Here is a 67,752-nt window from a genome sequence, read left to right on the forward strand (position 1 = left end):
TCGAACCCCACACACCCTGTTTCTCCCAGCCTGGCTACACCCTCCGGGCCTCTCCTGTGGCCATCCTGGCTCCAGACTCCCCTCTTCCTGCTGCCTGCCCTCAACTCCCTACCTTTGTCCTTCCAGAGGCAAACGTATTGACCTTCAAATTGCGTGACCTTCAGAGCACCTCCATTTACTGGTCTATAAAATGGGTGTATTCTCTTCTGATGGCTGCTGTAACAAATAGGGTGTCCGGCTTTGGGGTGCCACTGGGGGTGCCGAGCACCTTTTGCAGCCCGATGAGGGCCAGGCTACAGCCAGCAAGACTGACGGGAAGGCCCCAGCTGCCAGGGATGCTGTGGGCCATGGGGACTGTGTCATTTCCATGCTGGTATCCCTTCCACCTGCTGCTTTGGCTGGAGCTGGTGGGGATGCAGAAGCCCAGGCTGGACGTGGTAAAGGTGTGGCTGTGGCCAGGCCCTCTGCTTCTGCTGAGGGTGAGAGTCTGAGAAGGACACAGGTGAGAGGTCCAGCCTTCCTGGGAGGACCAGAAGGGAAATCCCAGAGGGGGGGTTTTGGAGACAGCATGGGGGAGGGCGGAAGGCAGGGGAGGTCCCAAATCCTCAAACTTGGGAGAATATGAGGCGTGGGGATTCAGCCAGAGATGGATAGCAGAATGGGGAGGCAGAGAGAGGGAGGTGTAGAGAGAGGGACAGGAGTGGGGGTGGGGAGACACAAGATCCTGAGAGACAGGGTGAGATAGAAGAGGTGGATGGGGGAGGGGAGGGGATATGTGCAGGTGTAAACTTGACTGCAAAGACGGGGGCTGGCAGATGGCAGCCAAGGCAGGGAGGGGAGGTGAGAGGCAGGTCAGGCTGCCGGGAGGGATCAAGTGGAAGAGGAGACAGAAAAAGATACGGAGACAAAGACCCAGTGAGAGACAGGAACACGAAGAGTTCTAGTGAAAGACGGAAATAGCACTGGCCTCGAGGCCTGAAGGACAGAGCTCGGGGAGACAGATGGACGGATGGACATGCAGACAGGGCCGTACACCTGCAATGTAACGGTAGGACTGTGGACACAGCCGAGGAATTTGGAATGAGAGTGACCTGATTATCCCAGGTTGGAGTGATTCCTGGATGCGGGGCTCTGGGGGCACAGACTAGGACACCCTGGGCCCCCCGCTTTTCTGGCTCATGGGGTCCCAACTATCATTCGCGCCCATCTTCTCTTGCCACCCTGGGAAATGTGCCTCCCAACCACCCTTCCAATGCCCCCATCTTGGGGAAGAAACTACTTTGTTTGCTTTTCTTTGGTCTTCAAGCTCCCAAATGTTTCTAAGCCAAAGATTAATTTTTACTCCACATTCTGAATCTTTGGATGGATCCACGGAGCTGCCTCAGAAATGCACTCAGCTCCAAGATTCAGGGCGGGGAATCTATCTTTTCCATCTTCAGAAAACCCATTACATAGATGCCTCTGACCCTGCTGCACATTAGAATCTCCAGGGGAGCTTTTAAAATCCAATCGATGTCCAGGCCCCATCCCCAGGCGTTGCGGTTTAAGTGGTCCAGGGGGGAGCTGGGCTCAGGAACTTTCAAAAGCTCCCCAGGGATCCCCCACAGGCAGAGGGCTGAGCCCCATCCATCTGAAGTGGCTGTGGTTGTGGAAATGCAACCTTAATAGCTCCTGGGAGACCAAGAACCACAGCACTAAATGGCTGGAAACTCTGGGGCAGGAGAAGGCACACACAAAAACAGACTTCTTTGTCTGTATTTGGCTGTTTTACAAGCATTAACAGCCAAGACTCAAGCTGGGGTCCCTTGGGAGTCAGATCCTATTCTGTGCACCCCATCTTCAAGCTCTCAGTCAGAGCCGCGAAGAACCAGGAGAGTGGGCAGCCACACTTGGAGCAGGAGGGGGTTTTAGGGAGTTGGCACAGAGTAGAGGCTGGAAAGGGCACTCCAGGCAGGGAGTATAGCACAGCACATATGTGCAAAGGCACTGGGGAATGGCATTTTTTTACTATCTCTGAGTTATATGTGGTTAAGCAAATACTGGTGGTCAGGTGGAGGTGGTAGGATGTAGGTGAGATGTAAAAAAAAAAAAAAAAAAAAGGAAAAGAAAAGAAAAAAGATGAGAGGGAGTCAGGGCATACAGTCTCCAAGGTCAGGCTGAAGGGCTGGGACTCTTGGGGTGGTGGTGGGACCCGGAGGGGCCACGGGAAGGCTGCGAGCAGGGAGGGACAGAGTCAGCTCTGGATGTACAAGGACCTCTGTGAGAGCTGAAGGAGAGAGACAGGCAGCAAGGCGAAGGTCCGGGGAGAGAGGAAACCCTGGGTCAGGGAAGGAAGGTGCGGAATTCTGGTTTACGGAAGCCAAGTTCCCCCCAACAGCTCGGCCGAATAACTTCTGGCTGGGAAAGTGGTCCCACACCGCCCCTGTGTGGTTGCTCGAAGTTCTGCAACCAGGGCCCCCCGCACGTTGGACCAGCCTCTAAATCAGGCCGCTTCTGAGAAGGAAAGAGGGTGCTACTACCAAATACGCTGCGACAACCGGCCCAAAGTGTTTGCAGAATTGTAGTGAGGCTATAAACCCGTTCCTAATTGAAATGTGTGGTAGGTCGTTCCAGAGAAACCCAAGATGTTCAGTCACCCTATTCAGGAGCTGCCTTTTCAGCTGTTGACTGGAAATGAAATGGTTTATCAGATGAGAAGGCGGAGGAAGCTCAACCAAAGGCCAGGCTGTCACCCAGGGCACTCCGTCTACTGGGGATGAAGGCAGGGAGTGGGGAGTGAGGGAGCTGGTAACAGACTGTTTGGAGGTCTAGACCCTTCCATAGGAAGGGCGGTTGACAAGTGGGTATTAAATAGGAGTTTTCTAACAAAAGAGGAAGATGTGTTAGTACAATAGAACAATGGAGATGATAACTACAAACTTTTTGCAGGTGACAAATCCCATTCATGTCTTTGATCTTGAGTTTTTCTGGTTGTGACCCCCCTGCACCCCCTGGACAAAGATTTTCACCTTTGCCTGACTGAGAAGAAAGCCAGGGTTCAGAGAGATGGAATATATCTGAAGTACACAGCAGTCTGTGTTGATACCAAATGAATCAGCCCAGCTCTCCCCCCGCCCCGGCTCTGTGCTTTTGCACCCAAAATTCAAATGTCCTTCCTCTTCTCCAACTGCTCCTGAAAGACTCTTACTCATCCCTCAAAACCCAGCTCAGATTCTGGGCTCCTGGTCTCAAACCAGAGAGTCCAGGGCTCTAGCCCCCTCCTTCCTCACACCCAGGAGACTGGACTCCTGGCCTTTCCTTCCTCTGACTCAGAGATCTATCCCTCAAACAGAGCTGGGGATCCTGTGCACCAGCCAGGGATGGAACGAGATGTGCTGATTCAGTCCATTTATTTGGTCTCAGAGGCCAGAGTCATGATCCAGGGCAGAATGCTCTTGGGTTAGGTGTCCTGTGTTTGTCTTCTCATTGCTGAGCCTAAGGGAGGAAGACACAGAGATACACAGAGGCTTGGGGAAGGAGGAGAGGCTAACTGGGTACAGTGAGGGCCAAAGAGACAGATTCAGCCCATCCCCCACCCTCTTCCTACTCACCTTGTTGAAGAAGTAGATGGAGGCAAGGATGGTGAATACAGCTATGGCCAGGGTTACATTCTGCGGGGAGCAGTCAGAGGTCAGACCCACTCCCTCCCTCCCCTCCTTCCCAGCCTCCTTCCCCCTGCCAGACTGCCCCCTCCTCACTTCCTGAAAGTTCATGGTCATGGTCTTGAGCTCTGTGTTTGCTTGACCTTCCTCTTCCCTTCCTGGATTCTGAGCCAGTGAGGACAGATCAGCCACCAGAACCTAAGAGGGGTTGCTTGGGAGACCAGAATGGTGGCCGTGGTGACCAGAGAAGGGCATTCTGGGTAGAGGGGACACTGGGGGTGCAGAATCTTACACGCAGTATCTGAACTTGAGATTGGAACATTTGAGATTGGAGAATCCAGACCTCCATCGCTACACTGAGGAGTTTGTCCCCCACCTACCCACCCCAGGGTGCTGGGGAGGCATGGGAGGGTGTGAACAGGGGAGGCACTGAGTCAGCCCTGAGTGTCAGTGTACTGGAGCAGGGGGGAGGCTGGAAGCCTGCAGGTGGCCCAGGTCAAATTTCCTACCTCAGCGTCTGCCAGACACAAAGTTGAGAGAAGCAGCAGTTGGACTGGGCGTTACAGAGTCTCGTCACCAGTTCTGGGGGTGGGGGCAGTGGCAGCGGTGGTGGTGCCAACTTCCCCACCTGTGGGGCACAGACCTAGGGACAGTGCCAGAGACTTCAACAGTCCTCCCACTAGTGTCACAGACATCTAACTCTCTGTCCATTAGGTCTTTAGAACCAACTTCCTGGAAATATAAGGGGAGAAAAACCAAGTACCATCAAATGTCATGACCCACAGATTCCACGTTTGCGAATTCGCTTACTGCTCAATTATGTCATCCCCAAAGTGCATACTCGGTGCCCTCTCGCGGCCACTCCTGGATATGCACAGAACGGCTAAAATGTTGAGTTGCTGGTTGCACACGGATTCCCTGATGAGGTCGGATGAGGTGACACTCTGCCTTCAGGTTTCTGCTCTCAGAGAGACACCCAGAGATGGGAGCCCGGGCGCAGCCTGGTGCAGCGCAAGGACGTCCTGTTGGACGGTTTTGCATCCCAACTAGGGCACCTGTGACTGCAGTAACCTTAGGCAAATCATCCTCAGAGTTCCTGCTGGGCCCAGTCCTTATCCAGAGGGCAGGGAGCAAAGACCCAGCTGAAGACAGGCCTGATCCCATTCCTGGGGGCTCCTCCCTCACTACCTAATCACCTCCCAAGGCCCCACCTCCCAATACCATCACCTTGGGGGTTATGAGTTTGGGGAGACTCAGGAAGCAGGCTGAAGAGAATGAGCACGCCAGTGAGCCATGCTGTGGTGCCCTGAAGAGGCATCTTTATTTGTTTAAAGCACACTGCCATGCCATGGATGAGACACTGAGACAGCCATGCCGCGATTCTCACTTTTTGGTGATCGATGCCCCTGTAGGCCGCTCCCTCACTGGACAGAACTGCTCTGTGAAAACGAAGCAGTTTAGGCTGGAAATAGTGTTGGGGACTGCTGGGGGCCTGACTACAAAAGACTGCAAAAGTCTACAAAAGACTTCCACTGCTGTCGCTGTGGAAGAAGCCAGCGCGGGCCAGGAGGTGGGGAGCTGAGGCCCCTGGCCAGCAGCCACGCTGGTGAGCTTAGAAGCAGCTCTTCCAGCCTCACTCAAGTTCTCAAATGAGGGCCATCTGGGTGGCTCAGTGGTTGAGTGTCTGCCTTTGGCTCAGGTCGTGAACCCGGGGTCCTGAGATCGACTCCCGCATCGGGCTTCTCGAAGGGAGCCTGCTTCTCTCTCTGCCTTTGTCTCTGCCTCTCTCTGTGTGTGCCTCATGAATAAATAAATAAGATCTTAAAAAAAAAAAAGTTAAAGAAATTTTCAAATGACTGTAGCCCCAGCCCACAGACTATGATCTGGTGAGGACCCTAAGCCAAGGCCACTAGCTAAGCCACTCCCAAAGTCGCCACCCACCAAAACTGGGAGGGAAATAATGAGTGGCTCTTGTCTCAAACCCCATGTCATCACCAATGCCCTCATTCCATTTTTGCAAATTTGCCTACTCGCTAAATACTCTGGTATCCCCAAATGCATACTGATTGCCCTCTCTGTCACTCATGGACATGCGCAGGATGGCTAAAATGCTGAGTTGCTGGATGCACACGTGTTCCCAGCTAAGATCGGACGGGGTGACACTGCCCTTGGAACTCACTAATCCTCAAAGCAACTCTGACGTACAGATTGCACTTGTTCCTGTTTTATGAATTTTATGAATGAGGAGGCACAGAGAGGTGCAGTGACTTGCCCAAAGTTGCACAGCTTATAAGCAGTGAAGCTAGGATTGGAATCCAGGGATCCCTGGGTGGCGCAGCGGTTTGGTGCCTGCCTTTGGCCCAGGGTGCGATCCTGGAGACCCGGGATCGAATCCCACGTCGGGCTCCTGGTGCATGGAGCCTGCTTCTCCCTCTGCCTGTGTCTCTGCCTCTCTCTCTCTCTCTCTCTCTGTGATGACTATCATAAATAAATAAAAATTAAAAAAAAAAAAAAGGATTGGAATCCAGCCTATCCAAATCCAGGATCTGGGCATTCCACCACTGGGCCATGCTGGCTTGGGCCAGTTGTGGGTGACACTGGGGAAAGGTCACATCTCTCAGAGGCCCAAAGGAGCTTCAAAGAACTCCGACATTGAAGGGGTGAGAATAGGAAAAAACAGAACTTGGGCTGAGGGGAGGGAGGAGAAAGCAGAGAATGTGTCTGGAATGTGGGTCTGGGTATGTGTGTTGGTCTCGGTCTCCTTTTGCACCCAGGTTAAGGGCCCCTGGTTCAAATCCAGCTTTGCCACCCTCTGCTTATTATGCTCCCTCCGGCAAATTACTTAACCCCCCTGTGCCTCGGCTTCCCCATCTGCATGATGGGGATGGTGATAACCATATCAACCTCTGACAGAGGTAGAGTGAGGATGAAACACGTTAATCCACTGGCTAATCCAAGGCCGTCAAAGGCCCTGGGGGGAGCTGGATCCCAGGAGGCCACCCTGGCTCCTGGGGGAGGCATGCCAGGACCTGCTTTTCCGGGGGGTGCTGAGGCAGGGGTAATGAGCAGGTGGGGCTGCGGCACAGACAGTGGGCTGAGCTCAGCGTCTGGGCTGTTTGGAGATGGCCAGGCCAGGGTTTTGGGGCCTCCCCGCTGGACCTCTCCTGCTCCTGCTCCTGCTGCTGCCACCGCCACCCCAAGCCCTGACAGAAGGACCCCTGGTGTTTGTGGCTGTGGTGAGGTGTCCCCTGCCCCGGCCTGGCCCCTCAGCTCCCCCAGGCCGGCCCTGACCTGGCCCTGTCCTCAGGTGTTCCGCCACGGCGACCGGGCCCCGCTGGCTTCCTACCCCACCGACCCACACAAGGAGGCCATCACTGCTCTGTGGCCGAGAGGCCTGGGCCAGCTGACTACGGTGAGAAGCTAGGGGTGTGGGTGAGGAGTAGGAGGGTGGGGAGGGGGTCCGCTGAGGCTCGCTCCATCCTCAGGAGGGGGTCCGCCAGCAGCTGGAGCTGGGACGCTTCCTGAGGAGCCGCTACGAGGCCTTTCTGAGCCCGGAGTATCGGCGGGAGGAGGTACTGCCAACGAGGACCCGCCTGGCCTCCTGACCTCTCACCTCTGACTTCCACTGCCCCCAACACTCGCTGTGGGCTTCTACCTCTGGCCTTCGAGCTCCAACAACCTGACTTGCACCCCGTATCTGATCTCTGACCTCCAAACCATCAACTAACTTATGCTGACCTCTGACCCCATCTAAATAGGAGTCATCAAGCTTCACCTCTGACCTCAGGCCTCTATCAACTCTGACTTTACTTTCTGGCCTCCATCTCTGTCTTCTGACTCCCACCAACTCCAACCAGTCCCTCTCACCTCTGGTTTCTAACTCCAAAACTTGCCTGGCTGGGACGTTGACCCTTGTCGGTTTAATTTGCCCTCCTTAGCTCTAATCTTTTATCTTTATCTTCCATCAAATCTGAGTTCTCTTTCCTGTGTCCTCCCTTGATTGGATATCCCTTGATTAGGATTGTTCCTCCTGACGCCTGACCCCTGAGAGACAGGCACTGACCCCTGGGCCCACTTTGTCCTTCTAAACTTGAACCCCAAATTCTGGTCACTAGCAACTCTGATCTTCCTTTATTTCATCGATGCAACTGATCCCTTTGAACCCCACATCTGCCCAACTTCTGACTTCCAACCCGACGGCTCCTGAAATTGACCTCTGACCCCTGATCCCACCTTCTGCTATAGAAGACCAGACACTCCAGCTCACCCTGAGCTTTGACTCCCAGCACCCAACCTTTGACCCTGAACTGAACCCGAAGCTTTTGGTTTGCTGCTGCAGCTGACCAACCTCCGACCCAACACGAGTCCCCTTGCCTGCCTTCTCCCCGCCACCTCAGGTGTATGTTCGCAGCACGGACTTTGACCGCACGCTGGAGAGCGCTCAGGCCAACCTGGCGGGGCTATTTCCCGAGGCTGCCCCAGGGCGCCCAGAGGCTGCTTGGAGACCCATCCCTGTGCACACGGTGCCGGTGACCGAGGACAAGGTCAGGGGGCTGGACAGGTGCCGGGGGTGGGAGGCTTGAAGGGGACAGAGCCCCCGAGGCGGGGGAAGCCAGTGACTGAGAGCAAGTGAGATCCTCCCCACGCAGAGCTATCTGGGCAGGGTGAGCCACCATCCCCATGCTGTACAGCCAGGTTGGGGGGGTACCATGTACTTTGAAGAGAGAGATCTGGACAAGGAGGGCTTCAGAGCCCCATCTCCCCATGTGCTGTGACTGTGGGGTCCCAGTCATGCTGTCCCCTCTGAGCCTCAGTTTTCCCCAGCTGCTGAGGTTCCCCACACGCAGCTGTCCTCGATACCATGAGCTGCTGAGAGAGGCCACGGAAGCTGCGGAGTACCAGACTGCCCTGGAGGGCTGGACAGTGAGCGGGGCCGTGGGGCAGGCTGGGGTAGGGAAGGGTGTGGGGTGAGTGGGTACGTGGGCATGGGGGGTGCGACAGGGATGGGCGAGGAGTCCCGGCAGACTCATCCAGCCCGGTGCACGCAGGACTTCCTGACTCACCTTGAGAACTACACGGGGCTGTCATTGGTCGGAGAGCCACTCCGCAGGGCGTGGAAGGTTCTGGACACACTGATGTGCCAGGTGAGCCCACCGCCCCACCCCCCAGCCCAATGATTAAGGGCACTGAGATTCAAATCCCAGCTTTGCTGCTCACTACCTGCGTTCCCTCAAGCGAGTACTTAAACCTTGGTGCCTGTTTGCCCATCTGCACAGTGGAGATGACAACACCCTTATCAGCACCCCTTGGGGCTTCTGTGAGGATCACAACAGGTCAACCCACAGGCTATGCTTAGGATAGTGCCCGGCACACAGTGAGGCCTGCAGGGAGGCTTGCGGCTCCATGTTTGCAGTTTCTCCTGGTCTCTTGGGGGGAAGCTCCCAGAACCAAAATTTGAGCAGCAGGAGCTGACGTGAATGGGCATGATGCTCTTCAGATAGTCTTTGCTTACCCCATTCTGTGAAAATTATCCTACTTGCACAGTGGGAATAGCAAGGTGTGCAATTAAGGGGGCTGCTCAGCCCCCGCTTGGATGTGTTCTGAGGGAGATGGTGTTGCCACCATGGGGCCCTTCTAGATTCCAAAGCATCTGAAGCTTGAAACACCTCTGGCTCCGTGCATGAAGGCTCCTGGGCTGTGGGGTGATGGTCATTATTAATTAATGATTGCTATTGGCCATAAATTCCTAAGCTCAGTGCTTCCAGACCGAGCACATGAGGGGTTCGGGGGAAGGATAGGAGAGAGGACTGCAGCTAAGGCGGACAGCGCAGGCCCGGGGTGTGTGAGGGGAGCTCGGGATATCCTGGTCACTTTGTCTTCTCTGTCTCTCTCCAGCAAGCCCATGGTCTTCCCCTCCCATCCTGGGCCTCCCCGAATGTCCTCCGGACCCTAGCCCAGATCTCAGCTTTGGATATTGGGGCCCACGTGGGTCCACCCCGAGCAGCTGAGAAGGCCCAGCTGACAGGGGGTGAGATGTGGGGCTGGGAGGTTGGGAGGCCAAAGCGCCTTCCTCTGGGGGATTTTCAGCACTCTGTTCTTGCCCTCTCAGGGATCCTGCTGGATGCCATTCTTGCCAACTTCTCTCGGGTCCAGCACCTGGCACTGCCCCTCAAGATGGTTATGTACTCAGCTGTGAGTCTTTGGGAAGGGAGGCAGTGCCTCTGGGCACAGGGATGAGGGGGATGGCAGATAGCAATGTGGGTGAGGAAGAGCTGGTGGGGTGGTCTCAATGGAACTTCAGCCCACTGCCTTGGGTAACTGATATCTCCAAACCATACTCTCAGACCATACACTAGAGGTACACAGTCTGAAAGGAGGGAAGTGATGGGGTTGTAAGATAAATTAGCTCTTCTGGAAGGACAAGCTGTTTAATCAAGCTGCCCCATCACATTTTTGCATCTATCTGACCAATGTTCATTAAATGATTCCCTGTAATTGGTGGGACTGCCTCCAGGGTGAGTCGATTTGGGAGGTGGGTTGGTTCTAAGAGATCGGGGGGACATCTGGGAGGCAGCTGGATGCACAAATCTAGAGATCAGGAGAGAGGAGACATCAGAGAGGAGCCCTGTCTCAGCCCTGGGATCCACTTGCAGCACGACAGCACTCTGCTGGCCCTCCAGGGAGCCCTGGGTCTCTATGACGGGCACACCCCACCATATGCTGCCTGCCTCGGCTTTGAATTCCGGAGGCGCCTTGGGGACCCGGACGAAGATGCAGGGTAAGGGGGGGGTGGCGCCTGGGAATGGGCAGGACAGAACTGTCTCAAGAAGAGAGATCCCGTCCCAGGTGGAGGGGGATTTGTGCAGGATGGCAGGAAGTTGACAGGTGAGGAGGCAGGAGCCCAGTGTCTCCGTTTGGCTACTCTTTCAGGTTTAGATCAGTGGTGGGGAAGGTAAGGAGGGGCCTGGGTGTTACCACCTCCTGTCTCCCTCCAGGAATATCACCATCTCTCTTTTCTACCGAAACGACTCCACCGGCCTGCCCCTGCCCCTCAGCCTTCCCGGGTGCCCAGGCGCCTGCCCACTAGGCCGCTTCCGCCAGCTCACCGCCCCGGCCCGGCCTCCGGCTCATGGGGTCCCCTGCCATGGCTCCCATGAGCCTGCCACCCCTGCAGGTGACGGCCATTGGCGTTGGGATGGGAGCGTGGGGGGACCCCAGTCCCAAGACTCACACTCCCATGTTCTCCCCACAGCCACTGTGGTGCCCCTGCTGGCTGGGGCAGTGGCAGTGCTGGCAGCACTCAGCATGGTGCTGGGCCTGCTGGCCTGGAGACCCAGCTGCCTGCGGGCCTTGGGGGGCCCCGTGTGAGCTGGGAAACCAGGCACCCCCTCTCCCACAGCTGGCCTTGCATTCCAACACGTCTGCTCACCTGCTGCTTTGGCTTCTGAGACTTACTGTGTGCGCCCATTTCTGTGGGAAATGTGGGGAGGGCTCCCTGGCCTGGAAGTGGCAAGCAGTTGTGTAGGCCTGCATTAAGGGCACTTTGCACATGTGGCCCATGTGTTTACATTGTACAGACACGTGTGATCGTTTCTGCATTTATATATGGGTACATGCAGGGTGGCTGCACCTATACGTCAGCACACATACGCACACATCCATGTGACACATTTCCATGCACACACGTGCATGGGGTAGGAGTGCAGTCCCTATTGGTAAGTGAAGGTGTGTCTGATGTGTTTGGGGGTCTGTACTCAAGCACTTTTATCCACGCAGAGGAGCGCACAGTACGTCAGCACATGTGATGCATGCACCTCCTCAGTTAGCCCCCGTGGGGCACAAACTCTATGGTGACCCGGCCTGAGAGTCAGGGCAGCAGGACTGTGGTGACCCTTGCTAGCCCTCAATGCTGTAGGGACTGGTGGCACCTTACTGTCCATCCTCTGAGGGCAGGGGGTAGGTCAGGCCAGCCTTGTAGAGAACTCACAAGAGCAGGGCCCGGAGCCACAGGCAAGGTGGAGGCCATGACTCAAGTGACCCACCTCTATGCATCCCTCATTTGGCAGAGCCAGGACTAATTCATCAGACCCAGCAACCCTGGCTGTTAATCTCCTGGAAGCCAGTGGAGCAGGTGGGGCTCAGTGCTGCACAGGCCATTATGGGTTTGGACTCACTTGGGTGCTATCTGCTACAATACCCACTGGCTGCCATGTGGCAATTTGAATAACATGGAAAATTCAGGTCTCAGCTGCACTGGCCACAATTCAAAGACTGGCTACACGTGGCTGGTGGCTGCCCTACTGGTCAGACAGTACAGACAGGGTTCCTATCATCCCATGCACAGAGTAGGACAGTGCTCAAGATTAAGAAAAGCTATTGCACACCTACTAATAAAAGCCAGCAGGCAGAGTTGGGTCTGTGTGGACACACTGTTCTAGCAGTGAGGAGCCTGGAGTGCAGCAGGTGCCCATTAGATGGAACAGTTGAGAGGTGGTCAGAGGTGAGGTGGGGGCTTATAGCCAATAGCTACTCCTAACCACCAGGACCCCAAATATCCTTCTGGAGGGAGTAAGGTGCAAGGCTCCTTGGGATGGGTGATGGAAATGGCTGGGGTGGGGTTGGACTGGGGCCAGCAGCCACCTTAACAGCTTAGAAAGGCTTGCAACTTCCCTCCCTGATAGCATCTCTGGGTAGGGGGCAGGGTCTCAGAAATTCATACGGCCCTGCCCATCATTGTCCCTGCAGGTATGGAGTGATCACAGGGCCTCAGAACGCCTCCATGCACTTCTGGGTGTAGGGGCATCATTCAGACCCAAAAGTTCTAGTTGTGAGCAGCCCAAGTAGGAGCCCAGCCTTCTCAGCATGCTGGAATGGCCCAGGCAGAGATGGTGGCTTCCCTGAGGCTGCTGTGCATGATCCTTACCTTCACCCTGGAGGGCTCTGGATTCAGCTTCACACCAGGACGACAAACCCCAGTCAGACACCACAGTCCACACACAGCAATGCTCACGCTTTTTAATTAGTGCAATGTGCCTAGCATGGCCTGCCATGGTGGCCATCTGTCATGAACCTGATTCTTGGTGCTGACACTTTTAACCCAGTTGTGACAGACACTGGCTGGTCAGAGGTCACACATCCACTTAGAGAAATCAGATGGGGCTGACTGCCCCCTCTCCAGGTGGGCAAACAGCAAAAGCCCACTTTAAAAGGGAAAGGAATCGGAAAAAAAAAAGTCTTAAGAGAAACGCCATTCCAAGAGAACAAAGCATCCGTTAAAACCAAAGTGTTGCATATGCTTAAATTATTAGATAAAAACACTGCATTTAGAAATACCTTAAGGGTGCAAATTTCAAGGTGCTTTCATGTCATGGGCTGTGGGGTCTCCCCACTTGGCCTGTAGTGCTTTGGGGGCCTGTGTGGCAGAGGGCTGGGTGCCCACCCTATGTGCCAATTAATCAGGCTGAAATTGAAATGTACCAGACCTCAACAGAGCAGGTGAGCAGGTTGTGCCCTGGGGAAATAAGGCACCCAGGGCCACCAGCTAGCTTGCTGGCCTCCAATGCTCTGGCTGGAGACACCTGTAAGGTGGCCAGGAGGCAAGAACATTTCCTTTCTTCTGATACAGTAATGGGGCGGTTTGCCCCAGGGAAGCTGGAGAACAGGCAGATGGGCCAGTCCTCAGTCCATGCTGCGGGTGCTTGGGAGGCACTGGCTCAGACTGTGTCTCCCCTGGAATTGAACCATCTGGAAGACCAGGCCTGGGAGGCCTAGTCATGACGCACGGGCACAGGTGGTTCCTCCCCACAGGCCTGGTCTGAGTAGGGGGGTGGTGGGGGCTGCTCCTCCCCCAGCATGTAGGCAGGGTGGCTGCGGCTGCGCTTGGCCTCTTTAATGTACAGCTCCAGGAGGACCTTGGTGGGCTGCTTGTCCACCCTCTCCTTGGGCACGCCATGGCTCAGCAGCCAGCCCATGAGATCTTTGCGTGTTGGGTTGGGCCCCAACATGAGCTTGGCTCGGCCTGGCTGGCTCTGGCGCCAGAGCAGGCCCACATCGGCGATGGTCTGGATCTCCATCACCGCCTCCAGCACCGTCATGCCCTTGACCAGCAGGCTGACCAGTGAGAGCCGCAGCTCAGAGGGTGCGGCTGTCAGCAGGCGCCGCTGGAGGCCCTGTGTGAAGGGAACATCCTCGGGCGCAGGCCTGGGCCCCTGATCTGCTGCAGGAGGTGACGGTGGCTCACGGTAGATCCAGTCAAGCATGCCCAGCTCCCTCACCAGCTGGATGCCCTCCTCCATGGTGGTCCAGGGGCGGAAGGGCAGCTCGGTGGCCTCGAAGTGCAGGAAGGATTCCCAGCGCTGGCGCCAGGCCAGCAGCAGCCAGGTGAGCAGTGTCTTGCAGCCACCCCGCAGGGTCTTACAGTGGTAGTTGAAGATGGCATCGCTGGTCAGGTCACCCAGCAGGGCCAGCTCTCCAGAATTCAGGGACAGGGCTGGGCCTCCCTGGTCATACACCCGCAGGATCCAGGTAATCATGAGCTCATTGGGGTTCTGTTTGAAGCGCCGCGAGATGGCCAGGAGCTCGGTGTATGTGTAGTAACGGTCCCCCCGCCCTATCTGGGTAAGCGCCAGGGCTCTCTCGGCCATGATCACAGCTGTCCCCTGCAGGGAACTGTAGGAAGCCCGGAGGGGTGTGGCCACAGGAGCTTCAGGGAAAGACAGAAGTCATCAGGTGGGAAAACAGCCACCCCCCCCTAGAAATCCCCCCCCAGAGTGGGGCCCCTCAGATCCCCAGGTGTCAAAGGTCCTGGGGGGCACTGTGTCCTCAGGGGAGGTCAGAGCCCAGTGCTGGACATCATGGGGGTCCCAAGCACAGCCCCTTCAGAAGTGACAGTGAGCGTTACTGCGACCTCTGCAGTAACCAACTCTTCTTGCCACCCCCGCTTCCTAGGGACATTGTGAGAAGTCAATTTAGTGCTTGGCACTAGGCCCAGCTCTGAGTAAATGCTCAGCATTTGCTTTTATAGTACCATAAACTATAGATTTTATGATATATTTATTATTATTATGGTATTGAGAGCAAAGCCTCTCCTGTTCTTACCAAGGACAGGAACGGTGGGGGCCTGTGACTCCTGGGAGAACCACCTGCAGTCAGGAAGGGGTCAGAGAGGGGGAAGAGCAGGTCACTGGGGAGTGGCAACCATGGACCTCCACTCCTCCCTCCCCAGAGTGGGGCCCCTCAGAACCCCTGGGTGTCAAAGGTCCCTGGGGGGCACTGTGTCCTCAGGGGAGGTCAGAGCCCAGTGCTGGACATCACAGGGGCCCCGATGCTCTTGTCCTCCTCCTCACTCAGGTCCCAAAGCCACCTGTCTCCAGTCCTAAGGGGAACAACAGCAAGAGCTCATCCATGTAGGATAAATGACCAATACCTGGCCATTGGGGTGTCACGTGCCTTTTGATGCCATACCCCTCACCACCTCCTCTCTTCTTGACCACCCCTCACTGTGGCTCATTCCTGGGTGCCACTTGTATGATCTGCAGCTACCGCCTTCAGCACCTGACCCCATAGCCCCCAACCCCGGGGCTGTTTCTCCTCCTGGAAAAGGGGAAGAAATTTGCCTGGCACACCAGTGAGGTGAAGGGGGTCCTCCCTCCTCTGCTCAGCTCCGAGAAGCACCCTACTGAACACACTCCCACATCTGTTCTGCTCTCACCTCAAGCCTGTTCTCCTTGTGCATCTTCCAAAGCCTCCAGTTCTGTTCTTGTTTCCTCCCCTCATCATCCCCGCCATACAAATGGCAGCTTCCTACCCCACTGTCCCGGATCTTCCTTCTCAGCAGCAGCGACCGTTCAGAGCTCTACAGGGGACACCTCAGGCCCTCAGAATGGTACTCCTGATCTGCAGTCTGAGCTCACCAATCACAGAAAGGAGCTTTTCCTCCCTAAAGTGCCTGTCAGCAAGAGTTGAAACCTCCAAGGACCCAAGAATACACCCCCAGTCCTATTATCACCACAGCCAATGATCTTTCTGTTCCGGACACCCTAGGAACAGCCTGTTTCTTTTTAGATAATAGGTCTTTACACCCATTTTATGATTTAGTTCTTTGAAACACTTGTGAAACATTCTCCAGATAAATGGAGAATGGTTTACACAATGGTTTTGTGTAAATGAAGGATTACTTTAACAACTGTATCAGTTTATGCACACAGGATTCTTAAGACAATCTCTGCTTCAAGATACAATCTACAAAACCCTGTTATCAACAGTGATAAATGCTGCCAGCTTGTTTCTTTTCTTCTGCTGACTCTGAAAACTAGATTTCGGATTAGTCCTTTTTCTTGAAACATAAACACGTTTATTTTCTTTCCACAATCCATGTATTCTCCAATTCGACCCTTACCTTTGAAAGCAGGAAACATCACTGCCCCTCCCCCAACCCTGCGGAGGATTCAGGCCCATACGCTCCTAACATATATAGATATAGAAACTGCTCTACAGATATAGAAACTGAGGCTCAGGAGAGCCATCGCTTGACTAGCTCTCTAAGCCCGTGAAGAGCAGAGCTGGGATTTGGACCCAGGCCCATTCTGGCTAGATTTCCACTGCTATAAATGAACCGGGATTTGCATGTAAATCCCCAGCACAAATGTTGGCACATAAATTAGGTCCCAGAGAAATCTGATGTGAAATCATCCCAAATCAAAGTTTTTAGACTGGGGGAAGGGGGTGGGGTGGGGCTAGGGAGTGGAAGCAAGGGTTCTCACCAAGATGGGAGTGGTAATGGGTGGTCCCTCAGCTTGAAGATACACCTGTAACACAGGAAGTACTTGGTGAGGATGGAGGAAGAAACAGTCTGTGGCGGGGAGGGGTCCAGAGACCTCAAAACCAGGGCCTCTCAGATCCCCAGGTGTCAAAGGTCCTGGGAAGCACTGCATCCTCAGGGGTGATAGGAGCCCAGTGCTGAACATCATGGGAGGCCCGGTCCCCACTACAACCAGTCTCAAGGCTGATCATCTTCAGGAATGGAGGCCAAACTAACTGCACTCAAAGACTGGGAAACACAAAATCTATTAGGAAGGTATGAAAACCCCCAACTCTCCCCATGGAGACACACAGGATACAGCACCTCCCCAGGGTCACAAGTCCACAGGGGACTGTCCAAACCCACTACATGGAGAAAACCCAGTGTGTATCACCCCCTGCCCAGCTTTACAGATTTTCACCATTCGCTACCCTTGCTAGTCACTCGAAACAGTGAAAGTGGCTAAAATGCACATCCCTTGGAAGAACCTATTGGGAGATAAAAAGGAAGGAGCTATTATTCTAGGGGAAAAAAACTCCTAGGATATAAGCAGCACATACAACAACCAGGGACCCTTTACTGCAACCACTGTGGAACAAATCAGCAGAGGAAGACATTTTGGAGAGGACTCCGGCTCTACAAACACAAAGCACACAGGAGACAGCATCATTTTGGAGATAAAGTATTAACGATATTGGGTGAGATTCAAAACGTGCTTTTAAAACACACACACAAAGCACAAAGAAAGCAAACACGGGACACCTGGGTAGCTGAGCGGTTGTGCGTCTGCCTCAGGCTCAGGGCATGACCCCGGCGTCCTGGGATCCCCAGTGGGAGCCTGGTTCCCCCTCTGCCCGTGTCTCTCATGAATACATAAATAGAATCTTAAGAAAAAAAAGCAAACATGGCAAAATGTTACAAGTGTGAAACTTCTGGCTAGTTCCTGGCCACCCTTGAGGATTTTAATGATAAAACATGAAAGAGGGATACATCGGACAACAGCGAGAAGGCGCGCCAGGGACGGAGGAGAAAAATCCTTCCCTCGCGACACGCCAATAGTTAGGGTGAAGCCCGCGGTATTCCAGGTGGCTGCCTGAAGGGACAGCAGGCTCCGCTAGACAGGATTTTTGCTGGGTGGTGGTTGGGCCTTCTCGGCACTCAGGAGACGGGCGTCCGAGACCCCAGGGCCAACTAGCCCAGAAGTAACGTTTCACAGAACTGATGCAGGAAGCGAACACAAACTCTGGTATTTGGAGGGACCGTGTCATCCTGACTCCAGAGGGCAAATGCCCCACTTGCTTTCTCCTAAGGCCACACCCATGTGGTTCTCAGAAACAACCCGGTAATTCATTTCGAGGCTCCGCTCCCCCTTACTCCTTCGAAACCCCGAGATCCCGCCTCTCCCCCCTCCAACGCCTTTGTACACCTTTGTTCTAGGTTGCACAGAATGTCAGCCACGTGGAATCGGCAAAAACAGCGACTGCCCGAGGAAAACACATGTAGCCTGCAAAGGCGTGGAAAACCTCAGAAAGCAGAACTCAAGGGTCACACGCGCCCTCCGCCCCTCCCCCATTCCGCCCCCCAAGAAAAAGGCCAAGATGGCGGAGCCCTGCGACGTGGGAAGCAGAGATGGCGCAGCCCGGCTGCGGTGCAAAGGCGCTGTGGCCCCGGAGGCCCTGGCGCGCTCCGGCGGCAGGAGGCCTCCCCTCCGTGAAGGCTCCCAAAGGGCCGCCACCGCCCGCTCCGCACAGGACCCCAGGTTGCCTCTGAGGGCGCGCCGGGGCCTCCCAGGGGCCCTAACTCCGTCCCCGCCCTGGCGTTGCCGCCCCGCCGCAGCCCCGGGGCGCCTCCTGATGAGGGCGGCCCAGACCCCAACGCCCACCCGCACAGACGGAAAGGAGCCAAAAGGCCGAACAAAGCTCACCAGCCCCTCACTCGCTCCAAAGCGTGCGCGGGTGGCCTCGAGTCCCGCTTTATAGTGCGCGCCGCTCGCAAGGCCCGCCACACGCGCTCGCCCGGGCTCCGCCCCGAGGCGTCCCGCACGCGCGCCGGGGCCGGAACCCCCCCTTTGGCACTTGGGGAAGCGAATCACGGTTGTTTTCGCTAAAATCTTCCCGAGCGGACCGTCCGATGTTGTCCCTGGAGGCGGACAAAAGGAGTAGTGGGATATCGGGCCCGTTGTCCTGTCACGGGCATCAGGCAATGCGGAGGACAGCAGCCATGGCGGGCTGGAAAGGGGCAGGACCCCGCATGAGGACCGGGCCAGACCCAGAGGCAACTGGAATTGCCAGCGCGGCAGCCGCGCGAAGGCGGGTGCGAGGGGCGGGGCCGACCCCCACGGAGACCCGGCGCGGGGTGGGGGCGCGGCCAGCGCGGAGATTGACAGGGGGCGTTCCGGGGCCGCGCACGCGTGGTGGAGAACGAGAGGCTGGTCCTGCGCTGGGCGAGGAGGGATCGGTGCCTGGACGCGGGAGCCGGAGGGCTGCGCTCCTGGGTCTAGGGGAGGGAGGAGGGTAGGGGGCTGGGGGCCAGGATTCCCGGGCTGAGCGAGGGCCGGACCCCCTGCTCCCTCTATCCCCCTCCCCTCCCAGTAGTTTAAATGATCTAGAACCTGGGGCTTGGATTCTTGGTAGAGTTGGAGCTCTCTTTATTTTTTATTTTATTTTTTAAGAGATTTTATTTATTCATGAGAATATTTTTAAGATTTTATTTATTTATTCTTTCTTTTTAGATTTTATTTAGATATTATTTATTTATTCAAATCCCAGCTCATAGGCAAAGGCTGCCTGCGAGGAGCCTGATGCGGGACTTGATCCCAGGACTCAAGCCCTGAGTCACAGGCATACGCCCAACCACTGAGCCACCCAAGCATCTGGGGTGTTTCATTTTTTATCTTTGAAAAAAAATGCTTACGATCATGTCAGTTTAAAGATACTTTGGTTTGGGACGCCTGAGTGGCTCAGCGGTTGAGCTTCAGCCTCTGGCTTAGAGCCTGATCCTGGGATCTGGTTTGAGTCCCACATCGGGCTCCTTGTAGGGAGCCTGCTTCTCCCTCTGCCTATGTCTCGGCCTCTCTGTGTGTGTGTCTCATGAATGAATAAAATGCTTCAAACCCATCCATCAGATCGCCACTGTCGATGTGTAGACTTTTTACTTTATGGCTATACACCCACATACACGTGTTATGGGTAGATGCACTCCTCCCACTCCATTTTGTCCCATAAATAATCCCCCCCCCCCATCAGTGCATGCAGAGTGACTTCATTGCTTAAACAGTGCCAAAGCATTCCCTTCTGTGAGTGGGACACATGTTGTTTACCTGGTCTCCCTTGTCATTTGGATTGTTTTCTTACTTCCAGTGAGGAGATGCCTCCCATGAAGCTCATGGTATGAAGTTAAAGAAGTAACCTATACTCTTCTGGTAAGAAAAGGATACCTTTCCCCTCACTGGCTTTTGCCTCACTCAGAGTAAAGCAAAGCCCTCACTGTGCCCCACAAGGCCCAGAGTGACCTGGCCCCTGTTCCTCCTATACCCCTGTCCCCCTCTCCCTTGCTTTGGCTGCACTAGCACATTGGCTTCCCTAGTCTTCTTGGAACGTGCCAAGGAAGGACATTTGTACCTCAGGACCTTTGCACTTGCTGTTCCCTCTGCCAAGAATCCTTTCCTCCAGTCTATCCCCATGGCTCTCCTCTCTTCAGTCATGTGTCTGCTCGGATGTCACCTTGGCAGGCAGCTCCCACCCCGTCCCAGACCCGCCTCTCTTCCCCTCCTTTATTTTTCCTCATAGCACTTATCCTTAACATGTCTATTTGTTTGTGGGCATATATTTTTGCCTCTCTGGCAAAATGTCAAGCTGTAAAAACAAGGATTTGTGTCTAGGTTGATCCTTGCTGTAGATCCAGTGTCTGCCACATACTTGCAGCTCAATTTTCATTTAAAGATGAACAAATTTGAGAGCCTTTTGTGGGAGAAAAGCAGAAGGATTATTTTAGCAACGCTTTGCTCTTCAGCAAAGAGCACATATGATGGACTAGGTGTTATGTTAAACTCCATCTAGGTTGAGGTACTGTCATCGTCCCCATTTTTACAGTTGAGGAAACAGACCGGATGGTTCAACACCTGGACACAGGTCACAGCGCTAATAAGTGGCAGAGCCTAGACTCAACCCTTACAGCCTAACCACTGTGTGAGATGGAGGTAGAGGGGACCCCCCCAAATCGAGACCCTGAGAGGGACCCAGGGAGTGAGATAAACTTGTACTTGAGTTTCAACCTTGTTCTCAACAAATGACTCTTTAAAAAAAAAAAAAAGATTTATTTATTCATTCAGAGAGAGCGAGAGAGAGGCAGAGACACAGGCAGAGGGAGAAGCAGGCCCCATGCAGGAAGCACGATGTGGGACTCGATCCCAGGTCTCCAGGATCACACCCCAGGCTGCAGGCGGCACTAAACCGCTGCGCCACCGGGGCTGCTCAACAAATGACTCTGATAGCAAAAATATGCTGCATAGGTAGATGGGGGACACTTGGGTGGCTCAGTGGTTAAGTGTCTGCCTTCAGCTCAGGTCGTGATTCCGGGGTCCTGGGATCGAGTCCTGCAATGGGCTCCCCACAGGGAGCCTGCTTCTCCCTCTGCCTATGTCTCTGCCTCTCTCTGTGTGTCTCTCATGAATAAATAAAATCTTAAAAAAATAGGTAGATGGATAAATAGATAATTTTTAAAAAGAATAGCCCTGTGCTGGTGTGGGTGTGTTAGGGGACAAAAGGAGGTGGTGACAGGGGCTGCTGGTCAAGACAGGAGGTAAAGTGTGGGCGCCGGGAGAATTTGCCTCAGAAGGGTCACATTAGGGGCACCTGGGTGGCTTAGTGGTTGAGTGTCTGCCTTCGGCTCAGGTCACGATCCTGGGGTCCTGGGATTGGGTCCCGCTTCTTCCTCTGCCTATGTCTCTGCCTCTCTCTGTGTGTCTTTCATGAATAAATAAATAAAATCTTTAGAAAAAAAGAGGGGGCACATTATTGCGGGTCATGAAATTAAAAGATGAAGCCCTAAAGGCCTGGAGAGAATCAGCTATTCAACAAATGTTGTTTGGCACCACCTGTGTTTTATGCCAGGAACCATCAGATCGGTCTGTTTGTTGGCCATGTATCCCGCAATGTCTTTCTCCTGAGCTCCCTCTCTCACCTGTCCCTCAACGCCAGAGGGCCCAAGGAATGGGCCCAGGGAGCAATGGTATTGCCCCAGAACACTTACAAGGTACTGAGCTAAGAGAACATTCTGGGCAAAAAATATAGATTATTTAAACATACTGATTATTAATCTGAGTGGGAGGATCTGAGTCAGATCCTGGAAGACACTGAAAAAGGCGAGATTCTCAGTTGGGACGGAGGACTAGAGAGTAGGGTTGTCATGTGCTTGGCAGGAAGCTATGGGAGCAGGCCTGAAGAGGTGTCCTAAGTCCAGATGGCCTGGAGCGCCAGGATGGACCAGAAATTCATGTAGTTCAGATAGGAAAAGAAACCTGGAAAAGGAGGAGAGCAGAGGGGGTGAGAAGTAGAATCACAGCCTGCCTCTGATCCCCATACCCTCCCAAGCCCAATCATACCCTTACCCCTGTCCCCAATCCATTTCCAAACCCAAACCCAACCGCATTCCCACTTCTGGTCCCATGACCACCCATCCCCACCCTCATCTCCCTAATCCTGTCTCCCACCTCCATCCTATTTGATCTAGCCATGTCCGCAACCCACCCACCCATCCCAAATTCTATCCCACTCAATCCCTGTCTGTATCCCTGAAAACCCATGCCCAAACCCAACCCCATCCCAACCCAGACCAGTCATCAGGAAGAGAAAGACGCTGATCCATGCCAGGTAGAAGCTGCGCCCCAGCCTGTAGGTCATGCCTTCCTGTAGAAATTCATGGGCCTGCATCAGGTAGAACAGGATCCCCAATACCATGCTGGTCCCTGCATGAGTACAGGTGTTAGGAAGTGGGGCATCAGGTGTGTGCAGATCGATGCCCATAGTTGTGTGGCTGCCTGGCTCTTGCTTAGTATTCTCCCACTGTCTTTTGCCTCCCTGTACCTCTGCGCACATGCAGGAAAACAGGCTCCTGACAATGTCATGGTAGAGCACATTGGAAGCACAAGTCTGCCTTTCACCCGGCCATGGTGGTGTCTAAAACCATAGGCTTTGGGGCCAACAGACCAAAGCTCTTGTCCTGACTTTCCTTCTTGCCTTAGGGCAACCACTCCATCTCTCTGAGCCTCATTTCCCTCACTGGTAAAGTGGGCATGACCATAGGGCTCATCTCCTTGGGCTATCATGAGAAGTTGTTGAGATTGGCACATTTCCTGGCACACACTGTAAGCCCACAAGAATTGAGACTGATTATTGCCATTGTATCAGGTCCTTAATTTTGGGCTTCTGAAGAAGTGGACAAGAAACCCACTCATTTTGGATATTTCAACTTTTAAAATTTTGGGTAGTGAAACTCTGGGTGATTTTTTTCATTACGTTATTGAAAAATAACACAGGAGATGTTCTTCATTTAATTAAAAGGAATGATCAGAGATGGTTGTTTCTTTTTGTAAAAAAAAATGTCATATTAGATGACATAAAACCCAGGTGTTTTCTACCCTTTGTACCTTATATTTCAACAATTGGAAAGAGCTACCAGACAAATTGGATAAATACTATTTGCACACAAGGAAGCAGGAAGTTGAGTGTTTCCTATTCTTGGCTTTGCTATCACTCTCCAAGAATGTTTTCTTGATACAAATAAAAGTTGTGGTCAATACTACAAATGGCAGGAACATAATATCCTTCATTTCTAAATTAAAGTGCTGCTCCACCTCCTTTTCTAAAAAGTGAGATTTGTCAGGCAAATGGGAAACTAGACTCCTCCTCCTCTTCTTCCTCTTGTTCTTCTTGTTCTTGTCATTCTCCTCCTCCTCCTCCTCCTCCTCCTCCTCCTCTTCCTTCTCTTCTTCAACTAGCCTGTTCTAATCAGAGTCTCAAATTTGAGTAATTTGGGTCAGGTGGGAGGATGGTCATGGTAAGGACTCGGGCAAAATTAGATAGCTACTATCAAGTGCCACCATTTTCTAATTCAATCCTCTCTACACCTCCATGTAGTAGGAAATTTTATCCCCATCCTACAGATGAGAAAACTGTGGCTCAGAAAGATTAAGTAGCTTGAACCAAATCACAGAGCTGGTGGTGGTGGGGAGACAGGATTTGGGATGCAGTTGGAACTGGAAATGGGTTTTGAATAAAGGTGGGTAGAAGTAGAAGGATGGAGGATGGAGTTGGGGATGGGTTGTGGTTGAGTTTGAAGGTGAGGTTCACAGGTGATTGGGTTGGGTTGAGTTTGGAACAAGTGTCAAGGGGGGTTAGGTATGGGGTTGAGTTGGAGATTGGGATTTGGAGGGGTTAGGGATGGCAATAGGGATGGTTTGAAGATTGAAAAATACATAGAGTTGGAGAGCAGTTTGGGATGGGGATGGACATTCCAAAAGGAGAAATGGATGAGTTTGAGATTTGTTGGTGATAGAGATGGGAGGCGAAGTGGAAGCTGGTATTGGGGCTGGAGATGGGGTTGTATTGGAAGTTCACATTTTTTATTGGGATGGATTGGAGATTTGGAGGGACATGGATTGGGATAGGGAGGGACATGGATTGGGATAGTGAGGATGGGGAAGGGATTGGAATATAGAATGTGGTGTGGAGGGGATTGGGTATCATGATGGGCACTAGGGAAAAATCTCAGAGCCATGCCTGCCAGGATGCTGATGATGACGTTGGAGAAGTCCAGCATGCGCAAGTTGGAGCTGGTGAAGAAGATGATGTTTATAAGTATGATGCAGAGGAAGAAGCTAGCGATGCTGGCAAGGATGAGAAAGGCCCAGGCAAAGTCCAACAAGTCTGGGGAAGGAAGAAGACCAGGAACACTAAGAGAGGCCCTTGGGCTCTGAGCATGGGGGAGAGGGTCCCCAAAGAGGTTGGGAATATTCATGAACCCTCTCCCTTGCAAACTCTTCATCCCCATTTTAAGAAAATTGGAATTGGGCTCTAGAGAAGGGATATTGAGGCAGATGACTTTAGCATTGAGGGCTCACCTCTGGGTCAATAAGAATGGGTTCTTGGGCAGTGAGAGGTGGGGTGAGCATTGAGGAACCAGCTCTGTGTGATGAGGGCAGATTTCCAAGGTGAAAGAGCCTCAGGATAATGTGTAAGATCCTAGGGTTCTGAGGACTATGAGGTTAGGTGTTATGGAGTTGAAGATGAGCACAGGGCAATGAAGATGGTCCTGGGGGCAGTGAGGACCATCTGGGGGAAGGGATAACTATCCAGGGGTAGTGAGAACTATCAAGCGAAGGGAAGACTAACCGAGGGCAGTGAGAACCATCCCAGGGAAGGCAGAGAAGGGTCCCTGGGATGAAAAGGAAAGATGAATCCCGGGAATAGTGAGTATAGAACAGGCCTTACAAGCATTCTGGTCGTACTCCTGTACACAGTAGATGTCAGGGCAGTGCATAAAGAAGATGGTGTTGATGTGGATGGTCAGGGAGCCATCAGGGTGCCCAGGAGGTGCAAGTGGCACCTGGAAATGCATCCAGGGCTGGCCCAGAGAGATGAGACTGATGATCACCATGCCAGCCAGGGTCAGTGCCAGGCTCACCTGACGGCTAATCTTCTTGGCTCCATGCAGCAGCTTCCAGGCCAGGGGCAGCTGTGAATGCCTGCGTCTACCCTTGTTCTGAAACCTGTAGCAGATCACCCACCACCAGTGTCAGCAGCAAGCCCAGCCACCCACCCTAGCCACCCCAGGTCCAGCTGCCAGACCCTGTCCCATCCAGTCTAGCCTTCAGACTTTCTTTTCTCTAAGTCCGTCCTCCATGCCCTGTATCCCCCAAGTCCTGCCTCTAGAACCTGCTCACCCACATTCAGCCTTGAAGCTCCCTTGCCTCCAGATCTAGTTTCCAGACCCTGCCACCCCCACATTCTGTTTCCAGGTTGAGTCAATCACAGATCCAGCCTTTTTGCCAAGCCCTCCCCAGGGCCAACTTTTAGATTCAGCTTCAGGCCACAACTGGGTCCAACCTTCAGCCTCCAGCATACTGGCCTTGGGTCTGATCCTTGACCTTTGAGTGCTGCCCTCCCCAAATTCTAGCCCAGAACCTGGCCCACTGCCTAGACTTCTGCCTCTCACCCGCCAGAATCCATCTCAGTGGATATGCTTGTCTGTGTGCTCTGGATATTGTCTAGAGGATTTTGGTAGAATTGGGAGCTGTTCACAGAGTCTTTGAAAATCTCCTGGGAGGTCCAGATGACTGAATCGACGCTTTTGACACTGACTGTGGGGCTGTGAGTAATTGAAGGGGGTACATTGACTCTGGCCTGGTTTGGCAATGTGAGGCCTTGAATGCTTAGTTGGGGACTCCAGCTTGTTGGCCAGCTGTCGTTGCTACTGGCTTGACTGCTATTGTAGATAACTGACTCCATATTGGACAATGGGGTGTGAGTAATTGACGGAGAGTTTTGGGTGTTAATGTAGGGAGTTTGGAAAATTGGTGGAACATCTCGGGTATTGAAACGGCGACTGTAGGTAACTGACGGTGTGCCTTGGATACTGGCCTGGTGACCACTAATAGTGGCTGGTGCATTCTCAATACTGAATTGGCGGCTGTTGATAACAGATGGTGTGTCATGGGTACTGGCCCAGTGACTGGTGACTATCAGAGGCTCTTGGATGCTGACCCGGCGATTGTGGATAGTGGGCAGAGGTTCTTGGATGCTGACCCGGCGATTATGGATAATGGGCAGGGGTTCCTGGATGCTGACCCGGCGACTGTGGAGAATGGACTGAAAGCCTTGGGTCTCCTCTTGGGTATTTGTGGGAGCTGCTGGAAGGACATTTGGCTGGGTGCTCTTGTGGTCAGGTTGGGGTCTCTGGGACATGTGGAGATATAGGGAAAGGCCAGTTCTCAGACACACTAAACAAACTGCCAACTGCTTTAGCTCCTCCTTCCAGGCACCTTCATGGCCATGTGGAAGTCTCTTGGTCTCTTTCCCAGCTTCAAGCTCTGCTCTTTGTGGTTTGGATCTCTCTGACCCTTCTTCTGTGCTTTCTGGTCTCTCCTGCGGTCCAGGGTTAGGCCTCAGGGCTTCAGTCTGACCTACAGCTGGGGGCAGGGGGAGGTTCCATGACAGTTGGAGAGATTCCAGGAAGTTAGGACATTGGCCATGGATTCATACTCTACCCTGTGTGAGTGACATGGGGGCTGGACTGGGTTAGGGTGGCTTCCATGTGGGGTATGGGCAGGGTCAGGATTGGGCCAAGAAGCGGTCACGGCTGGGTCTGAGAGATGTCAGGATTGGGCTGGGGGTGGGAGGGAGGAGTGACCAGGCAGAGGCCAGAGTAGGGGCAGGGCGGGGCAGGGCTGAGGGTGCGCTGGGACAACGGCATCTCTGATGGCATCTCTGACCGTCAGTTCTTAGAGTTTTTGGAAGGCTTGAGATCTGAATTTGTAAGGCCCTCCTCCGACTTGCCCCTCCTCCCACACCCCAGGGCCTTCCCTGAATCAATTTCCGCCTTTTATTCCCTTTTTTAGTTCAATGCCTCTCTTTCTCCTCTATTTCTGTCTTTCTTTACCTTTTTCCTGAAGCCTTGGGGACCCAGGGATGTTGGACCTGTTCCCTACCCTCAGTGACCTGCAGTCGGGGCTTGGGAGGGGTAGGCAGACCGGCCACAGCCTGAGAAGGGGTCTGAAGAGGTTGGTGGGAATGCAGGCACTCAGACTTCCCAGCCAGGGGTGCAGATTATTCAAATTTCTGTTTCCCCCCATCCTTCCTTTGGGCATTTGTGGTAGCCTTTTGGGGGTAGGGGGTGGGGACAGGGTGGGAGGAGATGGGGGAAGAAAAGAAAGGAAAAGAAAAGAAAAAAGAAAAATTCACCAACTTTGATGTCTTTGATTACATGAGTAACCAACGGTTCTGTGCCTTAGTTTCCTCATTTGTCCAAGGAGGTAATGATACTTCAGAGGGGTGTCATAAAGATAGAGTCCATCAATAACAGTAAAAGCACATAGAACCCATTGTATTAAAAACCTACTGAATTTTTTACACTTCATAGACACTGATTTTGACTCTCCACTTTCTCCATTCCCCAAATTCCTTCTCAAGTCCTACACCCACATACCCAACATCTCTGAAATCCACAGTGAGAGATGCCACAGAAATATGGGAAGGAGTTACTATAACTAAATACCATGGAGAGGCACCTGGGTGGCTCAGTAGTTGAGCATCTGCATAGACTCAGGATTTGAACCTGGGGTCCTGGATCAAGTCCTGCATTAGACTTCTTCTTCTCCCTCTGCCTTATGTCTCTGCCTCTCTCTATGTATCTCTCATGAATAAATAAAAAAAATCTTTAAGAAAAAACAAAAAAGAAAGTTAGATACTATGAATGCACCCACCAGTACATTATTCTTGTGTTCACTCATTACCTTTTTATCTTTTTATTTTTTTAAAGATTTTTTATTGATTCATACGAGAGAGAAACAGAACATGACCAGGGGGAGCAGCAGAGGGAGAGGGAGAGGCAGATGCCCCATTGATCAGGGAGCCCTGACATGGGGCTCGATCCCAGGACCCAGAGATCATGACCCGAGCTGAGCAGATGCCCAACCAACTGAGCCACCAGGGCGCTCCTGATCCTGACCTTTTTAACTGAACAAATAGCATAGCTCCATACCAGCTGATGAGCGTGCAGTGGGAGACAGAAGAAATTTGTTCCCAGCCATCACAGAAGTCCATGGGGAAGACTGGTAGTGAAGAAACTAGTGAAATAAGGAGGGAAGCACAAGTCTGTGGGATGCCAATGTAGGAGAGAGTTGCATCTGGCACAGTGGGAGCATTTGGTGGGTGAGCTTGCCCATGAATTGAGGTTGGACTGGGCTGGGGGAGCTCCGGGAAGGAGACATGGAAGGAGTGCTGTGGGAGCTGAGATGTAGAGTGGTTAGGGTGGACTGGGTATGGGTGGGAGAAGAGTGCTCCAGGCAGAAGGAGCAGCCTGAACCACGTGTGGAGGTGCTGAGGTGGGAAAGCTCTGGGTGTGAGAGGGACCCTGTGAAGTCTAGTGTGACTGGGAATAAGTGAGCAAGGGATGGGGAGCAGGGGTCCCTGTCAGTTGGGAAGATTGGCAGGATCACAGGGGCTTGGTGAATGCAGAGTGCACTACCTGCATTCATTCTGTCGACACCATGAGTCTCAGACTCACAAAAACACTTTGGATATTGTAGCAGTGTGTGTCCTGGACTGGGGTTTGTGACAGGGCTCTAGATAAGGGGGTGAGATGGAGAGTAGAGATGGAGCTGGGGTTTTGGGGACAGGTAGTGGAAGATGGGGAGCTGAAGACAAAACAACTAGGTTTGGACTTCAAATGGGATTGTGCAGGGGGCTGAGTTGGGTGTTAGAGATGAGAGTGAGGGTGGGTTTGGAATCAGAGATGGGGCTGAGGTTGGAACTGGGGTGTGAGTGGGGGTGAGGAGATGGCTGTGGGAGGAAGGATTGAGAATGGAGTAAAAGGTGAGGTGTGGGTGGGCCAGAGATGTGGCTGTGGTTAGAAATGGAGACTAGCATACAGCAGCAGGTCATAGGTGGAACCTGGTCCCCAGAACTCTCTTCTTTCCCAGCCAGTGTGGCCTATTCCTGGGAGGAGGACCCCAAGTTCATCCTGCGGGGCTGGTCTCTGGTCTTCAGCATCCTTGCAACCTTGTTGGGGCTCAGTGTGGCGGATGGACGTCTGGCCTACTTGCAGGGATCTTACACTGGCTACCTAGGCATCTGGATAGACTGCGGGAGGCATAAGTGCGCCAACCTGGGCCAAGTGACCGGTCAGTAGGAGCCTGGACAGGCTACGGGGTAGTACTCAAAGGAGGGGGTGTCTCAGGAGATTAGAGGGGGAAAATCTCTAGGGGATGCTCTTTGGATGCTCTTGGAGGAAATGTTTGGAATTCTGAGGAAGGTCTCTGGAGATTCTCTGAAGTTCCTCGTGAAGGAGTTTCCTGGCCTTATATGTGGCTTTTGAGGAAACAGGGAAGTAGGACTGTCATGGGGCATGGGAAGAACATTACAATTGGCCAAAAACCAATCTGCCTCATGGTTAGATGGCTAAAGATGCCATCATTCTTTCCTTTCCTTTTTTTTTTTTTTTTAAAGATTTTATTTATTTGAGAGAGAAAGAGTGCAGGAGCAGGGTGGAGGGGTAGAGGGCAAAGCATACTCCCCACCGAGCAAGGAGTCCAATGCAAGACTGGATCCTAGAACCTTGGAATCATGACCTGAGCCGAAGGCAGATCTTCACTGACTAAGCCACCTGGGCACGGCACCCACTTTTCCTAACTTTTAAAAAATATTTATGTATTTATTTGAGAGAGAGAGGGAGCACACAAGTGAAGGGGGGTAGGGCAGAGGAAGAGGGAGAGAGAGTCCCAAGCTGACTTTGTGCTGAGCCTGTTGCCTGAGATGGGGCTTGATCTCAGGACCTGGAGATTCTGACCTGAGCTGAAACCAGGAGTCAGTTATTCTTCTGATTATGCCACCAGGTGTCCCTCTCCCTCATTTTTTAAAACAGTGTTTTTTAAACAAGATGATTAAAAAAAAAACAAACCCAAAAGAGGATTTCCAGCTCCTTCAGAAGCATTTTGCTTCCCTGTAGATCTCTGTGTGTTACTGGTGCTTCTGAGCACTGCAACAGGGGGCAGAACAGAACATGGAACCAGAATGCCTGGGTGTGGGTCCTGGCTCAACCACTTGTTGGCTGGGTGATCTTGGGCATAATCTTTGACCTCTTTGTACCTCAGTTTCCTTGTTTCTAAAATGGCAGTGGTAGTGATCCCAGATCATGCATTGTTTGAAGAGTAAGCAAGTTAAAACACGTAGAGGATGGGGCGCCTGGGTGCTCAGTTGGTTAACCAACTGCCTTGAGCTTGGGTCATGATCCCAGGGTCATTATTATCTCTATATTTCTTGGCTACTGGAATTGGCTTCATTCCATATAGAGGTAAGTCAGGATCTAGTTAAGAAAATAAATCATTCTAGACGCTTCAGAGGGTAGTAAAGATAGAGACAGAACAAAGGGAGGTGATGGTATTAGCAGAGCCCGGAAGCTGGAGCCATCTGGAAGGCATAGACTCATGTAGGATTTGCTTAGAGGTGAGGTGGCTAGAATCATAGAAAAAAAAATGTGGCTACTGCTAAAGACACCAGCTGAGGTGGTGGTGGTGGTGGTGGTGGTGGTGTTAGTGAGAGGGAAATAAATGCCCTGGCTTGTCCTCTTCTTCCAGAGCCAGTCTTCTGCTGGTGCTGCCCATTAGCCAAGCATACTGCTAAGCTAGTGAGCAAAGGAGGCTCAGAAATGTAGTCCTTGCAATACAGAACAGGGGAGGGTGGGGAATGGATCTGAGAGCAGGCAGACAAACAACTGGCAGAAATGCTAACAATGTGGGCCTCAGGTCAGGCAGGAAAAAAACACAAAAAGTTCTGGCAGAAGTCTTGTGTGATCAGGTCCCACGAGTACCCCGAACCCAATATAGTGGCCAGAGCAATGCAATGCACTGATGAGGTGTGAGTGGGGATGGGCATTAAGGCTTATGCCACAAATGTCTACTTCTGACCAAACCACAAGATGGGTTAGTCTCTGGGATGACTTGAATGTCATCTCAGCTCTTTCTCCTCTACTCTTGTCTGTGTTCCTTTCTTAGTTTTACTCTATCAGATCTCCTGCCCCCTTCAAACGGGGTCCAGGGCTCAGGCACAGGCTCACAATCCTATAGACTAGGGGAAAAAAGCCCTTAGCCGCTTCAGTTAGAAAAAGTCCCAGGGCAGAGCCTGACTGGTTGGCTTTGCTCATGTACCCATCTTTGGGCCAGTCACCATGGCCTGGGTTGTGGGGCACTGAGATTGGCACAGCCAGAGTCATATGACTCTTTGTGGCCCCAGAAGGCAAGGATGTGTCATGAGCAGCCCTCTACTGGGATTCTGTGATTGAACCCCACAGGAATCTTGCTATTCTGTATATATGACTAAGCTTTTACATTCTGGGTAGGTTTCTGGTTATGTGTGAAAGATACACAGTTTGCCAGAAACAAAGCAGATGGAGTCTTAGCTTATTTGGCTGAAGCAGGCTCGCACTGTTCAAAAAGTAGGCAATGTAGGGAAGGGGGAAAAAGAGACGTAATTCTCAGAAGGGGACAAAATTCTTGTTCTTAATCGTGTATTGGATACATAGTAACTTAAACAGAGTGATTATGTGGTTTTAGGTTATCTGGAAGTTTTTCTTGGGTGTACATATGTGTGTGCTCTGGGGATCAAGGTGGGTAATTTGGAGAATGTCTGTAGGGAGCTCTGGGATGTGAATGGGACTGATATTGGGGGATGTTCTGGGAGTGTAAATGGGAGGCCTAGGGGACCTTGAGATGTGAAATGGAGAGACTTTTTTTTTTTTAGCAGAAGTAGGGTGACTTTAGAGACTGGGGGTAACTAAAGTGTCGGGTAATTTTGAGGGTGCCGTTGGGGGTGTCTGGTATGATATAGAGGATATTGTGAGTTTCTGTGGGATATCTTTGGGAGTTTGAATGGGATGGCTTTGAAAATTTCTGTCGGGATGACTCTAGAGATGATTGAGATGATTCTGTGGGGTGACTTTGAGGATGTGAGTGGGGGTGACTTGGGTCATCTGTGGGGTCGCCTTAGAAGTATGGGTGGAGTTGATTATGGGGGTTCTGGGATTGACTTTGGGGTTGGTGGGGGTGATCTGGGACAACTTTGAGGGTACAATTGGGGATCATTTTGACTTTACAGGTACCTGGGGTGACTTTGTGAGAGCGAGAGTGATTTGGGGGTTTCTAGGAAGGGACTTAGGTAACAGGAGTGGGAGTGAAGTTGAGGATATCTGTAGCCAAACTTTTGGCGTATCTGTTTGACCGCTCATGGGGATGTCAGTGGGATGAGATTGGAGGGTGACTTTGGAGACTGTGTGTGGATGACTGTGGAGCATTTCCTCCTCTCCTAGTTCTTATCCATATGAGCATGGGATTCATGATGCTGGCCCTGACCCTGTGTCTCTTCCTCCTCCTGGCCATGGGGCTCTCCTTCCGGCCAGGCTTCAGACGCCTGAGTAAGATTGACCTTGTCTTCAGTTCTCTCAGTTTCAGCATTGGTAAGTGTGGGCCTGGGGGAAGGGGTGCCTGCCCCCCCCCCCACCGGTGTCTCTCCTCAGGACTCTCTTTTTGGCTTTGGGGAGAGCTCTCTTAAGGTTCTGTCCTGCTATGTGCTGGGTCTCTGTGTTTGAATGTCTCTTGGGGTCTCTGCCCCACTCTTTCTGCATGGATCTCAATTCTACTTTCTCAGTCGAGGTGAGTGTAGGGGTAGGTATCTCTCCTTCCTGTTTCCCATCCCGTTCTTTCCACTTCTGTCCGGGCGTCTTTATGTCTGTCATTTGAGTGTGTGTGCGCATCGCATGTCACGCGGGGTGGGAGGGGAGAAACTGTCTCTGTCTCTGTTCTCTTTTGGGGGGTCCTGGGATCCCTGTCCATTCTTGTGTCCATCTCTGGCCCCACCCCAGTGCAGGGTTCCTGATTATTCTCAGTATGACGCTCTTTGTAGTCAACTGCGAGACACTGAAGCCGAGGCCACATGTGTCCTACCTGGTGACCACCTATCTGTGCTGGGGCGCTGGTGCCTTGATGCTGTGGGTCGGTGAGGGCGGTGACTCGGGAGGAAGAGGGGGTGCTTCGGGGGGCAGGGGGCGGAGCCAGGGAGAGCTCGAGGCAGGGCAAGGGACCGGGAGAGGAGCGGACCCGAGGGGAGGCGGCCTCGTGGGAAGAGGCGGGGCCTAGGGCGGCGCTCGGAGTTCCACGGCCCACTAGCCCCCGGCCCCCAGGAGCTCTGAACTACTTCAACCACTTGGGCATGTGGAGCCAAGGGACGTCCTTCCAGGAGCGGCGGGTGAGCTGTCGTCGGTGGGCCTCGCAGCAGCAGAGCCAGAGACGCGAGTCCGAACAGCCGTCCACCGCGGACCGCAAGCACACGGGGCAGCAGCCCCACGCAGTCACCTCCGCCACTCTCTAAGCAGGCGCACCCGAGCTTCTCAGGATGCTGCCGGTGACCTCAGTCAGGATAGCGGGCCCGCCCCCTCATCGTGGCCACGTTCCCGAGATGAGACCTCCCTTCGACGCCCCACTCCCAAAGAACCTGCCTTGCCTTCCGAGGAAACCCCACCCCTCGAGCTGGGGCCTACCCTTTGCAGCTCTGTTCCCGCCCACTGAAGCCTGAGCTGCCCCCACCCCTGCAGTGTGACACCGCCCCCTCTGGGTGCCTAGCCCTTTCAGGCCACGCCCCGAAGGTACCCTCCAGCGTGGGAACCCCTCGCTTTCTGAGGGCGAGTCCTGCCTCAGGAGATCCAGTCACACCCCCGGTGGGACACTATGCGTGGGTTCCAGCATTTGATGTAGCTACGCCCCGCTAGAGAACCGGCCTCTCCCCCAGAAAGGCGTGGCCTGCGATAAGATTTCCTCCCCCCTCGCCCTCCCTGACTTCTCCACCACAGTAAAACGTGGGCACCTCACAACCTCTAAGTCTGACCCTTCCTTGCATCACTGCCCCAGCGCAGGGTCGGGCCCAATGTGTGTGAACTGGTGTGCCAATTGGTCTCAAGTCCCTGCCTTTTGCCCTTTGGGGTCGGAGCCTCTCTGCAGGCTTGTCTATGCCCGCGTCTGCTCCTTCCTGCTCGCCTCCTGCCTAGGGACTGATAGGGCTGGAGTGGCTGTACACAGGTGGGATGGGTTCCTGGCTTCCAGGCACCCAGAGTCTGGAAGGCCAGATGATACCAAATGTGATGTGAAGTTGATGCGTATTCAATTTGATGCATATTTGATTTTACTGGGGGTAGGTACATGATGGTTGCATTCAGGGGTTGGCTGTCATGGTCTCCTTGATCCACTCCAGGTGTGAAATCACTTTGGTGTAGACCGCAGGCATATTGGGACTGCCACATGGGACGTGGCCCCAGGATGTAATTCCTTGAAGCACACCATCGCAGATCAGTGGGCCCCCTGAGTCACCCTGCAAAACAAGGGGGAGAGGAAAGGAAAGGTCAGCCTAAGCACCAGCTCTAACAGCACCAGCTCTAACAGCACCAGCTCTAACAGCTGGCTCACAGAGGCAGACTGTGACTCCCCAGCTCCCAGAAAGGACACAGTTCTCTCCAGAGGGCAGGTGGGATTCCACCAGAGAGGACAGCCTCTGGGTTCAAGGCTTGGCCAATGGGGATGGGAGTTCAGGGTCCAGTTTTTGCCCACAGCACGGGGTCCAGGAGAATAGTCCCATCAGACAGGTCAGTTAGGAAGAGGAGAGGGATCCATCTACCTGACCCTCTGACCTTCAGGACTCATCTCTGATGTCACCTCTCCCAAACAGCTTTCTCTGACTAGACAGTAAATAGGTGAAGGAGGAAGGGATGGACTCTGATGTGGATGGAGATTGGTGTGATATCACGATGAGGGTATGGGAAGGAAAAGGGGCAGGGGGAGGGCCCAGAGGCTCCCTTGGGGGAGCTGGTGTTGGGAAGCAATGGAGACTGCAGTAGGCAGTCTGGAACCTAAGTCCCCTCCCCCAATTCCATGATGCCTGGGGGTGGGGGTGGGGGACAGTCTGGCTCACCACACAGGTATCCTTGCCGCCCTCCAGGTGTCCAGCACACAGCATGAACTCTGTAATCTTCTGGGAGTGGGCATTGGCACATATATCATTGGACAGGAGTTCGAGGTCCACACACTGGAGATCATCTGGGTATATGACTACAGACCAGAGAGAAAAAGGGTGGTGGCCAGACCCCAGGTGACTCCTCAGCCCGTCCTCCCTCAGGTCCAGAGTCCAGACCCCAGCCCCCTCCTCCCGACAGCCAAGTGTCTGGACTAAAGGCTGCAGGGTCTGGCCCTGGCATACACTTATCGGGTTCGATGCTGCCCCAGCCAGAGGCATAGCAGGTGCTCCCCACTTGGGGTTCCTGGGTGGGCAGGTCCAGGACCCTCACAGCATCTGTAATCTGAGCGGGCTCTGGGAGGCGCAGCAGCATGAGGTCATGACTGTAGTCCTCTTCTGGGAGGCGGGTATGGTTCTTCAGGAGACTCAGGTTGAATTCAGGGTGAGGGAAGCTCTCTCTGACCTGGACAAACTGGGCCGTGTCTTCATGCTCGAACAGGTTGTAGCGACCCAGCCAGAGCTGGTAATTGCTGAGGAGAGAGGGGGCCCCAAGGAATGAAGATAGAGAGGCAGGATAGGGAGAAGAGACCAGGGAGGGTCCCGAAGACAGACAGACACATGGAGAAATGGGGAGAGAGAGACAGTTGAGAAGGAAAAGAGCTACGAGGAAAAACCATAAGTGAGACAGAAGGACGTGACAGGTCAAAGCCAGAGAGGAAGACGAGGAGAGTGAAAGAGAGAGAGCACAAAGGGAGAGAGTGAAGACTACAGGAAGTGTGAGGAGCAGCCTGAGAGAGAGCAGAGGGGGAGGTCGCGGGAGGAGGTGGGGCCTGGGACTGGTTCAGCTGCAGCAGGGGCTGTGGGGCTGGTTCCCAGCAGCGGGTGGCCTGGCCACCAGCCCAAGGTCGGTCCTGTCCCTCTCTGGACCTTCTCCCCCTTGCTCCACCCCCTGCCTACCTTCCTCCTCCTCCTCTCCTCCTCCTTCCTTCGGAGCCCCAACTGGGCACCAGCAGAAACAGCCCTCCGTGTGTACCCCTGCAGGGCATCCTTGACATACACACACATGTCGGGATAGTCCCTTCCTGTTCTCTGGAGGTCCCTCTCACTCCCGTCCTGGGGGGTGTTCAGCAGCAATGGGGCAGAGACCCAAGGAGAGATGGGGCAGAGAGATGAAGAGTGCGACATACAGTGACAGGGATGCAGCAGAGGGACCCAGAGGAGGACAGACACAGGGACACACACAGATACCAGAACAGGAGAGAGTGGGAGATAGAGATAAATCACAGTCAGACACCGACAGCACCAGGGGCTGAGAGACGCAGAGAGACAGGGCGGGGAGACACAGGAAGATAGTTGTAAGGAGAGACAGAGAGACACAGGCTGTCTGGGAGGGCTTCCCTGGGGTCGTCCCTGCCACTCTCCATGGGACCTAGAGGAGGACCACCTTTGTTTCCCTCAGTTCCCCAGCCTCCCCTGAGGCTAACCCAGGGGCAGTGCCCAGACAGTGAGAGCACAGATACCCGTCGTCCCCAATGCCCTGCCCCCACTCACTCGTTTATGCAGTGGGCAGCGGTGAGCACCCACTCTGGGTGCACCAGGACACCCCCACACTGGAACTTGCTGTAATGGTACAGAGCTGCCTGCCACGGTTGAGAATTCTTCGTACAATCCCAGCCGCCTATGATCCGGGACTGAACAGGGGGTGCGGCACCTGCAGGGGGTGCTGGGTCAGGACAGGTGGGGGGTGGCAGTGGGTCCCGGAGGGCCAGGGCTAGGAGAGGCAGCTGTGCTGTGCGTGAGTGCGTGCGGTTGGAGGGATGTTGGGGCAGGGGAGCAGGACAGGGTTCTGGGGAGAGGGCAGGGATTTTGGGAAGGTTCTGGAATTCTAGAGCCATCCCTGGGGTTGTGGGTTGGTGGTGGGTCCTGGGTGGGGAGAGGATGCTGAGAACAGAGCCAACCACAAGGATCAGGCAGGAGACAAGAAGGCAGCATCTGGAGCAGCATGTGGTATGGGGATTGGGCAATGTGGGGGAGATTTGGGGTCTTGGACTGGGGAGCAGAAAATTGTGAGTTCTGAGAGGGGAAAAAGGAAGCTAGAAACAGAGAATGTGTGCTCCGAGACAGTGGCTCAAGAGCTGGGTAGAAAGGTTTTGGGGGTTCCAAGAATCCCAGGCTGAGGGATTAGTTAGAGTCATGTTGGGCTTTGGGGGTTCTGGAAGATGCAGGGAAGGAGGTCTGAGAGGTCAAGAATAGCATCTGGGCTAAGGAGTCTGGCTGTGATTTGAGGTCCTTTGATTGGGGCAGGGAGAAGATCCCTTGGGGGCTTGGGCCTTGAACAGGAATGGCTTTGTGAGAGGGGTGGGTCCCTGGAACTGGGGTTGGGGCCAGGACTGGGAGGGGGCTCAGGAGGAGACAGAGCCAGATGGTTGTTCTTCTGGATTGGGTGATTGTCATGCAGATGAGGTTCAGGGTCTGAGGGTAGTGGAAGGATCTGGGGTTCTCTGCAGGGGGCGGGGGGGGGGTAGTTTGGACAGGAATGAAGATGGAGGCATATAGGGGCCAAGCAGCTGTGGGAATGCAGGGAGGACACACTTGATGTGGGGTTTGAGAGTCATGTGCTGGAGTCCGGGTGGGGGGTGGGGCAGGCCAGCTGGGCTCTGAAGGTATTTGGGTTCCTGGAGGGAAGTCCAGAAAACCAGCGCCAAACTGGAGGGATTCACTTGGGGAAGCCTGGAGCCTGGATTCACTTGGGGAGGAAGGAAATTCTACAAGGAAAGGAATCTGTAGTTGGGGTTTCCGGTGTTGTTCCTCAGGGAGAAGAGGGGGCGATGCTGGATCAGGGTTCAGGGGTAAGACTTGGGAAAGGAAGAGACATTTGTAGAATCCTCATACCAGGATGGGGGCCCCACCTGGAGTCACGGGCCAGCAAGTCTGTGTGGGGAGAAGCATAGGTGTCTGGTGGGATTTGGGGGTCCTGGGAAGATTTCAAGGGAAGCAGATGCCAGGCAGTGGAAGACCTAGTTGAGAGCTGACAGCTGGGTGGGAAAAGTCACCAGGGTGCCGAAGGATTTGCAGACTCAGGTGCCAGAGCCATAGAGAACTAGAAGGTGAGAGGGGGTGATCGGGACTGGGTGCACTCCTTGGAAGAGTTGGAGCCCCCCAAAGAGGGAGACAGAGGTGGCTCAGGCTCTGCCCCTTTGGTCAAGTGGCTCAGAGCAGGGTCTGAGTGAGGAAGAGAAGATAGTTCTGGGGGTTCCTGGGAGGGAGCAGGGACTTAGGGCAAGAGTGAGGACTGTGACAAAGAGGACAGGCTGGGGTAGGACTTTAAGGGCCTGGGAAAGAGCCTGGGACCTGGGTCTGGGGTGGACTGTGGGAGGAGAAGAGGTCGTGGGGAGGTGAGGGAGCATGAGAGTCAGGCCCATTCCCCCTCCCACATCGTCCCCACTGTCTCACCAGTCCCCGCCAGGGACAGGGCAAGGCACAGAACCAGGAACCACATGGTGACCACGGGCAGGCTGGTGGTGAGCTGGGAGCTTGGAAGCCTCCCCAAGGAGTGTTTTAAATCCCTCATCTTCCCCCCCCCCCCCCCCCCGCCCCCCGCCCCGCCCCACCCTGGGGCTCCGCCCCTGCCCTGCTGGCACCCAGATGCTGGCCAAGGCCCTGCCCCTGCTGCCTGGGGACTGGACACCTACTCCTACCCCAGTGCTATGCAAGGGGCGGGAGAGTGCGCACCTGTTGTTCTGCAGGGTCTGATTATCCTGGAAGCATTCCTGGGGCCTGGGGCCTGAGGCCAGACAGGGCAGGGCCTGGAGCTCCTGGGCCCCTGCTCTTGGAGACAGAGCCAGTGAGAGGATGTGGAGGGTGTGAGGGGGACAAGAAACAGAGAGTGGAGGAATCTCTGACCTCCAATACAAAGCCCTGCATCCTGGAACCCCAAGTAAAGTCACACACCCCAAAACCCGAAAACCCGGTGTATCTTCAAACACCAGCAGTGGGGCTCTGAATCCCTTCTCCCCGCACCACTTGGAGCCAGAGTGTAGATTCCCAGCTTCTGCTGCCTCTGAAAGGTAAGGCTCAGCTCTCAGAACACCCTGGTTCTTGCAGTGCCTGACTCAGGATCTAGGTCCCTTTCTGTTGTTTCTCTCCAGATGATTTCTTAGGGTACCTACCACCACAATCCTAGTGCCCCCAGATCCAGAACGATGAAGTTTCAGTTGTCTCCCTGATTAAGTTCCCTCACATTTCAAAATCCAGAGTTCTTTTTGCCCCCAGGCAATGTTGGAATCCCATTACGCCCTGCCCCCACTCCATGCTCCCCAGATCTGGATGCTCAAGGTTATATCCTCCAAAGTTCCACGAGTACCAGACTATCTGCCTTCTACAGTGAAGAGCGTCCCCTCCACAGAGTCTGATTCAAAATATTTAGGTCACAGGAGCCAGGTTGTTGTAGTCCAACACTCAGTGACCTTGAAAATCACCTTTTGGGGTGATCTCTGTTGAGAATCGGGAACCAGAAATCTGCAGCCTCAATGTTAAATTCAAAGGCACATTCCCTTGGCTCTTCTGGAAAATTAAAGTGGGCCACAGGGTAACCCAACCTCCGCTGTGTCTAAGGGGAGGAGAGCACTGGCCCTTTTGCCTGGCCACCAGGAAGCCCACAGCTAAATATCGAAGAAAATGAAGTCATTCTTGATCATCTAGAGTGTGCTGGGTCCTTTCACTGGGGTCCAGAGATATATTTGCCCAGGGCCAGGCACTATTTGAATCAGTTCATGTGAACTTCCTCATTTGATCCCTTACAACCCTGTGAGGTAAGCAATTTGATGAGCTCTGTTTTATGATGGGGAAATCAGAGCTGAGTGGCATTGGGCCTTTTCCTCAAGATTACACAGCTGATCCTATGCATATGGGAATGGAGGGGGCCCTCCTTCAAGCCACTTCTCTTCAGGGAGGCATCGGGGCAGTGGGTGAAAAGGAACAACGTACAGAGGCTCTGGGTCCGCTCCCAGTGTCTGGTTCCCACTACCCTTCATCGCCAGGAGAAAGTCACAGAAACTCCTACAGAGAAACTTGCATCAGCACTCTTGTTATCTCAGTGTTTCAACAGGTGACCTTGAGCACCGGCTCTGGCCCAAGACGGGACAGGACCTAACATGTGGGCCTTGGACAAATGAGGTCTTGAGGGATGGCTTGATTCTGTCCCTTCTGTCCCAGGTCAGGATGGGGTTGTTGGCCAGCTGTGGGAGCTTGTGGTCAGCCAGAGACACCGGTGTCAGGCCCAGATAGTTAGTTCCTCTTCATGGTTTCCTTGATCCACTCCAAGTAGCTGCAGACTTTGGTATAGACACCAGGCTTGGTGGTAGTGTCACAGGGGACGTCACCCCAGGACACAATGCCCTGCAGGACTCCCCTACAGACCAGGGGTCCCCCGGAGTCACCCTGTGTGGAGAAGGGAGAGTTTGAATGGGAAACTTCTGGATCCAGTGTCCCCATCCTTATCCTAATCACCACTGACCATCTCGGTCAAACTCCAATCCCACCCCACCCCACCGCATGCCATCCCACCCACCCCAACTCAATATAACCCAATGTAAGCCACACCAATCCAACCCAAACCCATGCCAACACAATCAATACAACTCGGCCAACCCGTGTTCAGTCCTCCCCGTGTAACCCCAACCCAGGCCAGCCCCTACATCTTCCCCATTCAGAGTCAAACCAGACCTACGCCTATCCTCACTGGCAACACAACCAATCCCAGTCATCATGTCTGTCACATCCTAGACAAAATGTACCCTGTCCCCAATTCCACCCAACATATTTTCCATTTAAAATCAAACCAGGGGGGTTGAGGTTTTGGGGAGCCTAGGTGGCTCAGCGGTTTAGTGCCGCCTTCAGCCCAGGGTGTGATCCTGGAGACCCAGGATCCAGTCCCACATCAGGCTCCCTGCACGGAGTCTGCTTCTCCCTCTGCCTGTGTCTCTGCCTCTCTCTCTGTCTCTCATGAATAAATGAAATAAAAAAAAAAGAAACCAGAGTGCGGGGTGGCACAGTTGATTAGCGTCAGATCTTGACTTTGGGTTGGGGCCCTGGGATGGAGCCCCCCATCATGCTCCAGGCTCCAGGCTCCATGCGCTCAGCAGAGTGTCTGCTTGACATTCTCTCTCTCTCCCTCTCTCTCTTTGCCCCCTCCTCACCTTCTGCTCTCTCTCTCCTGAAAACAAATAAATCTTAAAAAAAAAAAAATAAAATAAAACCAAGCCCATTCCTATCCCTAACTCAAGCTCAGGATGTTGCAAACCGAACACCACATCATCCACCCCAAACCCAACTCAACCTCATCTTCAGTCTCCCCCCGGCCCCTTCTCACTGCTCTTTCTTCTCCATCCCCAAACCTATGCCTACATCTTCTGTGGCCCAAAGCAAGCACAACCTTACCCCATCCCAACTCCCAAACCATTTCCCCTACCCCGTGGCTCTGACCTCACAGGACTCGGTGCCTCCACCCTCTGCTCCTGCACACACCATAGAGGCCATCAGGCGCCCTGGGTAGTCCTTGTTACAAGAGGCGGCCGGGATAACACTGATGTTGGCACAATGCAGGGCATCTGGGAGACTCACTGGGGAGGACAGTGGACTTGGAGTGAATCTGTATTTTCAGGCCCTTGCCTGCCTCGCCCAAGAGCCCTGGAGGGCTAGGGTCCCTGGAGGCCTGACACCCAGCCCCTCCTGTCACGCACCTTGTGAGTCTGTGCTCCCTTTGGTCCCAGGCTTGTGGTCAGACACCAGCCCCCAGCCGGACACCACGCAGGCCTCGGCCGGTTGGGGGCAACGCGTGGGCAGCGCCACGGGGCGCACTTGCCGCGAGAGGCGCGCGGGCCGGGTTAGACGTAGCAACATGACGTCGTGGCGATGGCTGTGTGCTTCATAGAGCGGGTGTGGGATGACGCGAGCCAAGGTCCTCAACTGCTCGGGACCATCGCGCTTGCGCAGATTGTGCTCGCCCAGGCGCGCTCTCATGAAGCTGTGCGGGCAGGTGATTATCGCAGGTGGAGCGAGCAGGAGGCACAGAGATCAAAGAGTGGGCAAGCTGGGGTCCCCCCCTTTGGGAATCTGGAGATGCCATTCCGCCCCTGCCCGGGGCGCTGAAGCCAGTAGTAGTGGCCGCCTCTGGCCTCTCGGGACCAAGGAGGTGCGGCCACCTGGAACTCAGCCCCTAGGCTGGGCTCTTTCCTCCTCACAATCCGAGATTCTCTGATCTCTAGACCCTTGGTGCCCCTGAGGACTTTGAGCCCTGCCTTCATACCGGGTTTGGCAGTGGGCTGCAGACAGCACCCAGTGCGCAGAGATGAGGGAAGCACCACAGTTGAACCGTCCACGCTCAAAGAGGGCCACTTGCCATGGCTGGGAGTGGGGCTCACACTCTTCGCCTCCCAGTGTCTTGTCAGTGTCATCCTGGACCGCTGGGAGAAGGGGCAGAGGAGGATCCCTGTGGACAGAGGCTTTTCCCTGGGCCCCACACCTTTGCGTGCACTCTGCCCATACGACGTGTTTTTCATTTGTGCTTTCCTCCAACCTCTGAAGACATCCCTGTCCTTGAATTTTTTAGCCCTGCCTTCTGTTGGCTTTTACAAGTGCTGCTGCTTTGCTCCAGGACTGTCCCCCTGCCCTTGGCCCTTTCCCGTGTACTACAGGATTCTGGGAGAGCACATAGGTGGGAAAGGATCAGAAGTCAAGAAGTCCCCTGAGGTGAGAAGTGGAGACCGGGACCAGGAAGATGGCCACTTGGAACCAGCCATTCAAGGTCACCAAGCTGTCATAGACCATCAAGTGGATGTGGGCACTCGGTATGTATGACACACAGTCTTGGCTCTAGAGTCAGAACATCTCAGCCAAATGCGCATGTGGCCACACAAGGTCATGGGCAAACCTAGAGGCACAGCCAGTGTTCCAAACTTAGGAACCGATGTCGAGAGCAATTTAAGCTGAAATTCACCTGCATCTGCATGGGTTAGCAGCTTCAGAAATCATCACAGCACAGACCTTCATAGGTATGTATGAATCTGGACAGTTCAAGCATGGGTATGCGGGTGCACACCCACACACAGACACTGATTTGGACCTCAAAGCTCACACCTAAATTTCACACAGGGGACCTGGTTCCCACATGTGGACTGGAGTTGGACACACAGGGCTTTGAAAGCCCACCACACGCAAACACACACACACACACACAGAGCACCAGGCATAAGGCTACCTAAACAGGGATATTTCAAGGCCATAAGACCATGATCCACTACTGGGCAATGGGGGTTATGACCCCTGAAGGTCACAGCAAGACACACAGACACCCACCGTGGGGCAGGAATTTGCACAGCCAGACCAAATGCCTGCCAGGGTCAGGAACTGGGCCAAGGGCCCTGGCAAGGTTGGGGGAATGCGGATGTGGTGGACAGGGGGCTTAAGAAAGCAAGGGTGGGGTTGTTGTCCTCCAAAGACGGACGGAGGGTGTGAGCTGAACAGCTGGGCATCGAGGCTGCACCCAGCCAGTACCAGCTGGAGGAGGGTGGAGGCCCTGGCTGAGTGCAGCAGGCAGGAGGGAGGCAGTGAGAAGAGAGCACAGAAGGAGCCTGAGGGGAGGCTGACAGCAGGGGGTAGCTTCAAGGAGCCTGCAGAAGTCAGGGTCATGTGGGGCATAATGAAAATCCACCTTCAACTTGTCCAGAGTAGAGGCATCAGGTTACACTTAAATTCTCCATGGGTGGTAGCTGAACATGGTCTGGAGTTTTCCTAGTACCCAGGGTCACCTTGACATAGTGGCCACCTCTCTCCAGCCTCAACCTGCTCCCCTGTCAAATGAAAACAAGGGCACCTGGGTGGCTCAGTGGTGGAGCATCTGCCTTTGGTCAGTTTGTGATCCCGGGGTCCTGAGATTGAGTTCTGCATTGGACTCCCCTCTGGGAGCCTGTTTCTCCCTCTGCCTATGTCTCTGCCTCTCTTTATGTATCTCTCATGAATAAATAGATAAATATATTTTTTAAAAAAACAAAAAATAACTAGATACCATGGATGCACCCATCAGTTTATATGTTCTTGCCTTGAATTGTTATATTTTTATACTTTATATTTGTTTTTTTTAAGTTTTTTTTTTTTAACTGATTCATAAGAGAAAGAGATAGAGAAGGAGCAGGGTGGAGGGGTAGAGGGCAAAGCAGACTCCCCACCGAGCAAGGAGCCCAATGCAGGACCGGATCCCAGAACCCTGGAATCATGACCTGAGCCGAAGGCAGATCTTTACTGACTAAGCCACCTGGGCACCCACTTTTCCTAACTTTTAAAAAATATTTATTTATTTATTTATTTGAGAGAGAGAGAGAGAGGGAGCACACAAGTGAAGGGGGGTAGGGCAGAGGAAGAGGGAGAGAGAGCCTCAAGCTGACTTTGTGCTGAGCCTGTTGCCTGAGATGGGGCTTGATCTCAGGACCTGGAGATTCTGACCTGAGCTGAAACCAGGAGTCAGTTATTCTTCTGATTATGCCACCAGGTGTCCCTCTCCCTCATTTTTTAAAACAGTATTTTTTAAACAAGATGATTAAAAAAAAATTCAAAAGTCAGGATGTCTGGGTGACTCAGTGATTAAGCATCTGCCTTTGGCTCAGAGTGTGATCCCGGAGTCCCAGGATTGAGTCCCATATCAGGCTCCCTGCATGTTGTCTGCTTCTCCTGCTGCCTGTGTCTCTGCCTCTCTCTCTCTGTGTGCCTCTCATGAATAAATAAATCAAATCCTAAAAAAAAAAAAAAAAAAAAAAAAAAAAAAAACCAACCCAAAATGATTTCCAACTCCTTCAGAAACTTTTTGCTTCCTTGTAGGTCTCTGTGTGTTTCTGGTGCTTTTGAGCACTGCAACAGGAAGCTGACCAGAACCTGGATCTAGGGTGCCTGGGTGTGAGTCTTGGCCTAACCACTTGTCAGCTGGGTGATCTTGGGCATAATCTTTAATCTCTTTGTGCTTCAGCTTCCTTGTTTCTAAAATGGTAGTGGTAGTAATCCCTAATCATGCATTGTTTGATGAATTAGCAAGTTAAAATATGTAGAAGACAGGGTGCCTGGGTGGCTCAGTTGGTGAAGCATCTGCCTTGAGCTTGTGCTGTGATCCCAGAGTCCTGGGATTCAGCCTCACATTGGGCTCCCTGCTCATCAGGGAGTCTGCTTCTCCCCTTATTTGTGTTCTTGCTCACTCTGTCACTTTCTCTCTCAAATAAATAAAGAAAATGTTAAAAAACAAGACAACACATAGACGGATTAGAATCATGCCTGGCACGTATCAAGCACTACAGCAGAGTTAGCTATTATAAGGATTTTTTGTTCCCCAGCCAATTGCACCTACCTTCATTTCAGATCTCAAGTAAGTTCATGATACTTCTGCAACACTGTGTGGTATTAATCTTATTTACTTATTTTGGATATCTCTTTCTTGTATACCTCCCAAACTCAAGTTGGTGGATGTACATTATGGAAAAGAATAGAGACAAAGGTCTAGCTCTGGTTCAGGTACTACTGGATCATGGTGCTTAGAGGGTGTCATTAGGGGACTTATCTCTTGCCATGTCTCTGTGAACTTCCTCTGTATTGGGCCCTCAGGCCAGCTATGTCCATGCAGTGGCAATGGGGCCCATCAGCAGCACCCAGATTCTGTCCTCTTTTAGTGAACACCCAGGGAAAAGACAGTAAGTTGTCTTCTGTAGCCTTCAAGCAAGGATCTCAGGATTAGCTCTGATGGGATCAGATTTACTTCCCTGGGATTTCTCACTCTGCTCCGCAAAAGTTGCTGTGGTCAGGAAGATGTCATGCTATGACTGGCTGGGTCTAGATCACATGCTTTTCTTACGAGTAAGTGGAGGGGTCATTTCTGTCAGAAGCAGAAGGACAAAAGGTGGGCAGAGAGTTCCTCTGAACAAAGTTAAGTTGCTATTGCCAGAAGAGTGGGAATGGATATGGAAAGTGGGCACAAACAACAGCTCGCAACTTCCTCCCATATTTATGATACTGTTTTGGAGCACAATTACCCTGGGGGTATTCCCAAGAGCAGAATAGCAGTGCTTCAGAAGAGCTTGGGGAGACTTTGTATGGCGTTGATATACACTCCCTAGAGGAGTCAGGATTCTCATGACAAGCAACAAAGCCAATTAAAGCTAGTTTAAGTAGAAAATAGATTTATACAGGATGTTGGGGGAGTTTGCAGAATCTGTGGAAGGCAGAGAATTGGGCTCCCAGGGACAAGTGATCAGGATCATGCCCAAAAAACCCCTGGAGGACTGGCTGGTTGGGTGTAACACTGCCGCTTGCCCTGTGCACCCCCATCTCTGGGGCCTGGACTCCACTGGGGAACCCTTTTCTCTGGTGCCCTGGGACCCTGGAGGTAGCTGTGGCCACACCTAGCAGAATAGGGTCCATGCCTACTATTGGAGGCGGATTCCAAGTGTAGTGTGGCTCTTTATTGGTAGAGTCTGGTCATGTGCTGAGGTCATGTGCTGAGGTCTTAACTGTTTGGGAGGCTGGTTTCCTTCCTGGAAACTGTGGATGCCTGTGTTGGGGAAAATATTCCAAATGTGGACTAGTGTTCAGAGGTGCTGGGAAGACAGAGAGAGTGAGTAGTGAATGTTCATTTCATTTCCCCTTTGCTCTAAAATGGTAACTTTGTGTGATTTTAAAATTTAAGTTACTTTTATTTGAACAGACACTATATTTATATGGTTCAACATGTGAACAAGTGCAAGTTTCCCTCTAGCATTTCTGTCCACCATCCTACTCATTCCCCTTCCTGGGGACAACTGATGCTACTAAGACATCTTTTAGCTCGTGTGTATTCTTCTAGTCTTATTTTCTGCACATCTGAGAAAATAGCTATGTCTATACACAATATGGCTTTATAAACATCTACAAACACATACATACACACCCATACATATAGGTATGTCTCTATAGATACTGTATATGCTTGACACTTAAAAAACACACAAGACAGTATTACAATTCTCTTTTTAAAAGTAAATCATCAGGGATCCCTGGGTGGCGCAGCGGTTTGGTGCCTGCCTTTGGCTCAGGGCGTGATCCTGGAGACCCGGGATCGAATCCCACGTCGGGCTTCCGGTGCATGGAGCCTGCTTCTCTCCCTCTGTCTGTGTCTCTGCCTCTCTCTCTCTCTCTGTGTGTGACTATAATAAAAAAAAATTAAAAAAAATAAAAGTAAATCATCATTTATTCAAGGCTAAGAATGTACAATGTTTATGGCTGGCATAGAAACATAACATATAGGTTATGAGGGGTTTTCTTAAGGTGTAGAAATTTGGAACTTTTATGTTCTAATTTGTCCACCTTTGCCTCTGAGACTTTACCAATTACTTTTCAGGATTGGGGAGTTCTTGTCCCTCTAGATTTTTGGTGAAAATTCAATTCTGGTTGTGTGTGTGTGAGTGTGTGTGTGTCTGTGTGTTAGGGTTTGATTGTGATTCTAGAGTATGGTATGCGGCAGCATTGAATCCTGTGCTCCTTGCCAACTTATGGAAAGGGTTTGAATTAGTCAGAAGTCTTTAGATCATAAATAATAGGAAATCTAACCTGAAAATGGCTTGAGTGAAGAAATTTATGGTCTCACCTAAATGAAAAAGGGTGAGAGTAGGAATGCTTTCAGGCAGGGCTGAATTCAAGAGCCAAGTAATAGCATCAGACATTATAGTCTGTTTCTTGACTAATTTATTTGGCTTCATTCCACATAGTAAGTCAGGATCTAGTTAAGAAAATACATCATTTTAGGGGTGCCAGGGTGGCTCAGTGGTTGGGCGTCTGCCTTCAGCTCAGGACATGATCCTGGGGTCCCGGGATCGAGTCCCGCATTGGGCTCCCTGCGTGGAGCCTACATCTCCCTCTGCCTGTGTCTCTGCCCCACCCCTCTCTCTGTGTGTCTCTAATGAATAAATAAATAAAATCTTAAAAAAAAAATTTAAAAAGAAATCATTCTAGATGCTTCAGAGGGTAGTAAAGGTAAAGACAGAACAAAGGGAGGTGGTGGTATTAGCAGAGCCCGGAAGCTGGAGCCATCTGGAAGGCATAGACTCATGTAGGATTTGCTTAGAGGTGGCTAGAATCACAGAAAAAAAAATGTGGCTACTGCTAAAGACACCAGCTGAGGTGGTGGTGGTGGTGGTGGTGGCTTTAGTGAGAGGGAAATAAATGCCCTGGCTTGTCCTCTTCTTCCAGAGCCAGTCTTCTGCTGGTGCTGCCCATTAGCCAAGCATACTGCTAAGCTAGTGAGCAAAGGAGGCTCAGAAATGTAGTCCTTGCAATACAGAACAGGGGAGGGTGGGGAATGGATCTGAGAGCAGGCGGACAAACAACTGGCAGAACTGCTAACAATGTGGGCCTCAGGTCAGGCAGGAAAAAAACACAAAAAGTTCTGGCAGAAGTCTTGTGTGATCAGGTCCCACGAGTACCCCGAACCCAATATAGTGGCCAGAGCAATGCAATGCACTGATGAGGTGTGAGTGGGGATGGGCATTAAGGCTTATGCCACAAATGTCTACTTCTGACCAAACCACAAGATGGGTTAGTCTCTGGGATGACTTGAATGTCATCTCAGCTCTTTCCCCTCTACTCTTGTCTGTGTTCCTTTCTTAGTTTTACTCTATCAGATCTCCTGCCCCCTTCAAATGGGGTCCAGGGCTCAGGCACAGGCTCACAATCCTATAGACTAGGGGAAAAAAGCCCTTAGCCGCTTCAGTTAGAAAAAGTCCCAGGGCAGAGCCTGACTGGTTGGCTTTGCTCATGTACCCATCTTTGGGCCAGTCACCATGGCCTGGGTTGTGGGGCACTGAGATTGGCACAGCCAGAGTCATATGACTCTTTGTGGCCCCAGAAGGCAAGGATGTGTCATGAGCAGCCCTCTACCGGGATTCTGTGATTGAACCCCACAGGAATCTTGCTATTCTGTATATATGACTAAGCTTTTACATTCTGGGTAGGTTTCTGGTTATGTGTGAAAGATACACAGTTTGCCAGAAACAAAGCAGATGGAGTCTTAGCTTATTTGGCTGAAGCAGGCTCGCACTGCTCAAAAAGTAGGCAATGTAGGGAAGGGCGAAAAAGAGACGTAATTCTCAGAAGGGGCCAATAACCGAGGCCGAGGCCACATGTGTCCTACCTGGTGACCACCTATCTGTGCTGGGGCGCTGGTTCCTTGATGCTGTGGGTCGGTGAGGGCGGTGACTCGGGAGGAAGAGGGGGTGCTTCGGGGGGCAAGGGGCGGAGCCAGGGAGAGCTCGAGGCAGGGCAAGGGACCGGGAGAGGAGCGGACCCGAGGGGAGGCGGCCTCGTGGGAAGAGGCGGGGCCTAGGGCGGCGCTCGGAGTTCCACGGCCCACTAGCCCCCGGCCCACTAGCCCCCCGGCCCCCAGGAGCTCTGAACTACTTCAACCACTTGGGCATGTGGAGCCAAGGGACGTCCTTCCAGGAGCGGCGGGTGAGCTGTCGTCGGTGGGCCTCGCAGCAGCAGAGCCAGAGACGCGAGTCCGAACAGCCGCCCCCGCGGACCCCTGCAGTGTGACACCGCCCCTCCGGTGGGGTTTCTGCACTCCTCAGCCCGCAAACCAGTAGGTGTGGCCCGGTGTCCGGACCTAGCTAGGGCCATTCCCTGGGTGCCTAGCCTAGCCCTCTCAGGCCACGCCCCGAAGGTGCCCTCCAGCGTGGGAACCCCTCGCTTTCTGAGGGCGAGTCCTGCCCCAGGAGATCCAGTCACGCCCCCCGCAGGACACTGCGTTCCAGCATTTAATGTAGCTACGCCCCGCTAGAGAACCGGGCTCTCCCCCAGAAAGGCGTGGCGTGCGATAAGATTTCCTCCCCCCTCGCCCTCCCTGACTTCTCCACCACAGTAAAACGTGGGCACCTCACAACCTCTAAGTCTGAACCTTCTTGCGTCACTGCCCCAGCGCAGGGTCGGGCTCAACGCGTGTGACCCGGGGTAGGTGTTGCCACATACATCATTGGACAGGAGTTCGAGGTCCACACGCTGGAGATCATCTGGGTATATGACTACAGACCAGAGAGAAAAAGGGTGGTGGCCAGACCCCAGGTGACTCCTCAGCCTGTCCTCCCTCAGGTCCAGAGTCCAGACCCCAGCCCCCTCCTCCCGACAGCCAAGTGTCTGTACTAAAGGCTGCAGGGTCTGGCCCTGGCATACACTTATCGGGTTGGATGCTGCCCCAGTCAGAGGCATAGCAGGTGCTCCCACTTGAGGTTCCTGGGTGGGCAGGTCCAGGACCCTCACAGCATCTGTAATCTGAGCGGGCTCTGCGAGGCGCAGCAGCATGAGGTCATGACTGTAGTCCTCTTCTGGGAGGCGGGTATGGTTCTTCAGGAGACTCAGGTTGATTCAGGGTGAGGGAAGCTTCTCGTGTCTTCATGCTGGAACAGGTTGTAGTGACCCAGCCAGAGCTGGTAATTGCTGAGGAGAGAGGGGGCCCCAAGGAATGAGGATAGAGAGGCAGGATAGGGAGAAGAGACCAGGGAGCTGGAGGAGGGACCCAAAGACAGAGAGACACATGGAGAAATGGGGAGAGAGAGACAGTTGAGAAGGAAAAGAGCTACGAGGAAAAACCATAAGTGAGACAGAAGGACGTGACAGGTCAAAGCCAGAGAGGAAGACGAGGAGAGTGAAAGAGAGAGAGCACAAAGGGAGAGAGTGAAGACTACAGGAAGTGTGAGGAAGAGAAAGAGCAGAGGGGGAGGCGTGGGAGGAGGTGGGGCCTGGGACTGGCTCAGCTGCAGCAGGGGCTGTGGGGCTGGTTCCCAGCAGCGGGTGGCCTGGCCACCAGCCCAAGGTCGGTCCTGTCCCTCTCTGGACCTTCTCCCCCTTCCTCCACCCCCTGCCTACCTTCCTCCTCCCCCTCTCCTCCTCCTTCCTTCGGAGCCCCAACAGGGCACCAGCAGAAACAGCCCTCCGTGTGTACCCCTGCAGGGCATCCTTGTCATAGACACACATGTCGGATAGTCCCTTCCTGTTCTCTGGAGGTCCCTCTCACTCCCGTCCTGGGGGGTGTTCAGCAGCAATGGGGCAGAGACCCAAAGAGAGAGATGGGGCAGAGAGATGAAGAGTGGGACATACAGTGACAGGGATGCAGCAGAGGGATCCAGAGGAGGACAGACACAGGGACACACACAGATACCAGAACAGGAGAGAGTGGGAGATAGAGATAAATCACAGTCAGACACCGACAGCACCAGGGGCTGAGAGACGCAGAGAGACAGGGCGGGGAGACACAGGAAGATAGTTGTAAGGAGAGACAGAGAGACACAGGCTGTCTGGGAGGGCTTCCCTGGGGTCGTCCCTGCCACTCTCCATGGGACCTAGAGGAGGACCACCTTTGTTTCCCTCAGTTCCCCAGCCTCCCCTGAGGCTAACCCAGGGGCAGTGCCCAGACAGTGAGAGCACAGATACCCGTCGTCCCCAATGCCCTGCCCCCACTCACTCGTTTATGCAGTGGGCAGCGGTGAGCACCCACTCTGGGTGCACCAGGACACCCCCACACTGGAACTTGCTGTAATGGTACAGAGCTGCCTGCCACGGTTGAGAATTCTTCGTACAATCCCAGCCGCCTATGATCCGGGACTGAACAGGGGGTGCGGCACCTGCAGGGGGTGCTGGGTCAGGGCAGGTGGGGGGTGGCAGTGGGGCCCTGAGGGCCAGGGCTAGGAGAGGCAGCTGTGCCGTGCGTGCGTGCGGTTGGAGGGATGTTGGGGCAGGGGAGCAGGACAGGGTTCTGGGGAGAGGGCAGGGATTTTGGGAAGGTTCTGGAATTCTAGAGCCATCCCTGGGGTTGTGGGTTGGTGGTGGGTCCTGGGTGGGGAGAGGATGCTGAGAACAGAGCCAACCACAAGGATCAGGCAGGAGACAAGAAGGCAGCATCTGGAGCAGCATGTGGTGTGGGGATTGGGCAATGTGGGGGAGATTTGGGGTCTTGGACTGGGGAGCAGAAAATTGTGAGTTCTGAGAGGGGAAAAAGGAAGCTAGAAACAGAGAATGTGTGCCCCGAGACAGTGGCTCAAGAGCTGGGTAGAAAGGTTTTGGGGGTTCCAAGAATCCCAGGCTGAGGGATTAGTTAGGGTCATGTTGGGCTTTGGGGGTTCTGGAAGATGCAGGGAAGGAGGTCTGAGAGGTCAAGAATAGCATCTGGGCTAAGGAGTCTGGCTGTGATTTGAGGTCCTTTGATTGGGGCAGGGAAAAGATCCCTTGGGGGCTTGGGCCTTGAACAGGAATGGCTTTGTGAGAGGGGTGGGTCCCTGGAACTGGGGTTGGGGCCAGGACTGGGAGGGGGCTCAGGAGGAGACAGAGCCAGATGGTTGTTCTTCTGGATTGGGTGATTGTCATGCAGATGAGGTTCAGGGTCTAAGGGTAGTGGAAGGATCTGGGGTTCTCTGCGGGGGGCGGGGGGGGTAGTCTGGACAGGAATGAAGATGGAGGCATATAGGGGCCAAGCAGCTGTGGGAATGCAGGGAGGACACACTTGATGTGGGGTTTGAGAGTCATGTGCTGGAGTCCGGGTGGGGGGTGGGGCAGGCCAGCTGGGCTCTGAAGGTATTTGGGTTCCTGGAGGGAAGTCCAGAAAACCAGCGCCAAACTGGAGGGATTCACTTGGGGAAGCCTGGAGCCTGGATTCACTTGGGGAGGAAGGAAATTCTACAAGGAAAGGAATCTGTAGTTGGGGTTTCCGGTGTTGTTCCTCAGGGAGACGAGGGGGCGATGCTGGATCAGGGTTCAGGGGTAAGACTTGGGAAAGGAAGAGACATTTGTAGAATCCTCATACCAGGATGGGGGCCCCACCTGGAGTCACGGGCCAGCAAGTCTGTGTGGGGAGAAGCATAGGTGTCTGGTGGGATTTGGGGGTCCTGGGAAGATTTCAAGGGAAGCAGATGCCAGGCAGTGGAAGACCTAGTTGAGAGCTGACAGCTGGGTGGGAAAAGTCACCAGGGTGCCAAAGGATTTGCAGACTCAGGTGCCAGAGCCATAGAGAACTAGAAGGTGAGAGGGGGTGATCGGGACTGGGTGCACTCCTTGGAAGAGTTGGAGCCCCCCAAAGAGGGAGACAGAGGTGGCCCAGGCTCTGCCCCTTTGGTCAAGTGGCTCAGAGCAGGGTCTGAGTGAGGAAGAGAAGATAGTTCTGGGGGTTCCTGGGAGGGAGCAGGGACTTAGGGCAAGAGTGAGGACTGTGACAAAGAGGACAGGCTGGGGTAGGACTTTAAGGGCCTGGGAAAGAGCCTGGGACCTGGGTCTGGGGTGGACTGTGGGAGGAGAAGAGGTCGTGGGGAGGTGAGGGAGCATGAGAGTCAGGCCCATTCCCCCTCCCACATCGTCCCCACTGTCTCACCAGTCCCCGCCAGGGACAGGGCAAGGCACAGAACCAGGAACCACATGGTGACCACGGGCAGGCTGGTGGTGAGCTGGGAGCTTGGAAGCCTCCCCAAGGAGTGTTTTAAATCCCTCATATCCCCCCCCCACCCTCCCCCTGCCCCGCCCCACCCTGGGGCTCCGCCCCTGCCCTGCTGGCACCCAGATGCTGGCCAAGGCCCTGCCCCTGCTGCCTGGGGACTGGACACCTACTCCTACCCCAGTGCTATGCAAGGGGCGGGAGAGTGCGCACCTGTTGTTCTGCAGGGTCTGATTATCCTGGAAGCATTCCTGGGGCCTGGGGCCTGAGGCCAGACAGGGCAGGGCCTGGAGCTCCTGGGCCCCTGCTCTTGGAGACAGAGCCAGTGAGAGGATGTGGAGGGTGTGAGGGGGACAAGAAACAGAGAGTGGAGGAATCTCTGACCTCCAATACAAAGCCCTGCATCCCGGAACCCCAAGTAAAGTCACACACCCGAAAACCCGAAAACCCGGTGTATCTTCAAACACCAGCAGTGGGGCTCTGAATCCCTTCTCCCCGCACCACTTGGAGCCAGAGTGTAGATTCCCAGCTTCTGCTGCCTCTGAAAGGTAAGGCTCAGCTCTCAGAACACCCTGGTTCTTGCAGTGCCTGACTCAGGATCTAGGTCCCTTTCTGTTGTTTCTCTCCAGATGATTTCTTAGGGTACCTACCACCACAATCCTAGTGCCCCCAGATCCAGGACGATGAAGTTTCGGTGGTCTCCCTGAATAAGTTCCCTCACATTTCAAAATCCAGAGTTCTTTTTGCCCCCAGGCAATGTTGGAATCCCATTACGCCCTGCCCCCACTCCATGCTCCCCAGATCTGGATGCTCAAGGTTATATCCTCCAAAGTTCCAGGAGTACCAGACTATCTGCCTTGTACGGTCAAGAGTGTCCCCTCCACAGAGTCTGATTCAAAATATTTAGGTCACAGGAGCCAGGTTGTTGTAGTCCAACACTCAGTGACCTTGAAAATCACCTTTTGGGGTGATCTCTGTGGAGAATCGGGAACCAGAAATCTGCAGCCTCAATGTTAAATTCAAAGGCACATTCCCTTGGCTCTTCTGGAAAATTAAAGTGGGCCACAGGGTAACCCAACCTCCGCTGTGTCTAAGGGGAGGAGAGCACTGGCCCTTTTGCCTGGCCACCAGGAAGCCCACAGCTAAATATCGAAGAAAATGAAGTCATTCTTGATCATCTAGAGTGTGCTGGGTCCTTTCACTGGGGTCCAGAGATATATTTGCCCAGGGCCAGGCACTATTTGAATCAGTTCATGTGAACTTCCTCATTTGATCCCTTACAACCCTGTGAGGTAAGCAATTTGATGAGCTCTGTTTTATGATGGGGAAATCAGAGCTGAGTGGCATTGGGCCTTTTCCTCAAGATTACACAGCTGATCCTATGCATAAGGGAATGGAGGGAGCCCTCCTTCAAGCCACTTCTCTTCAGGGAGGCATCGGGGCAGTGGGTGAAAAGGAACAACGTACAGAGGCTCTGGGTCCGCTCCCAGTGTCTGGTTCCCACTTCCCTTCATCGCCAGGAGAAAGTCACAGAAACTCCTACAGAGAAACTTGCATCAGCACTCTTGTTATCTCAGTGTTTCAACAGGTGACCTTGAGCACCGGCTCTGGCCTAAGACGGGACAAGTCCTAACATGTGGGCCTTGGACAAATGAGGTCTTGAGGGATGGCTTGATTCTGTCCCTTCTGTCCCAGGTCAGGATGGGGTTGTTGGCCAGCTGTGGGAGCTTGTGCTCAGCCAGAGACACCGGTGTCAGGCCCAGATAGTTAGTTCCTCTTCATGGTTTCCTTGATCCACTCCAAGTAGCTGCAGACTTTGGTATAGACACCAGGCTTGGTGGTAGTGTCACAGGGGACGTCACCCCAGGACACAATGCCCTGCAGGACTCCCCTACAGACCAGGGGTCCCCCGGAGTCACCCTGTGTGGAGAAGGGAGAGTTTGAATGGGAAACTTCTGGATCCAGTGTCCCCATCCTTATCCTAATCACCATTGACCATCTCGGTCAAACTCCAATCCCACCCCACCCCACCGCATGCCATCCCACCCACCCCAACTCAATATAACCCAATGTAAGCCACACCAATCCAACCCAAACCCGTGCCAACACAATCAATACAACTCGGCCAACCCGTGTTCAGTCCTCCCCGTGTAACCCCAACCCAGGCCAGCCCCTACATCTTCCCCATTCAGAGTCAAACCAGACCCACGCCTATCCTCACTGGCAACACAACCAATCCCAGTCATCATGTCTGTCACATCCTAGACAAAATGTACCCTGCCCCCAATTCCACCCAACATATTTTCCATTTAAAATCAAACCAGGGGGGTTGAGGTTTTGGGGAGCCTAGGTGGCTCAGCGGTTTAGTGCCGCCTTCAGCCCAGGGCGTGATCCTGGAGACCCAGGATTCAGTCCCACATCAGGCTCCCTGCACGGAGTCTGCTTCTCCCTCTGCCTGTGTCTCTGCCTCTCTCTCTGTCTCTCATGAATAAATGAAATAAAAAAAAAAGAAACCAGAGTGCGGGGTGGCACAGTTGATTAGCGTCAGATCTTGACTTTGGGTTGGGGCCCTGGGATGGAGCCCCCCATCATGCTCCAGGCTCCAGGCTCCATGCGCTCAGCAGAGTGTCTGCTTGACATTCTCTCTCTCTCCCTCTCTCTCTTTGCCCCCTCCTCACCTTCTGCTCTCTCTCTCCTGAAAACAAATAAATCTTAAAAAAAATAAATAAATAAAACCAAGCCCATTCCTATCCCTAACTCAAGCTCAGGATGTTGCAAACCGAACACCACATCATCCACCCCAAACCCAACTCAACCTCATCTTCAGTCTCCCCCCAGCCCCATTCTCACTGCTCTTTCTTCTCCATCCCCAAACCTATGCCTACATCTTCTGTGGCCCAAAGCAAGCACAACCTTACCCCATCCCAACTCCCAAACCATTTCCCCTACCCCGTGGCTCTGACCTCACAGGACTCGGTGCCTCCACCCTCTGCTCCTGCACACACCATAGAGGCCATCAGGCGCCCTGGGTAGTCCTTGTTACAAGAGGCGGCCGGGATAACACTGATGTTGGCACAATGCAGGGCATCTGGGAGACTCACTGGGGAGGACAGTGGACTTGGAGTGAATCTGTATTTTCAGGCCCTTGCCTGCCTCGCCCAAGAGCCCTGGAGGGCTAGGGTCCCTGGAGGCCTGACACCCAGCCCCTCCTGTCACGCACCTTGTGAGTCTGTGCTCCCTTTGGTCCCAGGCTTGTGGTCAGACACCAGCCCCCAGCCGGACACCACGCAGGCCTCGGCCGGTTGGGGGCAACGCGTGGGCAGCGCCACGGGGCGCACTTGCCGCGAGAGGCGCGCGGGCCGGGTTAGACGTAGCAACATGACGTCGTGGCGATGGCTGTGTGCTTCATAGAGCGGGTGTGGGATGACGCGAGCCAAGGTCCTCAACTGCTCGGGACCATCGCGCTTGCGCAGATTGTGCTCGCCCAGGCGCGCTCTCATGAAGCTGTGCGGGCAGGTGATTATCGCAGGTGGAGCGAGCAGGAGGCACAGAGATCAAAGAGTGGGCAAGCTGGGGTCCCCCCCCTTTGGGAATCTGGAGATGCCATTCCGCCACTGCCCGGGGCGCTGAAGCCAGTAGTAGTGGCCGCCTCTGGCCTCTCGGGACCAAGGAGGTGCGGCCACCTGGAACTCAGCCCCTAGGCTGGGCTCTTTCCTCCTCACAATCCGAGATTCTCTGATCTCTAGACCCTTGGTGCCCCTGAGGACTTTGAGCCCTGCCTTCATACCGGGTTTGGCAGTGGGCTGCAGACAGCACCCAGTGCGCAGAGATGAGGGAAGCACCACAGTTGAACCGTCCACGCTCAAAGAGGGCCACTTGCCATGGCTGGGAGTGGGGCTCACACTCTTCGCCTCCCAGTGTCTTGTCAGTGTCGTCCTGGACCGCTGGGAGAAGGGGCAGAGGAGGATCCCTGTGGACAGAGGCTTTTCCCTGGGCCCCACACCTTTGCGTGCACTCTGCCCATACGACGTGTTTTTCATTTGTGCTTTCCTCCAACCTCTGAAGACATCCCTGTCCTTGAATTTTTTAGCCCTGCCTTCTGTTGGCTTTTACAAGTGCTGCTGCTTTGCTCCAGGACTGTCCCCCTGCCCTTGGCCCTTTCCCGTGTACTACAGGATTCTGGGAGAGCACATAGGTGGGAAAGGATCAGAAGTCAAGAAGTCCCCTGAGGTGAGAAGTGGAGACCGGGACCAGGAAGATGGCTACTTGGAACCAGCCATTCAAGGTCACCAAGCTGTCATAGACCATCAAGTGGATGTGGGCACTCGGTATGTATGACACACAGTCTTGGCTCTAGAGTCAGAACATCTCAGCCAAATGCGCATGTGGCCACACAAGGTCATGGGCAAACCTAGAGGCACAGCCAATGTTCCAAACTTAGGAACCGATGTCGAGAGCAATTTAAGCTGAAATTCACCTGCATCTGCATGGGTTAGCAGCTTCAGAAATCATCACAGCACAGACCTTCATAGGTATGTATGAATCTGGACAGTTCAAGCATGGGTATGCGCGTGCACACCCACACACAGACACTGATTTGGACCTCAAAGCTCACACCTAAATTTCACACAGGGGACCTGGTTCCCACATGTGGACTGGAGTTGGACACACAGGGCTTTGAAAGCCCACCACACGCAAACACACACACACACACAGAGCACCATGCATAAGGCTACCTAAACAGGGATATTTCAAGGTCATAAGACCATGATCCACTACTGGGCAATGGGGGTTATGACCCCTGAAAGTCACAGCAAGACACACAGACACCCACTCTGGGGCAGGAATTTGCACAGCCAGACCAAATGCACATACTCTGCCTACCAGGGTCAGGAACTGGGCCAAGGTCCCTGGCAAGGTCGGGGGAATGTGGATGTGGTGGACAGGGGGCTTAAGAAAGCAAGGGTGGGGTTGTTGTCCTCCAAAGACGGATGGAGGATGTGAGCTGAACAGCTGGGCATCGAGGCTGCACCCAGCCAGTACCAACTGGCAGAGGGTGGAGGCCCTGGCTGGTGCAGCAGGCAGGAGGGAGGCAGAGAGGAGACAGTACATCAGAAGACTGAGGGGAGGCTGACAGCAGGGGGTAGCTTCAGTGGGCCCCCAGTGGTGAGGGTCATGTGGGGGCATAATGAAAATCCACCTTCAACTTGTCCAGAGTAGAGGGATCAGGTTATACTTTAATTCTCCATGGGTGGTAGCTAAACAAGGTCTGGAGTTTTCTGGCACCCAGGGTCACCTTGACATAGTGGCCACCTCTCTCCAGCCTCAGCCCGCTCCCCTGTCAAATGAAGCCAGGTGCACCTGGGTGGCTCAGTGTCTGCCTTTGGCTCAGTTCATGATCCTGGGGTCCTGGAATGGAGTCCCACATGGGGTACTTGCAAGGAGCCTGCTTCTCCCTCTGCTTACGTCTCTGCCCCTCTCTCTGTGCCTCTCATGTATAAATAAATACAATCTTTTAAAAAAAATATTGGAAATGAAGCCAGCAGAGCTCACTCCACAGAGATGTTTTGAGATTTAGGTGAGCTCTGGCATTAATCCACACGAGTGCCCTGCATATACCCAGCACTCGCTCGCTAACAGGCTCTTGCAGGGCAGTACCCTAGACCCGGTACCTTCTCATACCTTGCATACAGGATCAGATTAATCCTCACAACCCTGGGGGCCTCTGCTTTTACCTCGATGGTCCAGTTGGGGATCCAGAGTGACAAAGATGTTAAGTAACCAGAACACGGTGAGTTGGAATCAAGCCCATGGTTTGTGATCTTGGCCTCTTAACACTTGTTAAAGACTTAGTATGGGCATTATCTGCCTCATGCTATTGAAACCTCGCCATTATTGTCATGGGTGGGTGCTGTCTTCTAGAGAAGGCACTCTGGGTAGGGAGGGGTGAAGTAATTTCCTCAATGTCACATAGCAAGGAAGGGGCATCCCCAGAACTCAAACTCAGGTCTCGGTCACCCCGGGGTTGTTCTTGTTGTCAGGAGCAGCAGGAGGCCCCAGTTGGCATGGGGGCTCTAGAGCAGCCCCAGTTCTCTGACAGCTCCTGGGTGGAGTGAGGACCCAGCAGGGAAGAGGTCAGGGAGGAGGGGTTGGGGATGGTGGAAGATTGCAGGTCTGGATTTGCTCCTGATGCATGGAGGGTGGGGGCATTAGATTCCCACAGACCCAGACCTGACCTGGGCCCACCTCACCTGCTGCAGTCAGCAAGAAGGAGAAGGTAAGGAGAAGCCACATTGTGGAGCAGGGATGAAGGTTCTGCTGAAGTCTGGGGAGGGGAGAGAGTGAACTGGGGTGAGACTGGACACTTGTGCCCCGCTGGATCCCTCCAGACACAAACTCATCCCACCAGCTACTTGAGAAACTTCTTCCACCATCTTTGCCCCACCCCCACCCCAGAGTGCTCTTCCTTCTAGGTTCTCCATCTCCAAGGGTCCTCTTGTTCCTCCAGTTACCAGAACAAACCCTCAGGTGCCCCCACAGCCTGTCAGACCCCAGCACCATCTCACTTGCTCCTGGATTTCTCTCCATGCTCGATAGAGGCTCTGACTCAGAATACCCTATCCCAGCCTCCTCTCAGGCCTCCAGGGTGCCCACCTCCCCACCACCGCGTGCCGCCTTCTGCCATCTGTCCATCCAATCAAATTCCCACTCTCCCATCCTGTTCCCTGAAGGGTCTTCCCACACCCAGAGTCGATTGTGTCCCACTCTGCTTACAGCTCTCATGGGTCCCCAGCACCTCCAGGATAAAGTCCTAGCTCCCCTGCCTCACTTTCGAGGACATGAGTGTTTTCTCCCCCTCCACCAGCCCCTCTGACAGGGTCTGTCATGACCTTGCCCTTCGAGACGCAGCTCCTTCTCCCACTTTCCTTCCTGTGATTTCATGCTTCCATGCCTTTGCTCAGGCTGTTCCTCCTCCAAGGTATGCCATTCCCTTTAAGGTCCCCTTCCTCCTTGAGGCATTTTCTGACCTTCTCCATTCTCAGGGTGTCTGCCTCCCCCACCAGGCTAAGAACTTCCTGTGGGCAGGCCTGGACCAACTGGATACCGCATTCCCCGTGAAGGGTCCAGTCCCAAGCTTTGAGAATGAATTAAAGACTTCCCCTCATTTTCCAAATTCATATTGGCCCTCCAGGGCTCAGCTCCTACCTCTTCTGGGAGGTCCTGAGACCTAAGAGCTATCTTCTCTGGATCTCACTGCCCCTGGTCCACCTCCATCACATTGCAGATCCCCAGGGATGCTCAGGTAGGGTTCTCTCTGGGTCCCCAGCACTGCCCAGCATGGGCCTGGCACATGGGACACCGGAGGTGGCGATGGGGGGGGGGGTGTTGAGCTGAGTTGACCTGAACCTCTGATAACTCCTGACCTTGTCTTTGGCTCTGGTACAAGCAATTTTGGGGACATCCTTCTCCCGATTCACTCCATCCCCTCCCCCCGACCCCTGCAGCTCCTTCTGGCATTTCCAGGACATTTTCTTGGTTCAGGTTCAACTTGGGGCCTCAGTAAAGGACACATGGACCTACACAAGTGCCCTTGAAACTCTACTCCCTCAGAGCAGTTCACGTCTGCTCCCTGGGACCAGGGCATCCAGTGTCTCCCCTAGACCAGGCCAGACCTGTGTCTCCCTGAGTGTCTTCCCCTACTCCCCCATCCCAGCCTCCACCACCCCAACTCTTGTCTCAAAGATCTCACCCCCTCTAGATCCTCCAGCTTCATGTGGTACAGCTTGAATGCCAGAAGAAGGGGAGCAGGAACCTGAATACCTGAATTTATAAGCTTCTAGCCCCACCCAGATCTAGGGGATAGGGTGGGGTGGGAGGTGGCTGAGAGTCAGGTTTACAGGCGGAGACGCCTAGGTGGCTACTGGGGTGGGGGACAAGGCCTAATGAGCATTTATTAGGTTGAAACTTTTGTCTGAGTCTGTAAAAAAGAATTCCTTGCCAGGGACAGTTCCTTGAGGTAGAGGAGGTAGGAGGGCAAGAGCCCCAAATCAGAGATCAACAGATAGGAGCAGGAGTCTGGAACCTGCTATTTGGGGTCTGGAGTGTGGAAATTGGATTCTAGAGTCATGCTTCTCATACTTGGAGTAGGGTTCTGAATCTTGGATTCTGGATGTGCATCTGGACCTCCAAATTCTGGATTCTGAACCTTGGATCTCCGATTTTGGACAGCAGGTTCTGGATCTGGATCTCCACTTCCTGATTTTGGGTTCTGGATTCAGATCTCTGATTCTGGATCTGGGTTCCGGGGCCTCCTAACTCTGGAGCCTGGGTATTGGATTCTGGATCTTAGGTTTTGCACTTTCTGTAGTGGATCTCCAACTCTGGACTCTGAGTTTGGAGATCTGGAGTCAGGCACTTATGACCTGAAGTATAGAGCATGGATTTTGGAGTCTGAATTCTAGAGTTTGGGTCTGGAATCTGGGTCCTAGAGTCTGATCTTTGAGTGACAGGTCTTAGTCTTGGATTCTAGATCCAGGGCCTTTGAATTTAGAATCCAGACTAGAAGCCTGGAATTTGGTGTTTGGAATCTAGGACTTGAGGTAAGAAACTTTCACATCTGCTGTGTGAAACCTGGGGCCTGGAGGATGAATGGTAGATTTTGAATTTTGAGTTTTGGGGCCTGGATTCTAGAGTCTGGGTCTAGACTCTTAAAATTTCATGGATTAACTTTGGAGTGTGAAGTCTGGAGTTTCAAATCTGCATTGTGCATTAAAGGGCTGGACTGGGAGATATGAGCCTGAGTTCCATGAATGAATTCCTAGAATCTTCCCTGTTATATGAATTTAGACACTGGGTGACTGGATAGAAGTCCTTAATCTGGATCTTGCAGTCTTGATTATGCATTTTGAGGCTTGTGATCTGGATTCTACTTTCTCAGAGCTAGAGATCATTATTAAAATGACTCAACGCTTTGGGAATTTGAAGTTGTCTTCCCATGTCTCAGGACCATAGGAGGGCTCTGAGCAATTTTCTAGAGTCTATCCTGGCTTGTTTAACTAAGTCTATCCTGGCTTGTTTTAACTAAGAGGCACAGAATGCAGGAGGGAGTGACATCAGGTCACCCAGTGAAGGCTGGGACCTAGTATAAACATGGGGCATCTGCTTTCAGCTCAGGTCATGGCCCCAGGGTCCTGGGATTGAGTCCCACATCAGGCTCCCAGCAGGGAGCCTGCTTCTCCCTCTGTCTGTGTCTCTGCCTCTCTCTGTATCTCTCATGAATAAATAAATAAAATCTTTAAAAAAAATTCTGCAGCCCCAGCCTAGACCTGCCCAGATAACATCCAGTCTAGGCCCTGCTCACCCTGTCCCTAGAGCTGAGACCACACACCTGTCCAGTCCCTTTGGAGGAGCAGCAGAGAGATCACAGACCAGTCTTTGGAGTGCTGCTCTTAGAGTGAGCTCAAGTTCATAGAGCTGCTTGTAGCACACTGCCCTGAAGTGAGCACCCAGGAGCAAAGGCAGTTCTGAGTTTGGAATGACCTACTGGGCAGGAGGGGAATGGTGTAGACGGGTAGAATGGGGGCTGGAGGTCTATGAAGGTGGCTGGAGGCCTATGAAGAGAGTCCAGATGTTCATAGGCCTGACACCTGGGGCAAGGGGACAGAGGAGGGGACAGTCAGTGAGAGCCAGGAGGCAGGCGGGTCCAGGTTTGGGGATGGATGTGTTGGGGGAGGGGACATTAGGGGCTTGGTGAAAAATTGTGGGCTTGAGTGGGGCTTGGGGAGGTGAAAGGCTGGGGCGCCCACCTTGTGTGTGTGGGGACGTGGTGAGTGTAGACATTTCCTTGAAGCTGCTTAGCCGAGAGACTACGGCCAAAGTTCAGACCATTCTAGGTCTTGTCTGCTCCTCTGTTCACATGCAGTCGCTCAGCATACCCTGGGGGCTCCCTTTAGGGGTATCAGAAGTGGACTCCTTCCCCTTCCCTGCCTCCACCCTGGCCACCCCCATCCTCACTGCACCAGGCCCCCCACCTCTCTTCACCCCTGCGGTCTGACCACACAGACGCTCAAGGGACCTGTGAACACCCACATCAGGCCTTGTCCTGCTTCTGCCTAGCTTTGCCCACAGCCTCCGGGTCCCTCAGGGAACCACAGTTACCTCCCTGTGGCCCCAGGTAAGGCCCCACAAGATGGGTGCCTTTCTTCCCTCTGGTGTCACCTCCCTCTCTCTCCCCTTGCTTGCTGGGCTCCATTCACACTGGCCTCTCTGACATCCTCACATGAACCCAACCCACCTCCCTTGGGGCCACCACGCCTGCTCTTCTGCATTTCCCCAACCTTCTAATTGGCTTATCCACACCTGAGCAGGTGTGGCTCCTCAGCCCCCCCCCCCCCCCCCCCCCCACCAAACCCAGGTGTCCTGAATGCACTGGGCAAAGTGGCTCCGGCATATATTATTTGATGCCCAGCTCGTGAGGTGGCTTTGGCACAATGCCATATGGTGGAGGAGAGTTGCTGGGGAGGCTGGTGGACTTGGGGTGGACCCATAAGTTCATGTCTGTCTGCCCAGTAGCTGAGGAGTCTAGGTTTCCTGGACTGTGGGCCTCTGGCTCCTCTATAGCCTCTTCCACCTCTTGGTTCCCTGAGGTCCCAGGCTCCTTGTGGGACACCAGGGCTCAGCCAGATGCCATGCAGGAAGCAGCCACAGGGGGCAGGCGTGGGCCACATTACGGGAGGAGGCACCTGACTGCTGCAGCGCTGGGTACTGGCTCCTCGCTGCCAGACCACGTGGAGGTCATGGTGGAGGCTGATGCCTGACTCAGCCCACTCGGCTTTGGGCCATTGCACTTGTGCAGATTCTGCTTGTCTAGAGGCACCTGCCGGGAGGCTTGCAGGCGGGTGTTTACCTGCAAGCGGAGTGAGAAGACAGAAGAGATCAACCCAGAGGGTAGCCTGGAGCCTCTGGCCCTTTGGCAGTGTGGAGATCACTAGACCCTGGAGCCACTGTCCCAGCCTCTGCCTCTCAGCTACCGTAGAGTTCTAAGCCACACACGGTGGCTCTAGCTGCAGGGTCAGACCCACTGTCTTCTTCCCCTCTCTAACCCAGAAATCCAGAACCCTTTCTTTTACCTCCCACAAGATCCAAGAGTGCAAGCCCTCCTGTCCCCATTCCCTCAGGTCCCCAATCCTAGAGTGTTGGCATCCTAGCCGCACTCCTTTGGGACACGGGATTTTTTCATACCTTAATGGCAGTGGGCTGAAGACAGCACCCTGGAAAATAAGGAGCACTGTGGGTAAAGTGTCCAGGTGCATCATGCCTTCCTGATATAATATCTTCTTTTACTAGGAATCGTTTTAGGTGCTGGAGATACAACTAGGAATAATATTCCATGACATTATTTGACCATCAGGTTGATACTGACCTTCAAATAAATATTTTTAAATATTTAATTTATTTATTTGAGAGAGATTGAGGGTGCGGGTGGAGAGAACAGAAGCATGGGGAGCTGCAGGCAGAGGCAGAGGGAGAAGCAGGTTCCCCGCTGAGCAAGGAGCCTGATGTGGGGCTTGATTCCAGGACCTTGAGATCATGACCTGAGCTGAAGGCAGATGCTCAAACCACTGAGCCACCCAGGTACCTTCACCTTCAAATATTTCTAAAGAATCAATAATGAAAACCAAATTTTGATCAACTATGGTAGAGGAAGGATGGGATAATTTCTCTCTCCTCCAGAAAATACTACAGAACTGTTTGATCTCAGGCAGAGGTAATCAAAGAGTATAGAAACAGAAAGTGTAGAGAAGACACAATATAGAGGCCTTCCTACCAATTAACGAAAATATTGTGCATTTGCTGCATTTTGTGATGAATTTAAACCTGTCATTTGTTGTTACTCTTTTTTCCATGTAGATTTGCAATTTATATTTTGTATTTCTTTTGTCATGAGAATAATCAGGTTCATATCTAAGTTTACACTGGTAATCTTGTATTCTTTTATTGTTATTATTATATTAATATTAATATTTATATTTAAGGGATACTCTGACCATTCAGACTCTCTCCCTCCCTCTCTTCTTCCCTCCTTCTCACCATCCTCTTCCCTCCTCTTTCCTCTTTCTCTCTCTTTCTTTCTCTGGTTCCTCTCTGTCTCTCGGCCTTTCTGTCTGTTCCCTTCTTTCCTCTGTCTCCCTCCCTCTGCCTAGCTCTGTCTGTTGCAGTCAGAGCTCCTCTGAGTCTCCCTCTCTCTCTTTCTGCCTCTTTGTCTGTAACTCTTCTTCTGTCTGCCTCTGTCTCTGATTTTCTACCCATGACTCCATCCCTTTGCATGTTAACATACCTGCCTTACCTACACACTTTACCATGCCCTGGCACCAATAGGAGAGGCTGACAAAGAGCCCCGGGATTTGGTGGTAAGGAGGGGCCAGGCCCTGAGATCCTGCTAGTTTTCACACCTGGAAGGCAAAAGGCAATACTGAGGGAGGCAGCAACCCTGGGCAGCAAGGCAGAGAGGCAGAGTGCAGAAGGAGGAAGTTGAGAATCAGTTGATGGGTCAGAGTATCAACATCTAGAGGCAGGAGCTGGGTGCTAGAAACTACAAGAGTCTGGAGCCAGAAACTTGGCACCAAGGATCTTGGGTTTGAAACCTGGATTCTGAAGTTTGGAACCTCAGGTCTGGAGTTCAGGATCTGGGCCCGGGGTCCAAGTGTGGGAACTTGATTCTGGAATTTGTTATTGGAATCTAAAATCAGAAAATAGGGGTGCCTGGGTGGCTCAGTCAGTTAAATGTGTGCCTTTGGCTCAGGTCATGATCTCAGGGTCATGGGATTGAGCCCATGTGTGCTCAGTGGGGAGCCTGCTTCTCCCTCTCCCTCTGCCTGCCACTCCACGTGCTTGTGCTCTTTCTCTCTCTCATTCTCTGTCAAATAAATAAATAAAAATCTCTAAAAAAATTAGGAAATAGGAGCGAAGGGGTGTCTGGCTGGCTCAGTCAGAAAAGCATGTGACCCTTGATCTCGGGATCCTAAGTTTGAGTTTCACATTAGGTGTACAGATTACTTAAATAAATAAAACTTTTAAAAAAAGGAAAAGAAAATAGGACTATGGAAATGAACTCTACTCTCCAGAGGCTGGGATCTGAGCCTTGGACCTGAAATCTGGATTCCAGAGCAACAATTCTCAAAGTACAGTTTGTGGAACTCTGAAGGGGCTCGTGAGACTGTTACATGGGGTCTTGTGAGGTCAAAAACGGGTTTCTTTCTTTCTCTCTTTTTTCTTTTCTTTCTTTCTTTTTTTTTTTAAAGTAGGCTACACACCCAGCATCGAGCCCAATGAGGGGCTTGAACTCATGACCCTGAGATGAAGACCTGAGCTGAGATCAAGAGTCAGACTTTAACCAACTAAGCCATCCAGGCACCCCAAAAAACAAATTTCATATTAAGCCCAACACATTATTTACCTTTCTCACTCTGACTCTCACAAGTGCACAGTGAATTTTCTGGAGCCTACATGACATGTGATATCACAGCAAATTAAATACAGGTAGATGGGGAAATCAATCTGGCTGCTTCCTGTTGAGCCACACATTAAAGAGACTTGCAAAAATGTAAGCCACTGGGGAACCTGGGTGGCTCAGTTGGTCATGATCCCAAAGTCCTGGGATTGAGCCCTGTGTGTGTGTGTGTGTTTGTGTGTGTGTGTACGGTCCCTGATCAATGGGAAGTCTGCTTCTCCCTCATCCTCTGCCCCTCCCCCTGCTTGTGCTCTCTCTCCCTCTCTGTAGCTCACTCACTCTCTCTAAAATAAATAAGTAAAATTTAATAAAAAGTAAAACATTGTCATCTTTCCAATAGTTTTTTTGTCTCATAAAATAGTTATTTTTCATTAAAATATGTTATTTATATTAACATGTATCTATTATTGTTGTCTTAAAATGAACCAATGGATAAATATTTTGAAGATGTCTCAGTTTTAATTCCTAATATGATCAATATTGATATATAGAATCCATATAACCAAAAAAATTATTGAAGGTCCTCAATAAAATTTTAATAGTTTTTTAAGTGTGTAAAG

At 53.0% G+C, this 67,752-nt stretch overlaps 5 protein-coding genes, 1 long non-coding RNA gene, 3 other non-coding genes and 1 pseudogene across 9 annotated transcripts; 2 read left to right on the forward strand and 8 right to left on the reverse strand.

The window, feature by feature from the left end:
• Positions 1–6,763: 6,763 nt before the first annotated feature.
• ACP4 (acid phosphatase 4) lies at positions 6,764–11,378 on the forward strand. Its single transcript, XM_026013697.2, has 11 exons — positions 6,764–6,877; positions 6,949–7,053; positions 7,127–7,213; positions 8,039–8,185; positions 8,466–8,564; positions 8,690–8,785; positions 9,537–9,669; positions 9,751–9,833; positions 10,295–10,419; positions 10,637–10,815; positions 10,894–11,378. Exons 1-11 carry the CDS (start codon positions 6,764–6,766, stop codon positions 11,007–11,009), a joined length of 1,284 nt encoding a protein of 427 aa, XP_025869482.2. The 3' UTR covers positions 11,010–11,378.
• Positions 11,379–12,642: 1,264 nt separating this feature from the next.
• On the reverse strand, positions 12,643–17,959 carry LOC112931276 (Friend virus susceptibility protein 1-like). The gene is made up of 4 exons (XM_026013895.2): positions 17,867–17,959; positions 16,403–16,447; positions 14,739–14,782; positions 12,643–14,343 (listed from the first exon to the last, which is right to left on the reverse strand). Exon 4 carries the CDS (start codon positions 14,282–14,284, stop codon positions 13,409–13,411), a length of 876 nt encoding a protein of 291 aa, XP_025869680.1. The 5' UTR covers positions 14,285–14,343; positions 14,739–14,782; positions 16,403–16,447; positions 17,867–17,959; the 3' UTR covers positions 12,643–13,408.
• LOC112931582 (small nucleolar RNA SNORD88) lies at positions 14,414–14,504 on the reverse strand. The gene has a single exon (XR_003237331.1). It is a non-coding gene; the product is annotated as a small nucleolar RNA SNORD88 (small nucleolar RNA).
• On the reverse strand, positions 14,870–14,962 carry LOC112931583 (small nucleolar RNA SNORD88). The gene has a single exon (XR_003237332.1). It is a non-coding gene; the product is annotated as a small nucleolar RNA SNORD88 (small nucleolar RNA).
• Positions 16,527–16,618, reverse strand: LOC112931584 (small nucleolar RNA SNORD88). The gene has a single exon (XR_003237333.1). It is a non-coding gene; the product is annotated as a small nucleolar RNA SNORD88 (small nucleolar RNA).
• Positions 17,960–25,710: 7,751 nt separating the features above from the next.
• LOC140598971 (uncharacterized) lies at positions 25,711–34,074 on the forward strand. Its single transcript, XR_012001493.1, has 4 exons — positions 25,711–25,808; positions 32,518–32,664; positions 33,070–33,203; positions 33,388–34,074. It is a non-coding gene; the product is annotated as an uncharacterized lncRNA (long non-coding RNA).
• A 285-nt stretch (positions 34,075–34,359) lies between these two features.
• On the reverse strand, positions 34,360–38,739 carry KLK1 (kallikrein 1). The gene is made up of 5 exons (XM_072757536.1): positions 38,661–38,739; positions 36,759–36,918; positions 35,451–35,737; positions 35,166–35,302; positions 34,360–34,568 (listed from the first exon to the last, which is right to left on the reverse strand). The coding sequence occupies exons 1-5, from the start codon at positions 38,704–38,706 to the stop codon at positions 34,413–34,415; spliced, it is 786 nt and encodes a 261-aa protein (XP_072613637.1). The 5' UTR covers positions 38,707–38,739; the 3' UTR covers positions 34,360–34,412.
• A 1,754-nt stretch (positions 38,740–40,493) lies between these two features.
• On the reverse strand, positions 40,494–42,750 carry LOC112912974 (kallikrein-15-like). Its single transcript, XM_072747247.1, has 5 exons — positions 42,730–42,750; positions 42,514–42,662; positions 41,948–42,231; positions 41,691–41,827; positions 40,494–40,646 (listed from the first exon to the last, which is right to left on the reverse strand). Exons 1-5 carry the CDS (start codon positions 42,748–42,750, stop codon positions 40,494–40,496), a joined length of 744 nt encoding a protein of 247 aa, XP_072603348.1.
• Positions 42,751–47,057: 4,307 nt separating this feature from the next.
• On the reverse strand, positions 47,058–53,701 carry LOC140598972 (kallikrein-1-like; annotated as a pseudogene).
• Positions 53,702–55,262: 1,561 nt separating this feature from the next.
• LOC112931458 (kallikrein-15) lies at positions 55,263–59,976 on the reverse strand. Its single transcript, XM_072757592.1, has 5 exons — positions 59,934–59,976; positions 57,470–57,626; positions 56,903–57,186; positions 56,646–56,782; positions 55,263–55,602 (listed from the first exon to the last, which is right to left on the reverse strand). Exons 1-5 carry the CDS (start codon positions 59,974–59,976, stop codon positions 55,450–55,452), a joined length of 774 nt encoding a protein of 257 aa, XP_072613693.1. The 3' UTR covers positions 55,263–55,449.
• Between the last annotated feature and the right edge of the window lie 7,776 nt (positions 59,977–67,752).

The sequence above is a fragment of the Vulpes vulpes genome, chromosome 1 (genome assembly GCF_048418805.1).
Source record: "Vulpes vulpes isolate BD-2025 chromosome 1, VulVul3, whole genome shotgun sequence".
Classification (NCBI taxonomy): domain Eukaryota; kingdom Metazoa; phylum Chordata; class Mammalia; order Carnivora; family Canidae; genus Vulpes; species Vulpes vulpes.

Coding starts and splice junctions, on each gene's coding strand:
- ACP4 (XM_026013697.2), top strand. CDS start 6,764: ATGGCCAGGCCAGGGTTTTGGGGCCTCCCCGCTGGACCTCTCCTGCTC. Junction 7,054..7,126: donor GCCTGGGCCAGCTGACTACG/GTGAGAAGCTAG, acceptor CTCCATCCTCAG/GAGGGGGTCCGCCAGCAGCT. Junction 8,786..9,536: donor TGGACACACTGATGTGCCAG/GTGAGCCCACCG, acceptor GTCTCTCTCCAG/CAAGCCCATGGTCTTCCCCT.
- LOC112931276 (XM_026013895.2), bottom strand. CDS start 14,284: ATGGCCGAGAGAGCCCTGGCGCTTACCCAGATAGGGCGGGGGGACCGT.
- KLK1 (XM_072757536.1), bottom strand. CDS start 38,706: ATGTGGTTCCTGGTTCTGTGCCTTGCCCTGTCCCTGGCGGGGACTG. Junction 36,919..38,660: donor CCTGTCCCTGGCGGGGACTG/GTGAGACAGTGG, acceptor CACCCCCTGCAG/GTGCCGCACCCCCTGTTCAG. Junction 35,303..35,450: donor CAGCATCGAACCCGATAAGT/GTATGCCAGGGC, acceptor TCTGGTCTGTAG/TCATATACCCAGATGATCTC.
- LOC112912974 (XM_072747247.1), bottom strand. CDS start 42,750: ATGGGCAGAGTGCACGCAAAG. Junction 41,828..41,947: donor AGGGAGCACAGACTCACAAG/GTGCGTGACAGG, acceptor TGTCCTCCCCAG/TGAGTCTCCCAGATGCCCTG. Junction 40,647..41,690: donor GAGGCACCGAGTCCTGTGAG/GTCAGAGCCACG, acceptor TTCTCCACACAG/GGTGACTCCGGGGGACCCCT.
- LOC112931458 (XM_072757592.1), bottom strand. CDS start 59,976: ATGTGGCTTCTCCTTACCTTCTCCTTCTTGCTGACTGCAGCAG. Junction 57,187..57,469: donor GCAGCCCACTGCCAAACCCG/GTATGAAGGCAG, acceptor CTGCCCGCACAG/CTTCATGAGAGCGCGCCTGG. Junction 56,783..56,902: donor AGGGAGCACAGACTCACAAG/GTGCGTGACAGG, acceptor TGTCCTCCCCAG/TGAGTCTCCCAGATGCCCTG.